This window comes from Anticarsia gemmatalis, chromosome 6, assembly GCF_050436995.1.
Source record: "Anticarsia gemmatalis isolate Benzon Research Colony breed Stoneville strain chromosome 6, ilAntGemm2 primary, whole genome shotgun sequence".
NCBI classification, from domain to species: Eukaryota; Metazoa; Arthropoda; class Insecta; order Lepidoptera; family Erebidae; genus Anticarsia; species Anticarsia gemmatalis.
Window position 1 is genome coordinate 8,973,340 of NC_134750.1, and position 72,089 is coordinate 9,045,428.

The window sequence follows — 72,089 nt, forward strand, 5'->3', positions numbered from 1 at the left end:
ACAGTCAGCTCTAAAAGTGGCTTAGTTTCAATCTTTTTTTCTGCTTCTTTTCTGAAGCATAATACATAAATTATAATATAATTAATTATAATTATTTAACCTATGAATGTCCCACTGCTGGGCAAGGATCTCCTCCCGTAATGAGGGAGGGGTTAGGCCTTGAGTCCACCACGCTGGCCAAGCGTGGGTTAAGGACTTTGCACGACCGCAATAAATAAATGTATTAAACAAATTTAAGGCATTGAAAAAACATTTGACGTTGATTGAAATGCTTAACTACTAATTTAACTCGTTTTATCCAGATACTTATAAAAAAAATCATAAAGAAGTGGCTTTAAAATTATCTAGTTGTGAATTTATGAAATTGTAGCGTGGGCCGCTCAAATAAAGTTTTGTTTTTACAATTACTAGATCAGGAAGAGTTTCGTAAGTTGAAGTTTCGGAAAGAGAAACAATTAGGTAATGTCTTAGCAAATATTAGTTTTAAGCTTCATAAAAAGCTGTATGAATATATTCATGAAGGAAGTGTTTAATCAAAATGGATGGATATCAAAGTACTAGAGGCAACCCGCGACTTCGTCCGCGTGGAAACCCTTCCTGTGTAAATCCCGATAACTCCGGGATAAAAAATAGCCTATGTGTTATTCTGGGTCTTCAGCTACCTATGTGCCAAATTTCATCGTAATCGATTCAGTAGTTTTTGCGTGAAAGAGTAGCAAACATCCATAGATACATACATACATACACTCTCACAAACATTCGCAATTATAATATTAGGATGTTTTATGTTCAGCACAAATTTTTTGTCTTGTGTAATTTTAGAAGTAATATTTAAAATACCTGTATTCGGATACGTGTATAATATATATTTTTATTAATTTCCAAAAAATATAATATTTGATGTATTATAACGCATTTCTGTGTTTCTGTATTATATGACAATTCATAACACGCAACTTTATATCAGTATTATTTTGTTAAAACTACCTTTCATCTAAATCCCATACAAATACAAACACAAACTTCGAGTCTCTAATTCGGAACATTTGTAACCAGTAATCCCAACCTCAGCCTATTATGGGCGCAACCGTACCGCAACAAAATTAAATTATGTATAAAATTTTAATACGTACGATAATTACGTTATTTCCTTTCATATTACCATATAGTTTGTGATTGTCCAATGGGTGCGGGTTCCGTACGCATCCTATAATACTGCTCTGTAACTCCACTAATTCGCATAGGCACGTGAAAGGGGAATTAACCCACTGTTCTTAATTACATTTTCGCATGCTTCACTTTCGTTTAAAAGGGTGCCTTTGTACACAGTTTGCCCATCCTATTTCATTCATAGCTGAGCTTTCATCCGAATTTTTGCTGAATTTTAATGCCTTAGTTATTTTAATGAAGAATGTATTTTTAGGATACCTTGCCCACGCAGGAAGGTTTACAGGTACAGAATATGCGGCGTGGATAATTGCGTATTACGTATATTTAGGATGCTGCGATACTAATTTGTTTTTGTTGTTTGTTTCTTGTATATTCAGTACTTTAACTTTTTTTAACTTCTTCACTTCTATTGTTGGTTTAATACTCAGCTTCTGAGTACAATATATAAAAAGTACCATAATTTGTTCGATAACTTCAACTATCGAAAAAAGGTATGATATTATCAATTTAAGTATGTACGTATGTAGAACTGAGCTGTCAGAGCTATACAAGTTGCCCGAAGGCTTTCGAATTGCTAATCGACGTTAGCTAGAAAGACAAATGCATATGCCACATGCAAATCAAAACCCAATACTCAGTTTCGAATACCACAAAACCTATTTGAGCAGAAATTCTGAAAAGGAAACGTGGACCATTGATTGTACGTTTCGAGTATTTTTTTTTATTATTTCTCATTGTCGTTAAGGAATTTCGTACCATACACTACACAAATAATGTTTACTGTAAGATTATCATGAATGTATCAATATAAATAAAACTTTGCCGTCACTAAGTGACTGACTGACTGACTGATGGACAACGCACAACCGAAACTATTGAGCGTAAAAAGTTGTAATTTGGTATGAAGATTCCTTACAAAGTGTAGAGTAAAGACAGAATTTTTGGAAATTCTACGCGAGCTTACGGGAAGGCTAGTCTATTATAAAATTATAGCGCTGACAATTTTGTAGAAAAGGGTTTACTTTACTTTGTACTTTAATCTATAGTTATTATCCCTTACCTTTTTTCGGAACCTAAAATGAAACTGTCACGAGCGAAGACGCGCAGTCACGAAAACGTCTACCAAAATACCTTTAAATCACGGAACAATAAATTATTTAGCGACCTGAGTCCTTCTAAATTTAGCCAGTAATAAACTCACATTGGATATATTCACAAGGTGTAATAGCTGTGGTTAATTAGACGTCAGTCATCGCGCAGTGTATGTGGCACTCGACGTATGCACGTTGCATCGCCGGTTCGTTCCCAACAACCTGATAGCTAGTCTAAACTTCTAAACGTAAATTGCATTAATGCAATCTCTATTTAGCCGGCTATGTTGGGACGCGTTTGCTCAATTTATTTTCACGTTGGCTTTCCCCTGCTTGTGTAGCGCGTAATTATTTTTCGTAATTATGTTTCGCTATAGCAGAGTAAATAATTTAAAAACAAAATATAAGATTTTTGACTATTGTTTGAGAGTGTTGACGAATAATTAACAATTTTTGAACTTAATTTAAAATCTGTAGATATAAAAAGTCGATTTATTGAGTTGTATTTAGCAGCGCTACTAAACCATGAACCCGTTTAGCAATAGATAGCTTATAAAAGTATACCTAGTTAGAATATCAATGACGTCAATTTCACACCAAATTGCTCTCATTACCGTTAATTGTCAAGTTAATCGCAACGTTTACAGTCACAAATTTAATATTCCATGGCATCGTACATCCGCAGATTAGAATCAGCCACGTTTGTTCAGCTGTAATAAAGTTGGCTGATCTCACAATAAGCGTTTGAAATACGTCAGCGCACCTCTTAAACGGAACAATAACATCAAAACATAAACAAAACGGTACAAAGTTAAGCTACAATAAAAGGAATACGAAATTACTTAAGCACCTACGCATATGTACGACATACAAAATTATAAAGTAAAGGTAATGCTGTCATTCCAAACGGCTACATAACACGTTCCACGGGAGCTTTAAAATACCTTAAAATGTTGGCGCGTTCAAGTAATTTGCTTCGTAGCCTCCGACGACACTGAGTGCCGTTTGTGTACGAAAGTTGACGTACATTGTTACACGTGTAAATTTGTTACGGCCTCAAGAAGTTCGTTTAATTGCACCCTTTACCCATTTAACACAAAATATAATTGAATCCTTTACGCATGAATAAATTGTTTCAATTTTTATTCACTCACTTTTATATTCGACAAATACATTATCAAGTAAATTGATACTTCAAAAGTTTCCATGTTACACAAACTTTATTTGAATAACTGAGTGCACTTACAGTTCGTAACTAGTGCTCGAATATAACAATACAGCGAGAAACAGCTTTGGAATTGTATGTTCCTGAAAGTGTGTAGAAAAACGGTACAATTAAACCGAACACTAGTGAAATTTCATCATTGTTACATTAGTTTACTCACAACTTAACTCAGCACTTTCGATTACGTAGAGTTGATCTCCGACCTCTAACTTACAATTTCAGTATTCTATTGGATTTAGAAATTGCGAAAGCTACATGAATTTAATTAAATTTACCCCAAAATCTGGTTTATAAAATTACGCTATATCGTAGCAGTTTCAGCAGAAATCGCTATTTGCGCAACCCGAAAATCTAAGAGATCGAACCTCGAAAACCTAATAACATACAAGTGTATTGGTTCACTTATTTTTCTTTTTCAATAAAATTTTAGTGGATATCTGCAGAGATTTGATAAAACCGCGTTACAATATATAAGAGGTTTCACTTCGTTATCGTCAATAGAGGCAATATGTTTTGCGCCCACTCGCCGCCGTTTAGAGCTAAAATTTATCTGTGCTAATAAATTACGCAGGCGTAGGCCGAACCTTGTTAAATAAACACGACGTTCGCACCACATTTTTCATTGCGAAACATCTCAGGGCCTATAGATCGCGCCACAATGTATTAGGGGAACCACTCCGTGGATGCAGCTATTCATTGAAACCGCAGACCATGAATTACTCTTCAAGTTCCCGCGTCTCATCCACGGCACCCTCGACGTGACGAAGAGGAATGTACTAGCGCATTGTCAAGCTGTTTGCGAGTGTACAGTCATACGCAAGAATGGCACGTTAATAATACACAGATCACTCAACTCATACAGATTCTCGAGTATAGGCAATGAAATATATTCAAGACATTTATTTATTTAGTGTAAGCAATATATTTAAGTGAATTACCGAAAGTAATGGACCATTATTTTTATAACGATTAATAAATAAACCAGCAGACCTAAGCCAATTATTATGCCGTTCGTTGCTTAGCCGCCCATTAGATAGTGAACTAATTCCATTATTTTACCTGTTAGATGCATAACGTTTTGTGGGATGAACTTAGAAATGTAATAGATAGCCTAGTAGTGTAAATATATTAAAATCGCGACAAGGTGGTATAAAATTGAGAAAAGTGCGTTTGATATTTAAACATCTTCGCAGCTCGACACTCGTTCAATGTGATCACATCCTTAGCCCACTAACGTGAATACGGCGATCCTGGCAGACCACCGAATTTTAATATCCTCTAAACTATGTTAGAGGCAAATCGACAACCCACTATTAAACCAAAACAGCGTCTACCATTATAAAGTTTGATGCTACTTTTGAATTCTACCGAACTTAATAATAGAGGAACAAAATGAATAGATTCCTGAGAGAGGCTTTTTGTATCGACCTCTTTGAGGCAAAGAGTAACGACCGTGTTTGGGGCCAGATTCGCTGCCGCAGGCCAAAGGGTGGTCTACTTTTAAGATAAATTTTACTTTTCATTTATTTGAAAATTTCTTGAGGTTCGTTGCAGAGAACGTTCGATGTTTAGAAGTTTAGATGGATAGAAAACGTTCCACCTTTATTACGGGCCTTTGCAAAGATCCAGTGCGCTGTGGATGAGGAAATGCTGTTGTATCAATCGTGGATTCATTTTGGTTACTGTATAGATGTTCATGAAAGTTTGACTTAAGGTATCCAATTAATCATAAACTTTTTAATTTTTGCGTTGCATGTTTATTATATAAAAAAAATGCTAGGATAAATCTAATGATTAGTGCAATTTTCTATAGTCAGTACTGTCGAGTATCGAGAGCATTTAAAACGCTCTGCCAAATTAGTTCGTACGGGGCTCTTTAGAGGCGTTGATCAGATTTTCACACAGAATTTCTTCATAGCTAGCCGATAGTCGATAGTGGGAAAGAATCGTGCTGGTATAACTATTTTTATTTTTATTATCTTATAGAATGAACAACACATAAAATACTATATTTTTACCATACAAGCTGTTAATTTACACAAATTTAATTGGATTTTCTATCAGCTACTTTGAATACCAATATGATAATTAAGACCTGGCATGGCCTGTGTGTTCAAAGAATATATTTATGAACTAGTCTGTTTTAGAAATGAATACAATGTTGTAGAATGAACGGATTAGTGGCGCGATTAACATAGTTTTAATGTGAAGGTGGAAACCTCATTCATAATCATTATAACTCTATCTTTTCTTTTCTAAACAAATACCTTCAGCAGATAGTAAAAAGATTTTATATTCTAATAGAAAGCAGCAAAACCAAATTGAAATAGACTGGATTATTTTATACGGCAGCTTTAAAGTCCATCATTTCCAATCGCAGAGCGTATTGAGCATTTGAAACGTCCCCATATGTCCGGCCGGTAATCTCCGAACATGGAAGCACAGTTTATCCCGCCATATATCTCTAGCCGAGCCGCGGTTCAAACTCATACGCTCCAAGGCAACCTGCCATACTAAATTATCAATTTACCGACAACCCAGCACCTGCCTAAATTGTTGCGTGCCCATATACCATTAATCAATAACTGCCGAAACTTGTTAAGCAATACAATCTTCATAATAATGTTCACATGATGACGGATTGTTTATCATCGAAGATGCTTTATCTAAGTGCAAGGGAATAACCATAAATTGCTTTTAAGTATTTTCTGATACAATTTATAACACACTACTAATAGGTTCTGTCCCAATATATTACTTTTTTTCACAGCACTTTCGGTATTACTCTATTCAGCTTTTGTGTGCGTATTTTAACTCCTGCAGTTGACGTCTATACCGGCTGTTGTCCAATTTACATAAAAGTATCGTTTATTTAAAAGCGAGGCGACTATATGAAAAAATAACAAGAAATATTTTCACAGCCAATATGATCATAAAAATATTCATTTTGTGAACGGTTCGCTTCGATTAGACTTTCAATAAATTAGAATACCAAACCCCCATGTATGTAGGGTATGTGTTTTAAGATAAAGTTTAAAAGCATTTTGCTAATACTCTATGAAGTGGGCATGTTACACAAAAACAATTAGTTCAAATAAAAATAAAATTGTAAAATGAAGATGAATTCTGATGCAGTAATTGAACATTCATTAATTATTTGCGATTGCGAAGCACTGTGTAATTACTTCCATAGTTCACCGACTCTGCGATTCACGAGAAGTGTATGATGCAGAAAATGATTTGTATTTTCCCAATATCCTTTGATAAACATGAAAGATATCATAGAGTGTGTGTTTAAAGTCTAGCCTCCGCGGTATCTATTCAAGCGAATGTTTGTTCGCTGCATAGAACTGCGTAGGATAGTTCACTCGTTTGAAATCGCTCTGTATGATTTCTGAAAGACAATTATTATGTTAAAATACTGGGAAATTTTGTGGAAACTATATTCAATAGAAATTCGTGGCGCAAAATACGAGATGTTGAATTTCTCGTATTTTGCGCCACGAATTTCCATAACTGGCCATAACTTTGAACTTTATGAATTAATAAGGTGTTTAGTATAGATATTGTAATCTAAGAGGAAAGATTACTATATATCTGTAACAATATTATACTATTTTACACTGCCAAGACACATTACCTACACATTCACTTTTTTAGAAGAGAGAGTCTATATTTCTATATATTTCATACATAATTAATGACTACTGTAACGTTTATAACATCTACCATCGTTCAATAACAACAACAAATAATTAAATACTAATCTTAAAAAATCAACACCAGCAAATGGCAAAACACAAATAAATTAGCCAATTTCTCGTTAAAAACTTCACAATTTCCCTTTTTAACTATCAAATAAAGTAGCTGGACTATCGTTCGATTACGAAACAGTGTCAATAAACATCGAGGCCTGTCAGCAGTTTCAATTATAGCTACAATAAAATTCACTGTTTACATCGCCCGATCATTGTTGTCATGATATTTCTTTATATATTATGGACAGTTTAAAATTTTATTACACAATGTATTATTTTCATTTAACAGTGTAAAACGTGGTTTATAATACCCGGTACAACGATTACTTTTAATATTAAACGGCCGTTTTTGAGCATTTTTAATAGGATTCATAATAAGGTGCTGTTTCAAAAGTTATTATGTTTTTATAGCTGTAAGTTTTATCCATAATTAGTTAACTTTGTGGGTTTTTAAGGCGGCGAGCAGTCTAGTAAAATGTTACATTGATACTGAAAAATATAAAAAAGTTATCGAATAAATAAATTATAAAATTTGATTGGAATGTCAGCAACGGATTTAGACGTAAAGAGCTATGTATTTTACTCATTTAAGATCTAATGTCAGTCTGTTGCAATCTCCTGAAAGATAAGGGTCTCTCGCGATTTATTACAAAATCGTTTAAAAAAACGACCGTATTTTTATTAATCTTTGGCTTTTGAAATACAACATTTAATAGCCGTATGAAGTTGTTAACAGTGTTTCTAATGCTCATAGAGTCCGCTTTAGCGATGTTCGTATGAACTTTTCTTATTTTGCGGGGGAGTTCCCTTTCGGTAACTTATGTTTGTATACGAAAAGATAACACATGACGAATTCTTTGTTTTCCTTGTTTATTATACTGCTATATCTTATGTTTTCTTATTGTTAGAGTCATGGACGATGTTATTTATCCGCGTGTTGGCATATAGACGAGACGCGTATGTATATATTTACCCCTTTGTTTCAAAACACACGAAATGATAAGAAAACACGGTGGAAATTAACGTTCGCGTTTTGTTACTGTTTAGAATAATTATTAAGACAGGTAATTTGTTAGACAATTACGAAAGAGCTTATTTTTTGTGAAGGCTACAATCACAAATCGCATACGAATTATGACCAACTAGTTCTTGGAGGAAAATCATCCATGCATTAAGTTGGTTACTGCAACTTAGTAAGAGTTAAATATATTTTTTAATTCTGAAATGAAATTCCATTATTTAATAGCATTTAAAGTTAAAAATATATTTTACCTAATTAGAAATCTTATCAACTTACAGTACCCCGTCATTGGGAAGGCCTGTGGATCGATCGTTTTCTTTATTAATAAAATCAGTTGAAATGTTATATCAACTTTATACTAAGCTTCATACTAACAGCTAATGACAATGTCCTTTGATTAAACATGACATGCATGACTATTACAATATTTCGTATAATGAAATTCAGTGGCACAAACGGATTGCAATTATACAGTAGTCAATAGACACGTCTGCCAAAGACCGCTTCAATTAACGATCAGGTCGATCGGATACGCTCCGCAATTGCTGTTCTGACCAGAGGTAGATTAGTATCGATATCGCATTTGAATACTGCAGTAATGTCAGTAAAAGGTTCTTGATGCCTGGATTTCTAATTACTTCATTAATATTTAAAAAAAAGTTATTTAGTATACACTAGGATTGGGGAATGTTAATCATGAAACAATATTTAATTTCCCGGTTGGGAAAAGAGTCTTAGGGTTTTTAAATTAAAATATTTTGAGATTGAAGTCTTATTAATGTTATCATGTAATAAGATGTAATCATTATAAATGATGATTTAAACAGGTCTTCGAATCATACGTTCATTCAATTGTACTTGAGCTGAAGAATATCAAAATAGCGATATTTTAATTCCAATCCCTAAAGCTCTATAAATCTCTGAAACATATCTTCGGAGGAATTTCAACAATATTTTAGTTGTAAAACTGCTTAAGATAACACAACTAAAAAAAAAACAATATTTTCTCATAAAGTTACGTAATAAGAAACAAAATTTAATTTACTTTTCTTTTATCTCTGTTTTATAGACTTCATTTCAACAAGTCAAATGAACTATGAAGTCATCTAGCTTCTAAATACATTTTTATTATGAACACACGGTGTTTTACGCATGGCCTGAAATTTACAACTTATAAAATTGGTTCATAATAAGGGACTTCTCTCCAAAAATAACTTGGCAGCGGCATAGTAAAAAAGCTGTAAAATGTTGACGTTATATGCATCGCTGTGGTCCCGATAATACATAATTTACAAGCCACATACATGGTAAAATACACTGCCTGTTCTTGTTGACTCATCAAAAATTGATCATTCAACTTCAGTGCTGTACGGAGTTTGTTTAAGAGTGCAATTGAATTCAGTAATGTTCTGATAATATCAATCTTTGCTCTTTATATTCAATTGCAAGTTTTCAAAGAGATACTATTTACTTTTTATTAAGACGGTGTTATTAGATCGTTCCACATTTATTTAATACTGTAGAAGATATATCTGTCGGCGTTGGGTTCATATAATATGACATGACGGAGGGGTGTGGGTTCTGGGTTTTCTTCCTCCATCATCATAGGTACTCATTGTGATAAACCTATTCATCGACTGGGGGCGTCGTGGGGTAGTGTCAGATAGAAAATAAGTCACACTCGTACAGTTGAACACTTTATAATTACAAGTAGGTACAGTAAACAACAGTTATAACGTAATTTTATTATTCGTAATACAGAATGCGCGATGGTTCAGTGTCGTCCACGCGCCATTCCCGCCAAAACAGAAGAGAATCAAAACTGTCCAATTCAAACAACGCGCGCCACTAACTCCATCGAACGCCACTAGATGGCGTTGCCTTCTCCTGCATACGACCTCATTCCGACCAAAGAGTCTTTATACTCTTTACATATTCCGACATATCTATTTTGTTATGGATTTACACTTTAATTTGATTATGATAGGCACATAATGACACTTAAGAATCACGCATGGAAAGGTAATCAAAACCGATTTTTTTTATTTAAGTCATGAATCAGAGAATCACACATCCTGTGGTAATATTTTCTATGTAAGGCTTTATATAAGATTGTTACTTCTGACTGAGACATCAATTTTCAATTACGTCACATCCCTTGTTTTCCCTTATACGAATAAATCCTTCCATACTTCCTGGGTATGTCATCTTGCGATAAGAAAAGGCGACGAGCGGCTTATATCAAAAGGCTGGCCAGCAATTTTCACATAAATCTTTATTGGTACACCTATGAGACTTAATTATACAGAATGTGTAAATTCTTGATTTATTACGTGCTTGCATTGCAATCCTTCGTGGGGTGTGAAATAGTTTCTAAAGCTACCCGTCTTGTGTAATTACTGCTGTTAGATAACGATAGTGGTGAACATTTCACTTATTCAACTGAAGACATTTTGTGTTTAATTTGTTAACTGTACAAAAATCAAGACAATAACAAAAATCTTTATGTATTTTTTATTCAAATCAAACTTAAAATGAAGCTACATGTATGTACAGTTTGTAAAAAAATGACGTAAACGTTGGTCAATGAAATAAAATAGAATCAATCACATATTTTGCCATTAAACTGGCATTAAATTAGTATTTATGGGTCATGTAAAGTCAGCAAAGGTTTCAGTATTTTCCTTTAATGCTTAGTTAACTAATTTAACACCAATAGAGCACTGCAAAAAGCAGGAAACAAATTGACTTTATACGTCGAAAGTAATACGACTGACCTTTGACAGCACAGAAAAACGCTTAAAGAAGAGATCTACATAATAAATAATATTTTCTTCAAGCAGAAAAAGTACTGGATAAAATTTGTTTAACCTAAAAATATTTCAAACGTTTTTGTACTCCAGGAAGATAATCTTATTCGATTCTATTTATAACAAAACATATTGTACATAATAAACTCATGCCTTCAACATTTTTACGAGGAAAGCGCGGACTGAATTTATTTTCGTACCTAATTAAAACACGATAAATCTGTTTATTATAGAGTCCAAAAGTTGTACAAAACTGGGATTTTAGTACAGTTTATAGGAGAACATATATTATGGGTGTTAACAAAATCTACATACATAAGGACCGTGATAGACAGTCAACTGCCTCTTTAAACACAGGAATGCAGCCGCCGCATGTCCGATTTAGATTTCACGATCAAGTGCAGCCAGCCGCCAAAACACGATACGGAATCGATGCGGTCTCACCGATCACTTTATAAAACTAACTTCCACCCGTGACGTCCTCCGCGTAAAAAAATACAGACGTAAAATGTATTTTATATCTATGCTATAAAACTACTTGAGTGCCATATTATCTTTTTATTAGAATGCGTTCAGTAGTTTTAGCTTGAATGAGAAACAAATATAAATCCTAACACCCAAACTTTCGCATTTTTGCAAATATAGATAACTAAAAATATCATTTAAGTTATGACTACAACGTAATACAGGAAATCCGACGTGAGCCCTTCTACAAAACAATATCACACTCAAAATATCCGTAGCCGGTTCAAAACGGAACGCAACTTAAGTCTCCTCCCTCGGGCAATCTAAGACTTCCATTTAACCGCGAAAGCCTCAGATAAATAAAAGACAGTTGCATTTCTGGTGTTCTGCATATAGGTAAGCACTGTAGTAGGTGTTCAGTTAGCTATAACACACATATATGTGTCACCGGTTGGGACAAGCCGTGGCTCAGCTTGAATTATTCATGAGACATATGGACCTAAAGCAGACTGGATTTCAGACGAGAATTTTAAAATATCTATACGGTGCTTTAAAATTGAAAATTGTTTTATAAAGAGCAATATAACATAACGTTCACTGCTCAGAAATTTATTACCTGTGTTGAATACGAATTGGGTTAAGTGGTTTTCTTATGTATATTTGATTTAGTTCATTTATGCATTGATGATATAAGAGCGGAACTGGGGATTTACTTCGACGTGGTTTTGATGTATTCATTATGATTGAAGCTGCCTACATTGGTTTTGCAATTTATGAGTGAATTAATGTTTGTATTATACAGAATAATAATAGTTTCGAGTGTGTAGTATAACTTTCTTTTTTCTAGTGTCGAAATATTATTATTACAATATTTTTATTACATTATTACTTGGATATATGATGTTATTTCAATTTAAACTATTCGAAAGCGTGTGTTAAATAATTCTGCATAACCCCAAGGTAATTTAACAGAGAAATGTTAACAGGAAGAGTACTTTTCAAAAATTAATTTCGTTTTCATTTTTTCTCGTAATGTTAAATGAAAGCCGTTATTGAAATAAAACAAACTTCACGGACTGTTTCGCGTTTATTGTTTAAATTTTATTTTTCCGCCGCTTCGAGGCCTTTACATTGGAGTGCGGGAAATGTCAGTGATCAACTTTTGAAAATAAAACGATGAAAACGTACTTATACGATTTAAATGCACTTGGAAATATAAGCTTATAGAGAAAATGTTTCATATTTGATGTAAATGCATATCCTTGCGTGTGTTTATGCTGCGTTTTAACCACCAAAGGGGGCAGTGTGTAGTAAAACATGCTCAAACCAAAAAAAGGATATGCACTGTAGATGCGAGCTATAGTTACAGAACTAGTTATTAAATCTGAATTCAAATGTTTATTTCCAGACATTTTGCAAAGAAAATAGCATCATGTATGTGCCTGGTTTTATGAAATGAAAATCAAAGGAAATGTGGATTCATTTATAAATGACGAAAATAGTTTTTTTATGTACATTAGAGAAAAAGATCGTGCCTCGATTCTCTACTACTATCGACTACCGACAACCGACCTGTCATCGAGAAATTTTGTATGAAAATCTGATCAGCGTCTCTGACGGGTGTCGTAGGAAACATTTTGGCAGTACATTCTAAATGTCAAATGTCGATAGCTAGCCGGTTGTCGGTAGTCGATAGTGGTAGAGAATCGAGGTACTGTAGTGCGCTTTCCACAGTGATACCTTTTTTTTTTTTTTTTTTTTTTTTTCGTCAGGGAAACCAATCGGGGTCGCTGTAAAAGTCGACCCACCGGCTAGGTCCCCGCCGCACTGGGACTGCGCAAACGGGGTATGTGGTCCGCCGTAGAGCCCACTAAAAACCTGACGAGTGTCCAACCGCTTCCGCAAAGACGTGCGCCGGGATAACCGCAATAAGCTAGTACCGCAAGACGCACGCCATGCGCGGCTCGCCCCCTGTAGAGGGGCCCTACCTTGGGTGATGCCGCCTGGGTGGATAGTGACGGCATCAAACACCATGGTGATGGACGTGACACCACCCGCCCATCACCTATCTTGGGAACCTCACCTCTCCTGTGGGCGGCGGAAGTCCCGATTCCGTCACCCGGAGGTTCCACTTAAGGAGGAAGGCGGCGCAGATGCGCCACCCGCCTGCGCCCGACGCGGCGTCGGCGGTTTGAGTCAGCGAGGGGATCGAGCTCCCTGACCCGCTCCGCTTCCTCCTTGCGCTTGATCACCTCCTCACAGAAGGTGACCATGGCGCTCCATGCCTCGCCACTGTCGACCATGGCCCGGCACACGGTCGAGAGTGACAAATCGGCTCCGATGGCGTCAACAAGCGCCGCGCGCGGCTCCGACCACGCCGAGCACACGGCGAGTGTGTGTTCCGCCGTGTCCTCGGCACAGCCGCAGTGATGGCAAGCCATCGTCGACTCCCTGCCGATCCGGCACAGGTATCTCCCGAAGCAACCGTGCCCGGAGAGGACCTGCGTCAGCCGGAAGGTCATCGATCCGTGTCGCCTGTTGACCCATCGATCCAGGACCGGTCGGATAGCGCCGATAGTCAAAACACCGGCGCTTGGCTCTACCAACCGCTCGGACCACTGCCGGAGGATCTCGTCGCGGCACTCACGCCGCGCGAGGGCCCCCGTTGGCAGTAATCCGGTCCCCGTGTCCCTCTCTGCTCTCGCCTGACGGTAACGTTCCGCCAAGGCACGAGCCTCGAGGTCCCATGGGGGAGTCCCGGCGAGGACACATGCCGCTCCAAAGCTGACGGTCACGTATCCCCGTATGGCCCTGTTCGCCATCACTCGTTGCGGTCTCTGAAGGACCGCAGTGTTCCGGCGATTCAGGGCATCCACCCAGATGGGCGCCCCGTAAAGAGCCATCGAGCGCACAACGCCGGTGTAAAGCCGGCGGCATGCACCCGAGGGCCCCCTCAGGTTCGGAAGCAATCTTCCCAGTGCCCCAGCAGCTCCAACAAGTTTGGGTGCAAGGCGAAGGAAGTGCTCCCGAAAGTTCCACCTGCTGTCGAGGACGATGCCTAGGTACCGCATCGACCTACCAACGCTGATGGAAACTCCGCCCACCACTAGCTGCGCTCCGACCGGCGGCGCCTGCCGAGGCCCATGAAAACAAATGGCCTCGGATTTGTCTAGGGCAACCACGAGTCCCAGGCGCCGAATACGGCTGACGACTTCGGCGACGCCGGTCGTGGCCAAGAGAGCCGCCTCTGGGTATGTATCGCCGCGGGCCGTGACGAGGGTATCGTCGGCGTAACAAGTCACGTCGACCCCCGCCACGAGTGGTTCCCGCAGCACCCAGTCGTAGCCGATGTTCCACAGCGTCGGACCAAGTACCGACCCCTGTGGAACACCGCACTTGACGATCCTCTGGCGCCACCCGTCCCGCGTGGGATACGCTACGGACCTGTCGGAGAGATAAGATGTGAACACTCTCCGCAGGTACTCCGGCACGCGGTGGTGGCTGAGCGCAGCGAGGATGCAGCTCCAGGGAAGCGAGTTAAAGGCGTTGGCGATGTCAAGAGACACCGCCACGACCACCCCTCGCCCTTTCACTGCGTCCCCAATCAGGGATCGCACCCGCGAGATCGCGTCAATGGTGGACCGGCCCCGGCGAAACTCGAACTGCGAGTCACAGAGGTCCGGTCCCGGTCCCATTAAGTGCTCGGTGAGACGGGCTGCCAAAAGGCGCTCAAAGAGCTTGCCCGCCTCATCGAGCAAGACGATGGGACGAAATGCCGACGCAGAATCTGGCGGGCGTCCCTCCTTCTTGATCAGGGTCAATTTTCCCGTCTTCCACCTACGGGGAAAATGACCCTGTGCCAGGCACGAGGAGAACAGCCATGTCACCCTGGATTCGAGCGCGTTGGGCAGAGCCAATACCCATGCCCGTCCGGGAATTCCGTCGGGCCCCGGAGCGGTGTTACGGCCCTTCAGCCTGTCCACCGCCCGGTGCAACTCGTCCAAGGTGACTTCGGGCGCGACTGCTTCCTCAAACTCCTCACTGTTGGTACTGCTCCCCGAATCCACCGCCGCCGCAACCGCAAACGGGGGAGGATGTTCCCCCCGGTCCGGAAACAGGCCTGCTAGTACCTGTTCCAGAAACTCGGGTTGGAGACTCTCCGTCACTGGGGGCTCCCAGGGGCGCAGTTTGGCACGCACCATCCTGTAGGGCCGCCCCCAGGGGTCCCGGTCTAACGTGTCCAGGAACTCCTCCCAGGCCTTGTGTTTCGCGTCTACAATAGCCGCCGACAGGGCTCTACGACAGTCCCTATAGGCGGCATATAATTCGGCCTCGCGGGCTTCGTTGCGGCGACGACGCCGGCTTCGGGCGTATCGACGTCTGGCGATCACGCAGTTCTGTCGAATCTGCGCTATCTCCGGTGACCACCAATACACCTGACGTCTGGGGAGGCAGGGGCGGGCCCGCGGCATGGACGCGTCGCATACACGTGACATCGCGTCCACGAGCCACTCAGCCTCTACCTCCACGTCCACCGGGCCCTCAGGCGCTGGACTCCAGGACTGCACCAAGGCCGCCTCGACCAGCAGCTCTCGGTCGAGACGTCCCAGCACCCACCGCGGGCCGGCCCCACCCGGGGCCCGACCCGGACTGTTCGGAGCGGCCGGAGAAGGCAGAATCCGATACCGGATATACCGGTGGTCGGATGCCGTCTCAACCTCCTCTAGCACTCTCCAGTCCTGGACACGGCGTGCCAGGGCGGCGCTAGTGAACGTGAGGTCCACTATCGAGCTGCCCTGTTGACGCACGCACGTGTTTACCGAGCCCCGGTTGGTCAGAACCAACCCAAGCGATACAGCCCATTCTTCCAGCGCCTGACCCCTGGCATTAGTTGCCGGAGATCCCCACGCCACAGACTTGGCGTTGAAATCCCCAGCCACGAGAACGGGGGAGGGGTGTGCCCATCTGACGAGCCTCGACACCTCTTGAAGGAATCGCTCAAAGTCAGACGGGACACAGTTCGGAGAGCAGTAGCACGCGACCACCGTCACGGATCCCATTGACGCTGCCACGCATCCGCGACCCCTCGCTACCTTTTCGAAGGGTGGCGAGCCGTGCGACGCCAACCTTACCAGGGCCGCCGTGCCCGTTAGGTCCCCGACCCAATTATCACGGGCGGGAACCATGTAGGGCTCGGAGACCACTGCCACGTGTATCAACCACTGCGCCATACTCTGGAGAAGTAAGTCCTGAGCTGCAGCGCAGTGGTTGAGGTTCGCCTGGAGGAGGCGGATCTCGGCCATTATTTAATTGCCAAGTTCCATTGCCTCCCCGGCCTGTGACGGCTGGCCATTCATATTGTTCTGGGGAGCCTTACCCCCCGTCTTTTGAGAGGCCTTTCCTGCCTTACTCTTGGGCTTGGGGGCCCTACAGGAGGGTCCCCCAAGACGGTGCTCCGCCGGCAACTTCGCCTGCACACACAGTATGCAGCGCGGTGCGGCGGAGCACTGCCCCGCCTTATGCCCGGCCTGACCGCAGCGGTAGCAGATGTCGCTGCGGTCACACTCAGAATCACAAACGGCCCGGGCGTGACCGGCGGCCAGGCACCGGAAGCAGCGCATTTGGCGGGGTTCAGCGACACTAATACGAGCCGAGACCCACCCCACCAGTAGCCTTCCGGCATCTGCAACCTTTTTTGCAGCCACAATTGGACATTTTGCCCAGGCCGTACCCTCTCCGCGTGGTCCGCTGCGGACCGCGCCAACCTTTACTGCTTCCACTGGGCAGCCTCCGGTTCGCGAAATCGCCTGAGCCACTTCCTCTGGAGTTACAGAGTCATCCAGACCGCGAATTCGTATATCTACGCACTTACAGGGTCTGGACACTATCGCGTCACTCCCCAGGACCTCTTTCAATTTCCCCGCGAGGGAGTTCGCCTTTCTTTCCGCATCTGGCCCGGGGATCTCCATTTTCCGCGCGCCAGTCGCGGCGACGCAGATCTTGGCGATCCCGCTGATGCCGTGATCCGCCAGGACGATGTTCTGTTTCGCCCTGGCGATCACTTCAGCGTAGGTGATGCCTCTCGCGACGGCATCCTGCGACACCGTCAAAATTATTGCTGCCGCCGACGGGGAACGCAGTGCGACCGCCGCTTTCTCCTGTTTCTTTGCAGGACTCTTGGTTACTGCGGCTATAAGCGTCTGCGCCGGTGCAGCAGCTTTTGCCCCTTTCTTTGAGCGCTTACGCGCCACAACGTTCCATCCCTCTGAAAGGGGTGGCGGAAGCGGTGGGCCCGCCGGAAGGCCCGAAGCAGGTTGGCTTGGGCCGGGAGCAGGGGCAAGAGTCGGTACAACTCCCCCCTCTGACTTCTTCCCTTTCCTATTGCCTTTGCCCTTGCCCTTGGAGGCCTTGCCATCTCTCTCAGTGACAGATGAGGGGGCCGAAGAAGGAGCCGGGGCCGGAGGGACAATTGCCCACGCGACATTAGTCTGCGGGGCGGGCTTTGGTTGCGCCACCCCTTTGTCCGCTGCTAGAGGCGGGCGGAGGCGAGGCTCTGGCGGAAGCCGGGCCTCTATGGCCCCGAAGCGGGCGTCTAAGAATAGCCGAAAATCGGCAAACCTCCGATCGAAGTCGCCCTCCGACGTCACCTCAGTCGGCCTAGAATTAGCCGACAAGGACTCCACCACCTCCTTCAGGGCCGCCACTTCCTTGGTGAGAAGGTCGACCCTGAGAGTAAGGCGATGGTTCTCTGCTTTTAAAGCGACATTCTCGACCGAGGCAGTTCGCCGACTCAACTCGGATGCCGCCCGCCGGACTTCCTTCTCCGCCTCCTTAATGGACTTAGCAAATGAGCCCTTAAGGTTGGAGCGGTCCGCAACATGGCGGACGGCATCCATGTGCCGCAACATTAGTTGGGCGATGTCTGTCGCGGTCAGCTTTTCCAGCTCCCGGTCAGACGGCCCTGGCTCCAATTGGAGGCGATTTCCCTCATCTTCACTCAGGGCTATGTCCAGGTCGGTCATCGACCCGGTTACGGCACAGCTGAGGCCACTCTCTTCGCTAGCGGGAGACGATCGCGCTTTCCCTCTCTTCTTTTTCCCACCCTTGCGTGGGCTCACTTTGGCCAGAGGCTCGGCCTCTTGGCGCATGGCTGATACTGGCCGCTTTCGGCCTTTGCCTGATTCGCTGGCTACCTGGCGCCCCTTCCTGAACATCGGGGCCCCGCCCAAAGAGGCAGCCTCGTCCCTTTCCGACTCGCTGTCACTAATCGAGGGACGCCTGAAAAGCGTAGGCTCCTCAGCCTCGGATAGCTCAGCGAGCTGGTCCGTCTGCCCCGAACTAGAGGCCCCCAACACCACAGGTGTCCGGGACCTGGAACGTCTTCCACTAAGCGTCCGGGACCTAGAACCCCTTTCGCTAAGCGTCTGGGGCCTGGAACCCCCTTCACCTCCTTTCACCCTCTGGGTATTTTCAGGCGTCTTAGGACGCCTGAATAATCCCTCGTCTCCAACAAGGACTACGTCCCCAACTTCTCCACAAACTTTTTTATTTAAATTGTCAATATTCATACTGATCCCACGAGTATGGGGGAAATATACCGTCCACCCAGGCAGAGCCCCCTGTACCTGGGTAACCCTATCTACACCGTGAGGTCGGGCAGGTTTCACGGGAATTCTAACCTAAAGTTTTTTATTGAGGTTTTCTCCTCTTGACCCAGCCAATTAAGGCAAGGCCCTCGGTCCCAGCAGTGGCCGCGAGACGTGACCACGACGCCTCTGCCGGGATAACGAGTTTGAGGACGGTGACTGAAGTCTGCCCACCCGGAAACGATACCGAATCCGGGTGAGCCCGTCCTCCCCCCCACTGGCCTGGAAGCCCCGGCCAGCAATCCCCGCGAGGAGATTACCTGCCGTTGCTTCCCGCCACACCAGTCAGAACCGCTCCCCATACCACCGACCCGAAGGTTTGTGGGATGAGGAACGGAGCCGCCAAAGGGTAATTTTTTATAGAGGTTTTCTTCCTCGCGACCACCATCTCAAAAGAGACGGCAGCCCCCGAACCCGACTTACGTTAGGCCTTACGGGTTGAGTCCCTCCTAGCTTCACCGTGGCTGGATTGCCACGGCTACTGAGCCCCCTCACCACGACAAGGTGGAAACTCCCCGAGGGGGTTCCACAGTGATACCTACGAGTGTCAGAAATTGACATTTAAAATTTATTGAATAAATAGTTCCTACGGCATCCGCTAGGGGCGCTGTTCAGATTTTCATACAACATTGCTCCCCTATTAGTCACATTTTGACCATACCCAAACATACCTATGTAAATAAATACCATTTTTATACGACTGTAAATAGTACAATTTCAGTAATTTAAAATCTAGGAGAGTAAGTACAAAAACTGCTCTAATACTTATTTTATTATTATTATCCTAGAATGAATTAGTACTATCTATGATATATAAATTCACAGGAAAGTACGGTCGGCTTTGCCTGATCATAAAGTATATGCTTTAAAATGAAATCAGTTGTAAAATATAACACGGTCCAGTTTAAACTACAGGTTGATTTTTTATTCAATGACGGTTTGGTTACGTACAATTTCAGGATACAAAACCTTTAATTTTTATACCTTAATAGGTACTGGAGTAGATTTCTTTTCTTAGTGATCAACTTTTCATTACCCAAATTAAAAATACCCATTGAAGACAAATAAAGTTCTTAAATATTGTCAGTAGCGCGATTCTCTACATTCGGTACTGTCGAGTATCGAAAGTTTGGCATTTAAAATGTACTGCCAAACTAGTTACTACGACGCCCGTTAGAGACGCTGATGAGAATATCATACTGACATAATTTTTTTTTTTTAATTTTCGATGACTAGCTGGTTCACGGTAGTCGGTAGCAGTAGAGAATAGAGCTACAGTATAATAAGTATTATAATTAATGTAGACAAAAGAAAACCTACATTTTCGATGAAAGAATGACCAGGAACCGGTCACCCCGTATAAAACGTGTATTGAAGTATAACGTAGATGCACCTACGTTCAATTTTAAAAACGGCTAGGTATTGGAACGAGACTTACGGCTTGGCCGGCCTCCAGCCACAAGGGGCTTCGGCCACACGAATAAGAACAATCAATTTTTGACATCTCTATAGTACTTTATTCCATAAAGAATACGAATAACATTATTGGATTTGTTTTGACTGCTGACTGAAGCATTCTTACTTAGGTACTTAACCTTTAAGTACCGACGTGTGGTCTGACAGACACTTTCGTAGGTCAGAAAGTCTAGTTACATAGGTTAGCGAATACGTATCCCCCCGTGCTTCTCTCTACCCCTCAGTAAGTTGCCCGGCAGCGTTCGTGGAGAGTTGCTATGTCGGCGCTTGCGGTTCCGGTGAGTTATGGCTTTTATAAGATCGCGAGTGGTCTGTCAGACCACTCGTCTGTACTTGTGTAACTTTTTTTGAATATGACTTTTGTCAGATAATATAGGTTTTTTCTTATATTTACAGTTGCTTAAAAAAATAGATAAGCCAGGTACTTCGGGTATAAAACGAGCAACCACTAGCGCAAATAAAACTGTTCCTCTCATGAAGAAAACTTACACGCAACTACAAGTACAAGGCCTCAAAACAAAGACCATGAAGAAATTTTAACGGAATGGCTATATGAGAGTTTAGAATCCCACTGTGATGAAATTGACCCGAATTTTGTTGCCTTGGAAAGTGACTATAATTCTGTCACATCTGTTCTTCAAAACTAAAGAAAGAACGTAAGAAACATGTGTGCCTAAAATGCAGCAAACCTGTTTGCAAAGAGTGTTTGTAAACTTTGATAGTTTCTACCATTTGGTGCCTTGTGATTTACAAGAAAATTGTCTTTAACATATAATATTATAATTTTTTTGCTTATGTGATTATTTATCTTTGAGAAAAAAGGACATTTAAAATGTTTTTATAGTTTGTTGAAATATAATAATTAGTAAGATAAAAGTAACGTTTTTCGTCCAAAGAATTTGAGACTGATTTAGTTGTTAAATTATTAATTATAAATGGTTGTACTACTATTTTTTTTTTCATTTCTTCAATAACTAAATACATATAGAATTCCTAGAAATATTTATTTACATATAATATTAATAAACATAAAAGATTTCTTTATTAAAGCTCTGGTGGTCTAGCAGACCTCACGTCGGTACTTAAGTAACTAAAATAGCACGACGGTACTTAAAGGTTAAGTTAATGAAACATGTAGTACGCTATGGCAACAGAAGCATGCCACTTTTGGTGTAGACCATGTTTTTATAGTTTATTTTTAATTTTCTGACATTTTTACTGTTATCAGCAGTAAAGTCATAGCCTACTGGTTCACCGTGGTCGAGGGTCCAGGAACACACTTCTTAAAACTTGCTTTTACTATCAAGACTAACAATTCAGGACCGCCCTATCTGAAAGTTCCTAGAAACAGTTTTTAAAGATATGCGATATCTCCAACCTGCAGTTTCCCCCTTTAAACATTCGGTTACCTACTATGAAGTCCTTGTTGAATACATACATGCTTATGGTGTATTCGTACCACACACGTTCGTGAAAGCTATAAAGCGATATAAACAAATATACCAAACATGACCTCATAAAAGTGGGTCAATGCATCATTTCTTCAGTAAACCTTTTGGCGGTTGACAATAGTCATTTATCGTGAACGTCTAAGTACCGGATTAATAAAATGACAATAGTGGGTAAGGCATTGTTGCAGCGCGCGCGTGTTATGATGCTTTGTTACCCTCGGTTGACTCTTACTTCCGCGGGAAGAGAAATATACGACATATTTTTACTGTAAATGTACTTTTGTTTGAATGTTTTGATTTAAAAACTGCCTCTGTAGCACGGTTGATTATGTATCCAACTAGTGTATCCAAATGAGGTCTCGGGTTCGGTTTCTCATGATCATAGGCAAAATGCTATCGGTCACCACATTTTCGTAACGTGTCAGGTACATGGCAATGGGCTCGCCCACTATTACATGGGAATAACATTGTTAATGGGGTTATTTCTATTATCTCTGCCTACATCTTCAGGGATAACAGACGTCATATGTATTATGAGTTCATAAAGTAAATGTCCCACGTGTTAAAGATTGAGAAATTTTAAATACCAGGTTTGAATCCAGATAGAGACAATTCAAGTTGACACGGATTCGTAGCTGAATTAATTACAAGGTGTGATTTATATTTAATAAATTCGCTCAAAATAAATATTTTTTTAAAATATTAGTTATAGTCAAAAACTGTTGAGTGTTGAGTTGAGACTAATATTTCATAACGATACTTCTAGTGATCAATCTTATCCAAATATTTTTGAAGGAGTCTGTAGAGGTTATTTTAGTGAAACGTATTGACGTAGTACATATTACTAAAGTAACTCGTCAAGCAACGTCTTAGTAAGTGATCATCTATCACAATCACGAACTAATACGAGCTTGAAAACTTAGTCTGTCGATGTCACCTTCAAACTTAGCATTAGTCTACAAATACATAATATAACATTCAGAAACTGAGACATGGCTAACTAAAGACTGTATTGAGTTACTGTTGATTTTTTCCTATAAAATAAAAATAGTTTATGCGTTGAAAATTTACTATAACTATGATGTTTATGAAGCGTTCAATTTTTTGTTGATAACAACAGGGTGGCTTGATAATTTAAAATAATGCATACTATGTTTGCAAATGCTTTCAGAAGTGTAGAAATTAGGTAGCTGTACTTAAAATGCATAGATTACTTTATTTTTAAAGTTATAAGAAGTCAAGCTGATTCGAGGTTAGGGAAGTGTGCCATATCCAACTTTTAGATATAATGAACATGCTTTCTGAATTACTGATACTTTTGATTGAAACTGGAATTTTGTAAATATATATTTAATATTTGTAAATTCTAATGTGTATATGGAAATATTAATAACGCCCCTAGCGTTAATTGAAAGTACTTACTATAATTTGTCCAGTATACTTTTTATTTTTATTATAAAGACATCCCCGAGCCAACTTCGTTTCCCTGAAAAGTCTAATTGGCTATAAACTAAAAACAAATTCCTATTTATAACAGTTTATGCATCCAAAGTAACCATAATTAAGCCAAAAATAAGTAAATGTTAATAAATTAAAGTCAATCGATACCAATTACCGTTATTTTGCGTACAGCATCCCGTGAGTCCCGGGGGGGTTGTTAGATACGTCACTGCGTTATATCGAGGGATGGCCGAATGTCCATACCTTCGTACTAACTTATAGATGCCGGCTGATATATTGAGCTCTCGTAATTTATTATGAGTCGGCCTAACGTGTGTTTCTTTAGACATACGCTAGGTCTTTTTTTTTCAACAATTTATTTTTATTTCAAGAAGACAGTGATGGAATAGATAACGTATCCGAAATTAAGGTATATATTTTATCTAGGCAATATAAAAATGTTAAACAAATTTAACGTCTTCTAAATCTAGCCTCAAACGTAAGATCAGTTTTATTTTTACACTCACAATTTTCTTATTCATATAAAATTCTAGCTGGTTGACCACAAATCAAAGTCGAAAACGATAAAGTACCATTTGGTTCACTAAAGGAATTTGACTTCATGAAACGTGCTTGCATTGGCTCTTAAATGTTCTCCCCGTTGAGGAATAAATTGCTAGAATAAGAGCCAGAACTGTAACCTTTAAAGGCTGTTTCGCGCTAAAACGTAGAAGGTTCTGTAAGTACCTATAAATGTGGACCAAGTAAATTGAATCGTACAGGATTTTTATTCCCGAAAACTAAATTAATATAAAAATACTAACTGATTGATAAGATTCCGGTAATTGTGAAACAAAACAAAGTAAAGTTGAACACATGATTATTATTAAATGCCATGCGACTGCCATGCTAATCATTCTTGCAGCCTTCGTTATGGTGCTAAAAATTAAAATACTTTTTCTGCTAATACGGTATGCAAAAATTAAACGCCATTTCCTAGTCGGTCTAATTTCCTCTATCTGTGGACTTTGTAAACCGTGTTTAGAGTTTGCACGCGGAAAAATATCATAACTACAAACTTTAACTCCACTTTTATGCAAAAGACGACGTTAAATGGGTTAGATGCACATTCAAACACCCCACAAATGTCTCAGAACTTCTGTGAAACTTAAATTATTACTGGGAAAACGATAATCAAAAGTAAGAAAAGAATATCTGCGAACAGCAAAGAAAATACAAAAGTTCTCAAGAATCCAGTTCGTACAGTTTAATAAGCTGCAAAGAAAGAGAAATATTACGGCACTGATAAAGACACAATAAGAATAAAATAGTTCCGTCGAGTTCTAAAAGATTTTATGAGTTCAGTGCCTATTTAGCGTCGTCGGTGAGTTGGGGGAGGCTCGTAAAGTGAGACTTTACATCGACAGACACGTGGTGTGTACCGCCATCTCAGTGCCGCAATACGTTTCCTTCTTGTACTTGTTTAAATTTTTCATTTAACCCCACGGAAAGGCACTTTGCGGTGTACTTAGATGCTGTTTGAATGCGAGTGCGGTTAATAATTCAATGCGAATGTACGCCGCGGATGGACAGCTCGAGCTCTAGAGGATATCAACTTCTGCTTTAAACTATAAAATGATGAAGATCTTCTTATAGTTAAAACCACAATGGAATAGAAACCTTTTATATTAAACTGTAAATTATCATACAATCAACCCCACTCCTTAACAAACCGTTCAACATGTAATAAAAATAAATTGACGTACACAAAAGTTCTAGAATTCACTGTGGACAATAAAACGTTTCACGCAATTAGAAGTAAGTGGATATCGTTAAAATTGTCAAGTGCTTATTACGGTAATTGTCTAAGCTTACTAGGAGTATAAGCTGGCCTTTTCTCCGGTACAAATTAAGGTGTGGTGACTACATAATAACCAAGAGCACGCAACATGATAATTAAACCTAAAGGCATTACATTTTTGCCCTTTTTCGTTCATATTATGATTAATATTCATAGGTTATTTTCACGTGTCTTTTATGTCCCAACCATATCAGCGTGAATACGAGTGACAAAATTAGGCAAAAAAAAATAACTGACCCGCTGCTATACGTACGACCGTTGTGCACCAGACTGGACTTTATTTTTTAATATCGTTTATTTTTTCAACTAAAAATAAACTTTATACTCTCAGTTTGCAGAAAGCCCTTTAAAATTTTCATAAATGAAGCCATCGATACGTTTTAATTCAGTTATTTACTCACTTTATATTAAAATCAATCGATTGGCGCCGTTCCCGGTAAATTGGTACACAGCCAACTCAAACCGAACATTGAACAAACTAGGCCTAAACGATCTTCGGATCAAACTCCTTAAAATACCTATCTAATTATAAAGATTGCCTTAACAAGTTTCCGTGATGAGATTACAGGCGAACGATATAACTCGTTAATTGGAGTACCTGTAATTAGCGCCAGCACTCGAGAAGTGGGTACATATTCTGAATGGCGACGAACTTAATAGGAATAATGTGAGTATAAATGGGAAAAGTTAACTCATTTAGTAGCTCCTTCGCGTCCGCGAGCCGCGATCTCGGCTTCACCAGACGGACCGAATTCTCTAGTACTTTACAATCACCCCTTTTTGCAAAATTACACCTCTAACGTGACTCGACTAACCAACACGAGAAGCAATCAACGTCGCGCCGGTCCCTCGCCCTGCTTTCTAATACTGTAATTTCATTTTAATCCTTTTCCACCGTCGGATTAACCCTTGTACACAACAAGTTTCATACGTAAACACCACATCTAAACAAGTTATATTGCAAAACATTTCGGCTTCAAAACTAAAAGTAAATAAAGTATTATGAAGTGAATTTAACTGTTAACGAATCGGAACTCGAATGACTGAGTCGGTCCCACTGCGTGAGCATGTTGCAGAATGAATGAAAAATATTTTTTCAGCGCCAATATCGAATGCTTTCCAATGCAGTCATTACGCCGTGAAATGGGAATATTGAACATTAAAATACTGAACTAATTTTTATCACCGTATCACGGGAAAGATAAGATTTGTATCAGGTTTTATATGATAATATTATTGTATGTGTGACCAAAATGTTTAATCATTATAGCGGTATTCGTGGATACATAAATTAAGTACCGATTACCGGTATATTGTGATGGGCTCCACGGCGTCATTATAAATTGACACTTATATGTATACCCGTAGTAGTATATTGCATCGGATGCCAATTATAAAATAGACTCGTTTATTTAGGTCAGCCACGTCAGTGCAGGTAGTGCATTTTAGTTGCTTTTAATTACATCACCGTTTTGGGACATTTTTAATACGCTAGGTTTTTAACTGAAATTGTCGGTAGACAGCAATGCTTTTTTATTTTGTTTAGTACTTTACTAATATTTTATTAAGCTATTGTAGCGGAATTTAAGATATTGTAAAAAAATGTTAATATAGACTACAACTTGTAATCGCTTGCGAGCAGCACTAACATCTCTGCGGCTCAACACGATTAATTTAATGTCTATCATTTTCACGAAAACATGATTTATCGAAACAATGGCTGCTGAAATCGTTCGAATACAGTAAATATTAGTATAATGAAAACAAAACAGTGTATTCAATTGTTAACTATGAACCGCGTTCTCGGGCTGTGTTGTGAATTATAAATATAACGCAAATTTAGTTTGGTTTGTTTTATTTATGAGCGTGAAATATCCGGCTGGAATTAAATTATAAAGCGCGCGAGCGAGCGGGCTGTGTGTGCGCACTTGACCCTGCCGACCGATGAAAATTTAACGAATGACCGCCACAAAAGGAAATTGCAACCGCGGCACGGAGAACGTGTGAACCCTTTACCTTGCGGCTTCTGGGAAATGAAAAGCGCCGCCGGCCTACAGAAAAACCGTGCGCCAGATAACGCACAATGTGTTTTATTTATCCACGTGATATAAGAAGCGACCGCTTATGGCGCATTCGCCGTCGTCTGTAACGGGACCATCTCCGTTATTATTAGTCCCCTTCGACGGGAACGGAAACCTGAAAAGTTTATTTCGGCCTAAACAGGCGTGGGATCTAAAGGCCTCCCGCGGCACGTGACGCAACAAATAAAACCCCACTTAATTCACAGATCCGACTGGTAAATTTATGCCGCGCAGTATCTCTTTAATGCCGAGGCCGTGACAACGCGTACATATCAACCTCCTTTCACTGAGAACGAACGCGACAAGTCGTTTGTATCAACAATCGATGAGCCCTGCGTGATACGTCTGTGCAGTGTAACTACCTTGTTTGAATTGAAAATAGCTTGATGCCGCGCATTAATGTTCATTATTCAAATTAGAAGCTACTTTACAGATGCGCCGCGAGGCGTACCGACGAACAGACGGCTGAAAGTGAAACCAGCTGTGCACTACAAATATTGGTTATGTATTTCATTATTTAGTTATGGTTACAAAACTATTGAAGATGTCTTATGCACAAAACCATTGAGATGATATTCATTTACTTTAAATCGTGTAAAATACTTTTATTTACTTTCGCAGGTATCACTTGTTCACGGATTTGATTAATGAATTTTCCGCAACAAGGATTTTTTAGTAAAATCTCAACAAGAAACTCTGCAATATTCTCCCCCTCTTTTTATCTTTCCCTGGAGAGTTCCATGTCCAGACATGGATTATAGCGTCCCGTTAATTTGTTGTCCCAAAACAGGAACAGCAACGAAAATAAAATAAAAAGTAGAAGGGACTTTACACGCGGACGGCGGAATGAAAAAAGTATTATATGGGCTATATGAAACTTTGAAACAACCTTTTAATTTTTATTTTTCATCTGCGTTTATAGTCCTACGTCGTAATTTTCAGACTACTAAAACATTAAAAACGCTTGTCTTAAATTAAATGCTTAAAACAGAAAACTCATCTTGTAAAACAACCTGAATATCTGCAAAAGGAACACTTCCATGACTTATTTATATCTTAGTATTTTTCTTAAATGCCCGAAAACGTGGATATAAGAGGGTCAATTTAGTGTACAAAAGAGTCGTATGGTGCTTTTGGCGCATTAGCTGTAGACCATCTGAATACGACACAAGGAATAAAACAACTCCTCTAACACTTTTTTGTGACGTCGCCTATACGCGGGCACTATGATCACTATATTTTGAATCCATACTTCACTACCAAGAACTGTCTCTGTACTAATAACTACTCTGTGTACGGACGCCGCGCCGGTGTATAATAGGAAGGTGAATCCGCTCGTTCATCGAAATTCAATGCATTCCATACACACGTGCTATCAAAGAGTTTATTTATGATCGCATTCCCCGACAATATTTGGGTATTGTTGTCCCACACAATAAATACAAATACAAAAAAAAGACAAATGAATATCTAGTACTAAAAACACAAATGAAAAGTAAGTGGTTCTGTCACAGTCAAATTAACGATTAAAAAAAACATTCGCACTTGTTTTGAACAGTGAAAACCATGTACGGAATTTAAAATAAATAGCACAACAAACCCGTGTGTATATTTTGCACGGAAAAATACTTTTATTTTTTAAAACGATCTAGGTTTTTTTAGGCTAAACACATAAGTCTTGTAATTTTTTTTTATACCGCAACATATTGTAACACAAAAAGTATTATAATAATAATATTATGTCCTTCTAGCCTATATTTGGCCACGTCAACCCGTTTCACTGAAACCGGCCTACGTTGCGGGAATTTGTTTCTAGTGTCCAAGTGTGTGCACAATATACAGGTACACTCTCTATTTCCTCACTATCACAGGCGTGGATAACTGACACGATCAGTGAGATACGAGGCGCTAGGCCAACGGCTTTAGGGGTGCACCTTAAGCGTACAGACTTCAACTTCCTACCTCCGGGCAATTCACTAAGCACTTCATCACATAAGAGCTCAGAAACCAATTTTGGTTTGACCTGGGATTCGATCCCAAGACCTCTGAGCGGCAGCTGCCTACAGACTACCATAGTGACACGGGGGCAGTAAAAATATACAAGCTCAAATCATTAAGGCTTCACATTTTTTGTTTTATCAACAAATAGAAGGTAGGAAGATCTTATAACATACCATTACCATTATTCTATCATTTCATGAAAGTAATGAATAATTCTAAACGGTTTTATTTTCGTTTAAATAAAAAAATACATGTAAATCCCATCTTCCTTCCTTTACAAAATTATTTTTAACTTATCATTAATATTACCACAGCAAGACCATTACAATAACATGTACATAACCTACATTTAAATATCATTGCGAGCTAGCAGCGAAAATATTCGGTTTATTTTTTTACTTGTAATACAAGCAATAATATATGCATTGGTTAAAAACAAACCAAAAACGCAATTCAATATTTACGCGGGAAAACGTGTTATGTTCATAAAAAAGAAACTACAGTTTATACATTTATCCATTTGTATTCGTACGGTAATAAATGGAATATGCTTTTGTCCTACATTTTAACGATAGAAATAAAATGGAAAGTCAAATAGAAAGAATAAATTTAAATAGATTCTCTGGCAGCAATCAAGTAGTGCCCTAGTTTGTCTAGACCGTCCCGAATACGCTAAATTTAATGCTGCAATCTGATACCATTTTGAGAATGAATAAGTCACAGTGAAGCGTTAGAGCGCTCGGTCAGAAAGCATGAAAATTCAAAAAGCTATTTAATTTTTAAACGTGAATGTTAGCATTGAAAATACAGAGCTGCAACTCGCGTGTTTCATTAAAAAGTAGCCAACAAACATTCATATTCAATAAAATGCTGATTTTTATGAACAACTCCGCGTTATGAAATAAAACAAAATCCAGTGTATTTATATGAACTTTATTAGGAGAGATTTTGTTTCGACGAGCAAAAATGTGTGCTGGTGTGTTTATCTTTGTTTTAGGAAATTATAAAATTATTCAAGAATTGATCCTAACTTTTTAACTGGTAAACGAATATAAACATAAAATCAATTTGAGAATACTTTATTTATTAAACGTGGTAAGTACGTGAAAATAATTTAAAGTTCACATCTTCATTTGATAAAAAAGTCAATATGAATAAAAAAATTTCAAGTTACCTACTTCTTAAATAGAATCTGAAATCACAATTCGCAGAAAAAACAACACGAACAATAATTCATTTCAGGCGCACGCTTTTGTAAAAAGCCTTATGTTCGATACGGAAGGTAGAGGAAGGCAATCTGAAACAGTAAATAAGAACAAACGGTGGCGTATCAGCAATGCCGACGCCTCATAAGAACTCCGCGACCTTAGGACGGGGGAAAACAAGGAAAAACATAAAAATCTGACCCCTGCACAAATATCTCGGGGAGAAAATAAAAACTATGATACAAAGGTCTTGCGATGTATTGGCTTCTCTCATTTGTTATTTTTCTACAAATCATTATTATAAAGCTTGTTAAAATACACTAATGTTTAGGTTTTCACGCAAAAAATCAATTTCGATACATTGTTGAGATAACAATATATCGAAATTGTTTTTTTTTTTAATCTAATGTCAAACGCTTCATTAAAGAAATATTCAGAAATTTTAAATAAAATAATATTTACCCAGTCAAAATTATCAACTGGATAATATCTTGCACGCAAATCGCAATGTTATGTAAACTCAAAATTGTTTCATTACATTACTAGAAAATAACTAGCAGAAAATAAAATTGCAGTTAAAAATTAAATTAAAGGAAACATGTGTGCAAAAAATACGTCATTCCACAATTTAAAGTGGTCATAATTCAGAACTTTTACTCTACATTAGCACATTACCACTTATAAAAATGAATTCCTCATGCAGTCGGTAATATTTCAATCGCGTGACAGAGAAAGTGGAAAAGTTGCAGTACAATTAGCAATTCTAAATATGCGATGGTATTTAGCCTAGTTTTTCATAAGCTGATAGTGGCTACATGTGGACAGACAAGCTCTGCAATGAATGTTTTATACATTCATTACCGTCACGCAGGAATGCAAAAACATTTGTACGAGTATAAAGTTTCCTCTATTCTAGGCATATCTTCGTAAATTTTATTCGTATTCATTTTTTATCTATTCACAAAGGTTACATTGTAGGTTTACAAGGCTTGAGATAAGAATCATTATTAGCTAAAAAAAACTTAGATAAAAAAGTGTTACCTTTTCTTAACATATGAATTTGGTCAATGCTATCAAAGTAATAATAATTATGTTAGTGTTTTGAAAGTCAGCAATAAAAAGTAAATAATGCATAAGTCCAAAAGCCGCAATCATCATAAATAACTGCACCCCTCGTCCCTTTTCCCTGAATTATGAGCAGTTAACATCAAATCTAATCTGATGTGAGCTCATAATGTCTCTCTTGTAGGCAAAAACCTCCCCTATCTGGTTGTCCCTAGATTATAGTTAATATTAACAGATGTTTTTTCAAACCTTATAGTGACCAAAAACGAAATGCTAATAAGAAAATCAGTATGCCTTACGACATAAAATGTTGTACTGGAATAAGAAATTCTCGTACCTCATACGTTGTAAAGAAACCGTGTGTCTCAGCACATTTGGAACGGTTGGCGGCCCTAAACATAGTATGTTGACCTAAATGCTATCTGGGGTTGGGGCAACGAGCTAAATTTACAAGAAGCTTCGTCGAAGTGTCAGACTATCGCCTAGTTTGCAACTTCGGGCCACTCAGATACCCTACAGTGAAAATTTCGCGCTGCTATAGTTCCGTTATATAAACAGACATGTTTGGAAAAAGGGGTCTCGGAGCAAATATATTTTGGAGTCTTCTAAAGTTAATGGAGTGAATTAATTATCAGCCAGCAGTTAAAATGCCAGGGTTGAAAAAACAGCGCAAGATCGTCTCTGTTTTATGTAGCGTGTGACATATTAAATTTAATAACAACTATTCAAAAATATTTTCACTTTCACCAGTAAGTTTAAAGCAAATAATAAGTTAGTTAGCAACATTTAACGAGCTAAAACAAGACTTAAAACGGACAGGTGGATAGAGTCGTAGCATGATTCTACCTTAAGGCTACGCGGCGTAGACTGGACGCTTGCGAAAGTGAAAGTTGTATCTACGACGCTTATACCGTAGCACATTATTATTCCACTACTAGAACACAGAGACTTAGGTGTTCAACTGAGTATAGCTTACTATATTCAAATACTGCTTTATGTATTATTATATTTGAATATCTATAATATGGTTTTATATTCAATAAACATGGTTTTGCAAAGTCTGTTCCTTCTGTTTTAATGGCAATATGTGAGTGAATAAGTTAATTCTGGGTAATTCAGTAAATTTTATATATATAATTGTGCAGAAGATAATTTGTGGCTTCAGATCACGTCCACAGGTACAAGTCCGCTGCGACCCGGGTGTGAAACTCACAAAATTATTTATTGATATCCGCCTCTAAATAGCACATCCGGAGTGTGCGATATCGACCGCTTCTTCCTTTCCATTTGAACAAAACTAATAGAGCAAGTTGCTGCAGTTCGTTAGTTTTTAACTTTTCTAGTGCAAAGTGTTGTAACTGACTAGATGCGCGCTAATTACTACCCCTGTGTATAAACCACTTAGTTCGTAAAACGAGGATAATCATATTCATGGCAGATGGGTTGTGTTGACGTGACTTCGTGTATCGTGCAAGCTTTTTATACTTTACGTATGTAAGTCTCAACGTAAGCAAATAAAGATGTAATTTGTTTGTAAGGTCCTGCCCCTGCTTGGTGGCCATTTTCGTACCTAAACAAATTGGTGTTCGTGATAATAATATTTGCTCGGGAATATTTTTACGTACATTATAAACAGTCAATATATTTTTTATATGTCACGCCCTATTTTGCTGAGACTAGAAAAGTAGGCTAATGTAGCATTGTATGTCTTGGCATTGAAGATAGAAAACCTGAAACGAAAACATTCGGCGGTATATAAAGAAATCGATGATACGTTTAGTAAGTACTTGAAGATATTTAATCCTACATGCCTTTGAAAGATCAAATATATACTATTTACATGCTTACAATACATACGGAATTCTTTATTCTATGATAGTAAAAGTTCATCGGTAGTTACTTAAATCACAAGTGACCCGTAAAAGGAAAATTGTTCTTCATATACAAAAGGAACAAAAGTCAAGAAATAGAATAGAAAGCAACGTATCAAAATAAAGGTAACTAAATAAAAAATAGAATAAGAAAATGACCATTGGTTTCGTAGAGAATTCATACATGACCAAAAGCCGACCGCCTGGAAGTAGTACCTCCGGTAAATCATCTTTTCGATTTCAACCTTAATACGTTGACATAAGGCTACATCTCGTGCAAAAGAAATACTTCCAAAACGTACAAAAGCAAAATAATTCAGGAAGATTGTATTTCATATTCGAACATGCTCTCTCCCCTTCGTCATATGGGGTTAGGTTCTAATACATTTCTCGTGTTTTTCGAATATTCATAAGTTGCCTCGTGACCTAGATTTTGTACAAAAGTTCTGGCAGTGTACAGCGGTGAATTTACTGCCAACTATTCGACAGTGCAACGTCAAACCTCAAGGTTGGGTTCGAAACTCTGTCGTTTTATTGTTCCCAAGTTACGAATTCTTGTACTCTGTGACATTTCATTTTGTTTTGTTGCTTACGAACCGATGAGGTAAATAAAAACCAACGTCGAAAAAATGTTTCAGCCTTTCATCCACTCACAAAATTATTAATGAATAACTTATTTATATCCCGTGTATTCGGTGTGATGTACTGTAACAAAGGAAATGCGGTGGCCAGTATTTGCGGAACAATATTTATAAACTTTTGAATATACATACAAAACGTGACGAAGCATCACGAAACTGTACGTCATGACGCTCACGATAAACACTTAGACGATCACGTCACTACAAAAAGCCGGTTGTTCGGTAGCAAAATCCGATTCGTCATAAAAGTATAATAATAGTGGGTCGGGGGTGCCGCAACAACGGCGGTGACCTACCCAGCGCGCGCCGCCGCGGCAGTCTTCTGTCGAGCTTTCTAATGACCCCAGGCGTTCTGTGTTGCGCGTTAAGGCACATTTAAAGCCACTAGAACCGATAAAAACTTAAACGTGATTGAAATTCAGCTTGTTTCACGCGTGGTGAACGTTAGTACGTCGGAGACAGGCGCACTTCGGCCCTCGCCCCTCGCCAGAGGGCCACGACGCGAAAATGGACTCTATGTCCTCCAGGATAACACCGTTTTGTAATTAGCCGCCAGTTGTGTGTCAGCGCAAAGGAAAAGCTTACTGGGTGAGTGTATAAATATTTCATCACAACTTTTATCGTAACTAGTAACTTATTAGAACATTGTGTATTATTGTGAGCAACTTATAATCTTTTTCGTAGCTTCAGTATTTACTTTTGTTTTGTAAATATTGGAATATACCATTTGTTTTTAGTTATATTTGGATAACACAATGTTTACTTTCATCCAATAATATTATTTGTATAAATACAGAAGCAGATAATCTAAGTATTTTCAATTTTCTTTTAGTTTTATTTTTAGATTTAATATTTTTTGTTTGAATAAATTTGGCAAATATATTTTTGTTGGTACATATTTAGCATTATAGCCATTCTTTTGGTATTGAATAATACAAGTTTAAATTATTTTTAGTGCATGTAAATATTAGTATAATAGTTTGAGTGTGTGGTAGCATTCTGTTGCTATAATCTCTATTGACGTTCTTATTGGTAAGCTCTAGTATTAGCCGATACGAGGAATGATCTCAATTTACTGAATAGAACAATATCCACTGAATGTGAGACACAGGCCTGATGTAATTTTGTCTTTGTGTTCTCTCAAGTACTGCATTGTACCCACTATTGTATTGTTAAGGTACATGGATTTCCTCTCTACAGACAATTGTTCCCAATAAGTAAATTCTAAGACATAGTTAAGCAATTGTACATATTAATCATATTACTGCACACACGATGTCTTGCGAGGCTGTTCAAGCGTTCTCATTACAAGTATAAGACATCGGCGTATTAATTACATCGAACATTCACAATGCAATACATAATATTACGTGCTCGTACGTAATTAAGGGTACATTTGTGTTGTTATACGTCATTGTCTTCGATACGGACGTGACCAAAACCGTTCCTTTGTTTCAGGTAGAATAACAAGGAAAGATAAAATGTAAAAAAATCATTATAATGTAACTATGAAAAAAGTTTTATTCTTCAAGACAAGGAAAAATGATCATGACGTTTTGCAAATTATTTCTCTACTACTGGTTCTACCCGCCGTTTTGCGAGCTCAAAATACCTTGGGGTGTCCCGACTTAATAAAAACTAACAAATGCTCGTGTTATACGTTCGAAGACGGTAAGACAGATTCATTGTTTATCACTCGTTTGTTGTACCGGCGTTACATTAATCAGGGATTTATTTTCAGGCTTGTTTCTTGATTGTCAAGATACTGCCTCCAAAGACATAAAAAATGCACTTAAAAGTGTGTCTGACATACATTCACTTTCCGTTTACGACCTCGACGACAACGAAGAAGCTCTGGGACCCCATTTTATACCTCAAGGCGTTTGCATAAAGCATATTCATATGTCAAGAACAAGCATAAAAGACATTGGCGATGATACGTTTATGCCTCTCAGAAAGTGCCTTGAAACGTTAAGCATCGTATCAAGCAAAATCAAAATTATACCCCAGAAAGCGTTATCTGGCTTGCTCAAATTGATATCGATCGATTTCACATCTAATTATATCGAGGACATACCGAGCTACAGTTTTTATGGTCTTCCGCTAATGAAACTCAACATAAAAGGGAATGTCATACGCGATATATCCGAGTCTGCTTTCTCTAGTCTAGAGCTAACTCTGTCGGAGATTGATTTGAGTGAAAACAACCTCACCACATTCCCAATAGAAGCTTTTGCAAAATTAAGGCACCTTCGATCTTTACGACTTGCCTGGAATGAAATGTCTTCTTTCCCCGTAGTCGACAATTCTGATTTAATATCCTTGGAGTACCTAGATTTAAGTTCGAATAATTTTGAATTTATTTCAGAAGACTGCCTTAAATTTTGTCCGTCCCTAACAACATTGTCATTTCATTTTAACTTTATAAACAGTATACATTATAGGGCCTTTTATTCACTAATTAATTTGAAGTCTCTTGATTTAAGTCATAATAGAATTAAAATATTAAACCCCAATATTTTTCAAAACAACCAATATTTAGAGTACGTAGATCTAAGTCACAATCATCTGCACCACATACACGGTTTATTTTGTAATCTACCATCACTCACGGAAGTAATTTTAAGTCATAATAATATTTTGGATGTGCCAATAGACTCTTTTCTTAATTCGAAGAAAATTAATGCAATACATTTAGATAAGAATTGTATAAGCAACATTCATAGTGAGAGCTTTAGTAATCTAGAGAACCTTAGTAAGCTTAGTCTAGAATTTAATTATTTGAATCAAGTGCCACATAATATTTTTATAAGTAATAAGAATATATTAAAAATAAGATTAGACAATAACAACTTTTCAGAATTTAATAATGACACTCTAGGAATCCTTGTAAACTTAAATGAAATTAGATTAAATAACAACAAACTTAAAGTGATAACAAAGCATTATTTTGTAAATTCTATAAAACTAGAAGAAGTATACTTGGACCACAACGAGATTACTTTCATAGAGCCAGGGACGTTTTTAGAAATGACCGGTCTAAAATATCTCAGCCTACATTATAATTACCTCATAGTTTTAAATGACGTTTTACCAAAACTCAGCTCCAAGTTAGTGACACTCCATTTAGAATCCAATTCATTATCTTTAATAGGTAATTTTATGTTACAATCTCAAGAAAAATTGAACTACTTGAGCTTAAAAAACAATCGTCTAAAATTTTTAACAAAGAACACGTTCCGCAATTTAAGTCTTGTTACGAGATTAGAGCTAAATAATAATGATATTTCGGTTATAGAAGATTTCTCATTACAGCACTTAAATTCTGCACGTTATATAGACTTACAGTACAATCTACTGAGCAATATTACTAATTATACATTCTTCGGTTTAAGCGAGATAGAAGATTTAGATATATCACATAATACAATTATGTTTATATTTGACATGGCATTTGATACTTTAAAGAAGCTACGAAGTTTGAATCTCTCATTTAATCCTTTAAAAATATTGCACAAAAATGTATTTCAGCAAGGGTTGCCTCTGAGTACATTATATTTAGACAATTGTGAAGTTCAGCGTATTGATAATGGCACATTTTTAGGATTGAACAATTTAAAAACACTTTCATTAAAAAATAATTCTTTAAAATCTGTAGATTTATTATCTATAAATATACCTGGATTAAAATATTTAACTTTATCGTTCAATGTTCTCGACTATCTCCCTTTAGAAACATTTACTCAACTTCCACTTTTAGAAGTTCTTTACATGGAACATTGCAATATTGAACACATTTTCGAAGGCACATTCAAACATAACAAAAATTTGTTGAGACTGAATTTGGCACAAAATATAATCAGTACTATTCCTTCTATATTGTTTGACATGCATAACTCGGTTTCAGAGTTCAACATTAGCAATAACTTCTTAGATTACGTTCCATACAACACTTTTCAAAATTTCACACAAGTCGAAAGTTTAGATCTTGCAGATAATTTAATACCAAGAGTAGAGCTTAGCGGTTTCGAAAAGTTATCAAGATTAAAGTATTTGATTTTGCGAAAGAATGAAATTAGAGCTTTAACTGCTAGCAAGAAAGTAGAGTTTCAAGATTTGATATTATTCGACATTAGTTACAATAAACTAGACAACCTTCCACTCTTTATATTCGATATATTCCCAAATATACAAAATATTAATATATCGTACAATGATATCGTGCGATTCGATTTTTTATTGACTTATAAGAAGTTCGGCATGTCACTCATTAACATTGATCTGAGCAAAAACCCCGTAGTATCTTGGTCATTCTCTAACAGACTCGATAATAACACGCTCATTGCCAATTTATACGAATTGCATATATGTGCCACTAACATGACCAATGTTGACGATATCACATTTGAATTATTTACGAGTTTACAACATCTTTATCTCAAATTCAATAAAATCCGACGCCTATCTGTAAGTCCCTTTTCCAAGTTATCTTTTTTAGAAAATTTAGATCTGAGCCATAATAGGATTTCCCAACTCAAAACGAGCAATTTCCGTGGGCTAACTAAGTTGAGGACATTATGTTTATCAAATAATAACATCGAATCAATGGAAACCTTCGCCGAAGAGTTGAGTAATCTGAAACTCTTGGATCTTTCTTACAACAAGTTGCAAAATATTCTCAATGAAGATCTCATAAACCTAAAAGAGTTGACGGTGCTATACTTGAGCTACAACAACATTAAATATATATCAGTAACAGCGTTCAGGAATTTGAACAAGATAATACAAATCGATCTAGAACATAACAAACTTCAAACTATACCGATTGAACTATTGACTTCAGTCGAAAACCATATACAGGATATATCTATAAAAGGTCTGTATTTTTCTGTACACTGTAATATGACATTTGTATTCCAGTAAGCCTTCATAAATATTATTTTTACAGATAATGTGATTTTGTGTAGCTGCCAAAAAGACAATGCGTGGGTGTGGATTCAAGATCATCCTAAAATAATAAAGGCAAGCGCCGTCACATGTTTTAATGATGAATATCCACGAGAGAAATGCGATGTTCCGGTTATATCTCAGTTATCTGTAGACAAACATAAGGATAACTCAGTCTCTGTGTCCTGGTTCATAAGAAATCGTACGGCAATCAAAGCCCTGCAGATTTTATACTACGGCGAAGATGGAAATACTGATGTGAGTATTGCTCAAGCAGTTGATTAGATTTAGTGTTTGAACAAGATCTTCAAATGAATTCTTTTTCAGGTAAAGTCAAAATATTTAGAAAAGAGTGACGTTTCTGTTCATATCCGAGATCTAGAACCAAATGTTAATTACGTCGTTTGCGTTATTACCCTATCTGAGGATCCGGTGGACTATGAAGATGAAATCGTAGCGGAAGTCAACAAAACTATCGACGATAGTTCCAATTCTACAGCAAGAATAACTCAAGATGTTGCGGCGGCGATACTTATGCAATCTCCGTCTAGTGAATGCGTTTCGTTCAACACATTTAGAAAACCGTCGATTGTTAAAGTCAAGCAAGCTAAAAAATTTGCAATATCATCAATTTTAAACCGTCGAATGGGCCTAATCGTCGGATGCTCGTTAGGGTTTGTTGTATTCTTCATCATGGTTTCCGTTCTTTTGTATACAAAAATTAAAGAAAGAAAGCGTATAGCCAAGTCCGACCCAGCGTGGTCGGAAATGAACGATTACCACTCAATGGCGAGCAAAGATGATATATTACAAAATTCAACAACAGCTTCTACCGACAACATTTTGTTGGGTATGGCAAAAAGTCGTAAACTTTCGTTAGATCATTTAAAGTAATCCTAGATTATAGACTTAGGTAGGTAGAGTATACCATTGAAATGAACAATAAAATTCTAAATTTGGATTAATTAGTTAAATATTTATAATGTTAATAGATGCTTAAATTTACGACTGTTCGCTTATGATAGCTAGAAACTTAGATGTAGTTCGTAGTGCCTACATAGTAGGACGATTGTAACTTTAACATTTTATTAGTTAGGTAGACTAGTCATAGTAAATCTAAATTATGAAATAAAACTGTTGGCATGGTTATCAGTTATTATGTGGGTTTTATTTTGCATCACGTACTTGGATTGAATTCTGAATAGCCCCCTCTTCTTATAAACTTTAAAAGTGGACAGATATGAATACATGTAAATATCCCTTTCATGCATTCGTAACTTTAGGTATGAGTAAATTAATAAACGTTTCAAGTAGATAATAAAAGGAATTTAGCCGTTTCCCGAGCTCGAGATCTCTCGTTACGAAGTGGAAAATGAGTTAATAAAAGTTCTCGAAAAGCATTTTTTGTGTATTTAAAGAACTTTCTTTCTCTTATAACAGTATCTCGATTATCAAGAGCCATTGAGGGAAACAAAGTCCGCCTTTGAAGTACATTTGAGGACGAAGCCCTTAAAAAATCAAATTAATTTATGTAAGTGACTTTTGTTGAAGTATAAGAATATTTTATTGAGCAAACGTTGTTTACGAAACTCTCTAGAATTCCACGACTCGTTTAGTAGTCTAAATATTTTAAGTCAACACATTTTTTTCAATTTAAACGAAAATTGTGTAAACTGTTCAGCACCAGGTGAACGAAAAAAGAAAACATTTTAGAGGGAACAATACAAATACGGTCTGTGTATAAAGCATCGATACGATTTTCGAAATATTTTTATACATTGAATATGTCTACTAATCTTTTTCAGTGGCTCCGTCTGTTAAACCGTTTCATACGTTTTGAAGGACTACACAACAACCTAGAGACATATATTTCCAGCTTTTATTTAAAGTATGAACACGTCTTTGTCTGAGCTGAAAGCTTTATTGTATGGAATTCATCAACAATGGCGCTAACATGTAACATATGGGCGGAGAGGCTGTTCACACAAAATTTTCTAGTGAATATTTTATTAACACAACTTGCTAAGCTATAAAGTAAAATATATATTTAGTCGAATATTTAAGTCCTTGAAATACTATACGAATTATTCCAGCCTAGGTCAATCACCGTTGAATGAAACTAGAGTAAAATCCATACTAATATTATAAATGCGAAAGTAACTCTGTCTGTCTGTCTGTCTGTTACTCAATCAGGCCTAAACTACTGAACCAATTTATGCTACTTTTTACCCCGGGGAAATGACGCATTCTCAAGGGAAAATTAAGGAAAACGGACGAAGTCGCGAGTAAAAGCTAGTATCTTCATAATATAGTTATAACAGCCTAGCCTTCCTTCCAACTATGTCAAAGTCAGCTTCCAGTCTCACCAGATGCACCTGAATACCAGTTACATACCATATCATTTTACATGGAGTAGCTAGCTATCAGACCTACACAACTTAGTTACTTGCGTTATAAAACTAAAAAACTAAACTTTATAAAACTATAGCTAAAAATCATACGTATGATACGTATATTTTTATATACGTAATTCACAATCGGTTCGTATAAACTTTTGGCAGATATAATATATGACATTTCAATGCGGCTATCGACATCTTAATCCTACACTCCATAAAATTTCTGATAGCAGCCATCTCAGATTCCTCGCATACATTATTTACTCGCAACAACCGCATACGTTGGTTAGTATTTATTCTGAGCTTAGTACAAAAGCACTGTTATCTCGCTCGGAAAATTTCTGTGAATGCTCGACTGAAAATTGTTGACCATGACGTCAGCAATACTGCTACTAACATAGGACTCATGTTTTAGTTCAACACTTGTATTTGTTTACACGTAGAATGGTCTTTATTGAAATATTGTAAATGATAAACTTGTATCTAAAATATTCTTCGTATGACAACGGCCATGATGTATCTTATACGGATTTTGGTAATAATTGTTATACGTGGATGAGTTATGGAAAAGTAATAATCCAATGATAGATAACGCTTCTCTTTAGTAAGTAAACAATGGACCGATATAAATAGCCGTAAGAAAACAGCAACAATTACGTAGTTAACTCAAACGGGGCAAATGAACAACGAATCTATGAACTACTTTAGGAAATAACCATCAGCTAATTCGTACTAGAAACTTACGAACTGGAAAGTTTTATTTTACGTTTGTTTGTTACGGATTACAAAACGGCTAAGCCGACTCTCGGTAACGAGTATCCGAATCTTCAAAGGGTGTTGCATGGAATCCAAATGCGGTCCCATGGGTTACTGAATGCCTTGGTTAATGGTAATCTCTATTTCTTTCTATTAACTCACTCTCCATAGTCCTTTTGTGCTTTTGGCCATGCAAATAGCGACACTCTTTTGATTCTCAAAAAGAGATGACTGTTATAATTTTGCAAGTTTCAAAAGTAAACGTGAAACAAGATACGCTAGTTCTGCTGTGACATTAAAATATTTAGTTTTTGAATCGCATAATTCTCATAATGAGTAACTAGGAAAAAGAACCCAAAAAAGTATTACAAATCGGTCGTTTGTTACATAAAAAAGAATGCGCGAGTAAAACATAGTGTTGTACCTGTACGTCTTATCCGAAATTCTTAATGGCCCCATTCACTCGAGTAGGGTCTTGAAGATATCTTGAAACATATTCGTACATATTGGCAGAGATTTCATCCCTCCGTTTCAAGGCTCGGAGGCCTTGAACTTAAATCTGTATTGAAGGACATTTCTTGACTCAAATTACTACTGCTAATTAGGTACTAGTTTAAGAAATGTACAGAAATAAATCTTACTACTATAATTAACGAGAAAGTTTGTGAGGATTGAAGAAACGTTTGCGATTTTCTTTTTGAGGCATTAACTACAGAATAGATTTTTATAAAACTTTGCAAATAATAAGTTAACATGGGTACTATATAATCTTGAATTTATAGGATAGGTACTTTTTTAAAGAAATCTTTTCACACTTGCAAATTTTAAAGTGAATATATTCGTAAATTTACGATAACTTCATCAAAACAAACATTGGAATCTAAAACGTAATTGTCTATCTATGTTCCAAAATATGGCACAATCAATTTGCAACATAATAATCAGGCCACCCAATAACACGTTATTAACCGAGGTGAATTGTACACGTCACTTATGTGGATTGTTATCCTAATTGTCGTATAAGTGCCCCGGAGAAATGAGCTAATGCATGCTACAATATTGACGGACGTGTCTCTCTGACGTGTCTCGGGGATTGTTTGATATGTACTCTAATTACATAACGGTAAATAATGCAGGGATGGACTTAGTATATTGACGACATTTTGTGTTTGTATTATGTAATATTGATTTTCGCATTAGTGTGTTGATGTTTTAGTTTGGCTGTGTACTTATTTTTTTTTATAAAGTCATAAGTATGAGAGGTTTGTATTTGTGGCCCTTTTGAATTGTTTGTCACTTGGATTTCCCGTAAAGAAAAAAATATAGCTGCACTAACCAAGGCGCTTTGAAAATTTTGAAATAAACATTTGTTAGGACTTACGGAGTATCAAACGTTAAGCTACGTACTTTCACGCGGGCGATTGCCTACTACTATCGATTTTCGACAATTGGCTGGCTATCGAGAGGTTCTGATGGGTGTCAAGAATTTGACATTTGAAATGTACAAAACATGCCTATGGCACTCAATAGAGACGTTGATCAGGTTTCCATTTAAAAAAAATCCATAAGTAGTCGATAGGAGCAGGGAGTCGTCCTTGTGATTGCAATGCTTTAGCAAAATATTCTACCACGTTTAGAAGCTAGGACGATTTTCAAATCTTCACTTTCACTTCGGTAAATGAAACGCAGAATGTTCAGAGCTTTGCAAAGGAAAACATCGTGAAGAAAGCTGAGCATTTACTAGAGCAGCTCTCACATAACCCGGTTCTAAAAATCAGATAAAACTGTGCCATGTGTAGTAGAATCGCTCCTTGATAGGGATTTTAGTATCCGTAAGGGAAGTAAGGGATGTGAACACATAAAACACGAGTTGTAGGTGTGTATTTGCCGAATTGATGACTGACAAGGTTGTCTTTCTTCTTGAGGAAACTTGTAACGGATAACAAGACAGTAATTATTGATAGATTATAAGTTTCAATGTCAAACTTAAGTAGACATTTTACTGCTGTTTATAGTAACACTAGAGGCCGCCCGCGACTTCGTCTGCCTGGAAACCCTTCCCGTGTAAATCTTCAGCTACCTATATACCAAATTTTATCGTAATAGGTTCAGTAGAATTTTCGTGTGTAACAAACATCCATTCATACATACATACATACATACATTCTCACAAACTTACGCATTTAGAATATTAGTAGAATACATATTAACTTTCACCGTGGTTGATTCAACACATTCCATCTATACGACATTTTTTTCATTTATGATTGGACATCGCTTTCACGTCAAAGAGACCTAACCTATTTGAATAAAATTTAACATTGCATTTGACACAGTATTTGGTTTATAGTTAATCCAAATATTGGCACAGAATTTTGATTCCAAAAAGATATAATTTCTATCTAGGCTTTTCTAAATGTAGAGTCCAATTATACGTATTAAAATCTAATCTTTATAATAAAGCGAACTAATGCTAGCTGTTCTAGTTTCGTGTATTGTGTCAACTGTCAAACTAAACTGTTACTGACCTACTTAGTGTAGGTTTCATATTTATGTTACTTGGAACTCTGAGTTTAATAAGAGCTATAATGAATAACTGACTATTTTGAAATAATTCTGATAACGTTAGAAATTATTTAGTTTATACAAAATTTAAAATCACTTTATTTACTGTTTGAGGAGTTTAAATAGAACCAGTTTTCAATCATTTCAGGCTTATAATCATATATTATGATGTATAATGAAGCTCAACACAGAGTAAAGGTAAAGCAAACTTTTAATGATATTTTATTTTGTGTTGCTAATAGCCTAAAATAAATCTTAACGAACGCTACGAGAGGCTTTGGTCAACTCATCCCGCTCGATCTCATCCCGCGGGATGAGTTGTCCTAGTACAATTTTTGAATCGGACAACTCATCCCGCTGATATATTTTACGATTTGTACAGACTTGAAAAAAAGTGGTTCACGCTAATTCTCAGTGTGGCAACCGACTCGCTAATGGACTATTACTCATTATGGCCACTGTCCCTTTTGGCTACTTCTGAATAGAGCTATTTCTTAAAATTCGGAATTGATTACGGAAGTAAGTACTACTACTAAGTCTAGTCAACAAGTTTAAAAAAAAATAACGTTTTATTTCTTAATAAGTGTCCCAACATATATAATAGTCCCCGCGATACAAGAGCAATTCTTAGAGCGGGAGTTGTCCTATCGAATTCCACTCGGGACAAATCTTTGTGTGATGAGCACGACTATTTGTTCTGAGCCTGGATGTCAATGTATCTGTTTAAGTATGTATTTAGAAGTATATAAGTATGTTTATCAGTCATTTGGTTACCATAGTACAAGCTCTGCTTAGTTTGGAATCAAATGACCGTGTGTGAGTCCAATGATATTTATTTATTTATTATTTATTTAAAAAGAATGAAAATGAAATATATCGATAAATAAGTAAGTAATAATATTCATCAGACATTTTTGAATATACAGTTTATAACACAAAAAGAATATTTATTTAACCTCATCTCCTACTGTGATAAACTTAAGACCACATTTATAGCAACACTTTTGTTCACGAATGTACAAATATTTCAAATAATACAGTACATTTTTACCTTTTCTTTAAAGCGGGATGAGTTGACTAAAGAAAAATAATAAAAATATTAATGTGGACTACTTATCCCGCGGGATAAGTTTTAAGTGGGATGAAATGACCAAAGCCTCCGCTACGAGCTGATAGGCTTCAACAATATTGTTTACAATTTCGGCACAATTGTCATTAGTATTTCACACGTAATAACTACTCATTGTGGTCCCTCTAATCAAGTGCAAGTTATGTACGCATGATATTGGCCTCAACACAAATTGACTTGGCGGTAGTTAGACAAATTCAAACGGCCGTAAACTAATCAACCAACAATCAACCAAACTTGCGTCTGTAAATTTGTTACTTGATTAGATAACTCAATCTATCCTTAGCCTTTCAAAACACTGGGATTTCACTCCGGCGGTAATTAGATTCGAATCAGGGGATATTGGCAAACTGTACCCATTCTTGTTCCCTCTTCTGGAAACTGAAATGAGAAAGAAAATAGATTAATCCCGTATTTTTTCTTAAACCTCTTTATGCGAAGGACCAAATTATGAATATGGGACAGAAAATTAGAAAAAAAAAAGTAAATGAAACAGGATTTGCGTGCTGCGGTGGTAATCTTGATAAAATGGTAAAGCTTTTTAATGGTTGAAATAAATTTTGAGTGTAAACACATACCACGGTTAACTTACCATAAAAGTATATTAAAAAATGTTTAGAATTTTTTTTAAGGTATATTTTTCTCCTTGCTCTTATGTTTTATAACAAACAACGGTGACTAGACGTAACTGTAAAGTTCGCCTTCTGCTATTACAAACTAAACAAATTTTAATCTCATTACGTGTTCTCATAACAACGATTAGGGAAAGATTAAATATTTCCAGAACAACTAAAGTCCTACGTTAAAGTATAAACTAATATTGTTCAGAGTACAAACTGAACTACTTTAGTAAAAGAACTGTGACATTATAAAAAGTTAATGAATCATTTTCTTAATACTAATGTAGATATATCTCCAGCCAAAATAGAGCTACATCAATGTCATGTTTTAATCACAACAACAGACGATATAAATTACTGTCTTGTATTAAATTATCACCAAACACCATATTAATATCCCAACATAATAAAGACGATGTTATGCGCAGACACAAAATATGAGTTTATTTATTCACTCCGTGAAAACACAAAGTCCTAAATGAAATATTCATAAGGGTTTAATTCGCTCACTAAAATGAAATCCACCGAGATTACTTGACAGATCTCTACATCACGTAGGTATTATTGTATTATCAAGTTATATAAAGTTATGTGGAAACTAATGTTTACGGAATCGCTGGCTAAATATAGGTACCGCCTTCATTGACCTTCGCAAACGACATGTGCCGCTCTGTACTTTATGTATTTATGTTATTACCGTGTTTATGAAACGTTGTCGTTATTGTATTGACTTCAAAAGAAGCAGAACTGTTTAGAAATATTAGGAATTTTGTAGCCAAATTTTTAATTCACGGTACCCATACTGAAAGTGTGTTATGAGACAGATGTTACTTAAGTCAAACAGTGGACTAATTACAATCAATACTCCAAGTTAGAACTCTGCTATATGATTCGATTACGAAGGCAATGTTTATTATAAGTTCGAGTGATTCCCATAAAATGTTTAATATTCATGCTATTTTCCCAGTACTACGATATATCAAAATTGGCCGATCATAAATTGAGTGTATTCAATATTTTATTAACCATTATACCAGCTAACTACGGAAGAGGCTGTGGAGGCGTGAACACGTTGGTAAACCTATTAACGGGTGTGTGAAAGCCAGCTGCAGATCCCAGAGGCGGCGAACCTTGGCTGGTATATTCTAGTAAGTATTACGAAATATTAGCACCACAACTTTAAACCAACGTTTTAGAACCAGACATACCTATTTAATAATATAACCTGATTACAAACTAGGCGATGTAATTATTATACCACACACGGAACAATTTCTAATTGATTCATAAAGATAAAATTGCCAGCAGGGGAAAAGTGACTTTCAGAACGACAAAGTTAAAAAAATATGCCATAATGTCCATTTTAAAATTTAGAAACAGGCATCAAGTTCTTAATCACAAATACTATTAAATGTATGTATCGAAATATTCAATCTGCCCCAATACCAAGCTTTCTGAGTAATGGAGATCCCGTACCTGGGCTCTTAGCTTACCGTATTTAACAATACAATATTTAAGTAAAGCAGAAGCTAGAATAACTACATTAATACACATTCTAAGAAAACAGCATCTAACACTTATACAGCTTTTAAAATACCGTACCGTAGAGTTACATAAATAACATGAGCCTCGTGTAAACTGCGGCAAAAGTATTTCTCGGTAAGCGCTTCAAGTAAATACTTTCTTTTTATTCCGTAAACTCAAAAATAAGTACCGCGATCGTCGCGTGTTAGCAGTGCGTTATGAAAACTATACTTGACCTGTTTCAGTAACCTCCCGAGGCGAGCTCTAGTTAAAGGGCTGGTTTAATGCCTAATTATAATTCGAGGTAAACTTTCATGTTTATTTAAACCTTGGTTTGGTTCTAGTTCTCACACAAACTTGTTTGTTCTCCCGACGTTAACATGCGTAATAAGATACAAATTTTATAACATGACCAGAGTCGAGCCCGGCGGAAAATGAAGCAAATAATAGAGAACGCGCCAGAAAATATTTTTTACTTAAAATTACACTGAAAAATAAAAATATGAAAGTTGGTAGGTAACCGACATTACAGTGCCATGTTTTGTGAACATACAAATGTGACCTTATTTTACTTAAATGCCATACAATTTTGTCGTGATACACCGACTTTTGATTATGCCGCTACCCCCTACTTGCGGAGCTTTGAGTTTATAATACTCAAAGCAAAAGGGTGGAAACCAATTCCGAAAATTCAACATACTTATATAAATAATATGAAAGTGCGATGAAAATTACAACGGCGAAATGATGAATTGTGAAAACAAAAGTGATAGCGCTGTTTGTTCAGACAATCCGGTCAATCAGTAAAGAATCGTAAATACGCCAAAAACCAGGAAAGATGTTCAAAATACAATAAATTATCTCAATTCGAACAGCATACTTTACAGTCCTATTCAGCAAAATCTCCCTTGAGTAAAGTGGGTCAGACCCATATCCGCAAATAAATCCAGCTCTCAAAATAAATAACTACTCTCTGCCGAGGGACGGATCTTTGTTATCGAATATGTAATTTATAATAATGTTATAATTTGTTGTCGACCTATTATACTAATAATTGGGTCCATTCCGGGTTTGTATCGTAAATTCTCGCGTTTATGTGGTTTAATAAATCCTTTGTTAGACGGTAATTTGTAAAATATCCATTTTGTTTTAAAATATTGCGTTAAATATACATAAAGTATGGAAACAATTGAATTTATAGTCTTGTTTCAAGACTTTTACTCTGGATTTTATTGCTAACATCAAAACTCGACAAAAGACGTCGGAATATAAACAAAGAAGAGCAGAGAATTGAAAGAAAATTGTCAACAACTCGTTACGTAATACAGATTCTTTTTTACACACAAAACATGCTTGTTTACAGTTCTTGTTTGGTGTTGGTAAACAATTCACTCAAAAGAGGCGACAAGTAGCAATTTGTCAACAACAAAACAAAGTTTTTCCCATGATTTATATAAGTTAACCAACCCGCGGTTCATCTCACTTGCGGTTGACCGATTTTATTTCAAGTGTACTCTAATATTGCGACTCTGTTACGTAAACCACAGCATTATTTTGGTGGAACAGTGTTTGACAAATTCAGACCTTTCCTCATTATAATGATCACTCTAGTTCAGACTGGACATGCATAAGTATAATAAATTATCTGTACGATGTAAGTGTAAAATTAGGGCAAACAGAATTAAGGTTGAACATGTAGGGTTCGAAACTTAAATTTACATGGTATATGGATACTTTTTGACAGTCAAAACTGCATGGTCTCTACTTGGTCACAATTTACGTGCATTTTTTTTGTGGAATACGAATACACTTTCAAAAATAGTGTAAATATGTATAAGTTGAATGAAAATGCTTCTGTTAAGAACAGTCAACTAACTAAAATCAAATTACTTTTTCAAAGGATTTGGATTCAAACGCAGTCACTGGATTTGGACCACTATTCCCAAATGCGGCTTACGAGTAGGTATTACATTCGCGTTACATCTACAATTCTACATCCGTACTAACAGAGGAGCTTTGTACTAATTCTATCCATACAGAAATAAAATGATGTAGTAGTTCTCATAAAACTGAGTTAAATTAGCTATAGCAAGTGAAGTTATACAAACATGGCTTCATCTAAGTTAGAATGGTTGAAAATGTTGTATAAATTTTATTTCGGATAATTTAAAATGGCTGTAAATGCTTATCATCACTAAATCATTGTTAAAATTTTACAAAATAAACCTCAATTTTAAAAAAAAGTTTTATAAAAAAATATTTGACTCGGTATTTTTAATATAGATTTTGTAAACAACAAATGGTAATTCTAACTGTCCACGTGTCGTGGAATTGCAGCACACGTTCGCAACATTTTTTATTAATAAATCCAAAGCAAAAACACATTAGTACTTCAGCATACACGAGGTTACGTGATATCGGTGTCGATGTGCTATCTCCGCACTTTCGTATAATGGATTCATTTGTATTCCGGTAGCAAGTGGGCACTGTAACGAACATCGAGGGAGCTGCCGTTCACCGTACAATTACCAGTGTTAATATTTACCAACTGACGCCAACGACTAATTGCTGCGACTCAGCTCTGCGAGTTGCGTATACCGAGCTAAGCACGTTGTACGCCCTTGTAAACCGGTACGACAGACGTCTTGACGAAAGTGCAAGGAAATTAAACTAATTCCAAGCACTAATAGGACTTGTTGAATGTATTACCACGTAGAGACGTAGATAAGTTTAAAGTGATGAGTCGAATTAACTTCTTTATTAAACAACTTGCCTTATCTCGTGGCAAAACAAAAGACAACTAGCTACAGTGCGATAGAGCGTTTGCGTTTTAGTGGTGGGTCAACTAAATGTGAAAAAATGAGATATTTGAATATATGTCCAAAAGGTAACGCTAGAGGCACATTTTGTATGTTTCTTACAAAAACTGAAAATCAAGTCATACGTAAGATGGCCGCACTGTACAAAGTGAGGCTAAGCAGTATACCCACAGAAATCGAATAATGATCTATGATCAGAACAATTCCTCACCGCGCAGGTGAGAATACGTAAATTATTCAGTTGTAATTGACATCTGGGGGCACGGAAGTGCCCCCGCAAGTCGAGCAAAAAAAAGCGGCACGGCCGTAACATCCTTTTCTCGAAGCAATTCGGGCTATTTTTGACACCCCTATAATTTCGTTGTGGATAAAACAAGAAGCCTGGATTTTCAGCAACTAATCAGTCATTGAATAAACACGGTATATTTAAAATTTCAGTCAATTTGAACCAGTGGTTTAAAAATTACAACTTGTTAAAGTTTTGAATTTTGTCACTCACTGATTCACTGATTCACTGACTCACTGACTCACTGACTCACCGATCATCAAAAGTCTAAGGTACTTCTAGCAGACTTAGAAGCTTAAAATTTTGAATACAAATAGGATTTAGTGTCTTAATCATGGGAAAAATTTAATATTTTCTAATTTCGGTCCAGTTTTCTAAATACACCAACTGCAGCTATAACTTTGTAATCCCATATAAATTTATAAGATTACAAGGTTACATTTGCAGTTAATGAATTATTATTACTGTAGAAAATATAATAAATAGGTGTAAATAGGTACCTACTATATGAGGCATAACGGGAGGGGGTATAGGGTGGGTAAGGGTGTTTAGCCCATGAAATTGAACAACATTCCCATAGGAAAATATGTTGAATTATGAAAAAAAAAACGTCTTTCCATACAAATTGGACTTATGTTCGCTCTACAAAAAGAAGTGAGATGCCATCAAAAACATTCTGTAAAAACCTCAAGTCTCGCCGTAAAAAGTTGTGAGATCTATATAATACCAAGTCGTTTAATCTATTTAGTCTCTACTTAAAGGAACTTCTGTCTTAAGTTATTACGTATGTTATTATCACGCCAATTTAAAAAAAAATACCTTTAAAACAAATAGATCGACTTGGTCATCGCAAGAAAAAACAAATTCGCCATAAACATTTCGGGACCATTAACTTCTTGTCGTGCTGTGTAGTGTGGTACATACTAATAATCAAATCATGCGATGGCCAGGTCGGTCTATTTGTTTTAGAGGTACTTTTTTTAAAATTGGCATGATAATAACATACGTAATAACTTAAGACAGAAGTTCCTTTAAGTAGAGACTAAATAGATTAAACGACTTGGTATTATATAGATCTCACAACTTTTTACGGCGAGACTTGAGGTTTTTACAGAATGTTTTTGATGGCATCTTTAATTTTCCAGCAGATAAGTAAAATTAAACTATTAAGTGTCTTACAAGCAATAACACTTAAGCCTATGAATATTCTCTTCTAAACTGTACTTTATTTTAATCAGTGATAACCGTCTACGTATTATTAAGTTAGCGGCTGTTTAAACTGTCATGTCTGGTTGTCGGTTATTCCCGGTGGTACATCACGGCCAACTAATGTAGGCCAGTAGGCCTGTATATGTTCAGGGACGTTTTATATTAGTATCTGCTACTGTAAATAGAGGCTTCCGAATGAGATTAGAAGGTACATAATGGAAGAGATTTTCGCTATATTTCTGTAATGTATGAGGAACCAAATTTTCGTGTAAGTTTGCGTTTTAGTGCCGCAAGCTGTGTTAAAAGACCGATACACAATTTAACCGAAAATGAGTACATTTTCAAACGTTCCCCTTTGATATTTTTTTTTTGCTTTCGGATTCGAGTACGGTTACTTAATAAAGGCCAAGTCTTTTACTTCGTTCCTTTTTGAAATCCTAAAATTGTTGTAAAAACGTACAAGGAGTAAATACTGCATATGATTTAATTGCAAAAAAACCTAACAAACTAACAGTTTTTATAATATTTTTCAAGTAAAACTGTTTAATATGAGAATTAGTTCGTAAGTTGCTGGTGCAAAATTCTTGGCACGCCGAACAACTAAACGTCGCCGTCGCCCACGGTTTACGGTTTTTTATTTAATTTTGTGTAAAAACCTCATATTTAGTTAATTGTCAAGTCTCTTTTATTCGAGATTATTAAGTATCGTAGATTTAATAGAACGATAAATTTTGAGGCCCTGACTCCGAGGCCAGTGTCGCTCACCGGACGGTAAACGATCTGTAGGTTAAGCAATCTCAGCCCGGACATTCTTTAGACTTTAGCCGCATAATAGTATTTAAGTAAATAGTTAAAGATGTCCGAGGAACACGTTAAAAGTCGGACTGGTATAGTTAATTTGTCAGCTGTTAAGCCTTGAATAACTTTGAACACTAGGTTGACTATTAACCATACAATAAATTAAATTAATAACAAAGGCCTAATTTCAACACTATAATTTTATTTTCACCATGTTTTCCTTCCATTAAGACAGCAATGGAACAGTGCAGGGTCAGCAAGGTTATAGTATCGATTAGTAAGTGAAATATCTGGCAAACTTTCAAAGTTTAGCCTCTGAGCCAATAAACGTGAAGTAATTTATCTAACTTCTACCGTATTGGATAGTCTGTAAGTGGCTGCAATTACTGTTTTCCGAAACTGTTATTATTGTTAGTTTGTTAATCATAGCGTACTTAGATAACATGAGGGGATTTTCTCACGGGCTATGTATGGAACGGTGTTTACTAACTTTTATTATATAAGGATGTAGTGAAAATCACTTATTCAAAAAAAAACTATTTTTTATTAAATATCAGTGGATACTACTATAACAAACTATCGATTGTTTTAAAATATCGAAGCCGTTTTATACCTATTGAAACTGCATGTTTCGTAGCTATTTACGTATAAACGTGTGTATATTAAAATTACACGCCCATCCATGTCTATTCATTCATGTTAAGTTCATCTCGTGCCAAGTAAAAATTGTTTTCAAAATGAAATTAAGCTGTGTAATTGAATAAGTATGTACATGCAACAATTTCACAGAAGCGGTGAGGTCATCACAGCCCACATAGCAAAATTCACTGAACAACAACAAACGATAATTGAAACAAAAACGAATTCAGCAAACTGAAAATAAATTAAGATTCACGACTTGCATACAAAGTGAACGAATAAACTTTGCAATTGTAATGCGCATTATTCTGATTAATTCTACTAGTGTATGACAACAAAACGGGTGACATTTTGTAAAAGGCAAGGGCAACAAAAAACACTGGAATGGCGCCAAACCCGACCGTTTAAAGGCCGGAGGCGACTGACGGAAAATATCATGGCTTCAATAATAGGTATTGTTTTATGATTGCAGGCTGTATGCGTCGGCTAGCCAACAATTACCTACGCTGCAGAATTGAGTCACTCTCCCAAATGTGCCGTAATTAAACTACTACACTGTTATGTATACAAAGAGACCCTGCCTCCCTTGGCTCTAACTCCTTCTCTTTCTAACTCTGAACGTTCTTCGGATCTTTCATTCTGTGAGGTGTGAAGAGTAAAGGGCGAGAGCAACGTTCAGCGTTCTTCAAATAGTTGCAGCACGGCCGGCCGTTGTCTTGCATTATTGAACATGAACTGCACGTATGCTTTAATTTTGCTTCGCAACTTACTATGTATTTTATTTCTGCTTGTTGTGCGGTCTACCGTCGTGATTAAGCAATTACACTAATAAAATATGAGTAGGGAAGTTTAGTTTATGTTGCAAATTATTTTATACAAAACTTACATTTGTAGAAACTTTATCAACCGACTTTATGACATTCACGGTCGCATCGCGGGGAGTATTTGAAAATTAGACACTGCTTATTATAATGCTGGGAGCAGATTTGTCCAAATAATTGGATTTAAATAGAACTGTTTTAAATCCTTAAAATCAGATAATTTTTGCGTTTTAAATTACTTTTGAAGAATTTCAAATACTTAAAATATTTTCATAAGAACGCCCCGGAAAAACACCACCAAGCAATAATGATAGTCAAATTAAAAACCTTTTTTCTTTTCATTACATCAGCCAAGAATCCTTGAAAAATAGAAGCCATTTGATCCGTTTAAATCAACAAATACCGTCACCTCGCTTTTAATAAATCTTTTTTACCTTACCTTTATTCCGTGAAACCATTTCAAGTTAACATCTTTATTATCTTAGAATAACGAGAAAGGAAGACGAGCAGTCACTGAAACGCCTTCGTTCTGTAGAGCTGCGTACACAGCGCCTCGAGCAAAAACCAACTAAATATAAGAGCAAAGGAACATCTAGCAGTTAGGTACGAACGTAAACAATAATAGGTAATGTTGGAGGCAAAATAGTTTATTTTGTTGGTTGTTGTTCATAATTCACTGAATACTGAAACAATAATATTTGTTGGTACAATTATAGTCAATATATGAGATTACAAGGAGAATGGAAACTCCGAACAAACGTTTGAAACACGTTAGACTCCCACAGCTGGTAGTAGGCGTAAAGGTCGCCTGCACAGATTAAACTTGAAGCAACTGAACACTGAAGCGATAGTATATTAAACTGTTCGGAAGGTCTAAGACTAGATTTCCTCGATCGATTAGGAAATTCTCGGAAACACTCCTGGCTGGTGTGATTTTGCGTCCGGCAATTGGTTACTCTAACTTGAAACTCAAGCTTACTATATACCTTTTCTTTTCTTTCAAGACCTTAATTTTATATAATATATCATCATGTGAATAGTATATTTTATCAATTCTGTTTTTAGTAGTTACCTGTAAGCCGCATTAACTAACATTTCAACGGAACGAGCGGGAATTCAACCCCTTGACTTCGTGGTACACAATTGCCTGAATCACAAAGGTAAATAATCAATCAGATGTGAATTTACAGACCAGAAATAGCCGCAAGGCTAAAATGTTAGTGAGTGAGCTAACCACTCAGTAACATTTTAGCCCTGTGGCTTGTTAAGCCCGTGTCAGCGTTTTGTTTCGAACCACTCTGCAGTGTTTTGAACACGATCTCAATCGATCTGGCTACAGCACTTTACCGCACTTTACTAAAACACGAAAATGAAATTTTGTACGTCAACAACCGACCTTGAGCTTCGTGTTTTATTTTTTGTGAAACTTCATTATTCTTTATTAATCCTGAAATAAAATTGTTTAGTTTCACCATCAAGAATAAGCGTCATGACTTCACTTAACAGAGTGTTATGCAATTTGTCTTTGACTGATTTACTGTTAGCTCAAATAATTTTTAGCTCAAGAACTTGTTTTATGAAACACACACAATATTTCATCTCAGCAACGCATAGATCGTCTTACGAAGGAAGCGTATCCATTGTTATCCAGTTCCACAGAGAAATTGTTTCAGCAAGTTACGATAGAATGTCCTGAGACGTCGAAGCTCTGCATCGCCTCGCTTGCAAACAGATTACGGCACTGTATGAGTATGCCACGAGACATCCAAGGATATTAACGCTAAGACCGTTGGAAAATACCTTTGCCACCGGCTACAACAGCTGAGTAAGTATACTGTTCCTGGTTTATTGGTAAGATGTTTCTCAATGTATAGTTTTCTATTGTTTGGTTTCGTTTTCTTTGTGTAGCAGATGTTATGCAAACTGAAGAGTGGCAAACGATTTTAATACTATTGTATAGCAGGTCTTTTGCAAGCATAATACGAAGATCAAACGTTTGTAGATTGTGGCACGAAACAAAGGTATTGTATTTTTAAAATATTCTTTTCGTAATAATAATGTTACATAAGTGTACTTAATATTGACTAGGCAAAATACCAGAGTAAATTATACACGTCATGTGTAATATATTAGGGTCCAGGAAAAAGTCTTTTCGCATTATAGTATGTATGAACTTGTAATAAAATCTCTTTGGCTTCAAGAACCACAAGGTTCCCAAATATCGAGCTTTTTTTATGTAGAGAAAAGATTTTATTACAAGTTCATACATACTATAATGCGAAAAGACATTTTCCCCGACCTAATACAAACTCGGAGTCTGTAATCGGGCCTCCAACTAACTACATTCGAATAGTAAAACAAACCAAGAAGCCTGTTCCGCAGCGGTAGGCTCGTTTAAAATGAAGTTGAACCGCTATATTTATCTAGAACAATAGCAATAATTCTCTTTAATGGCATCTCATAAAACGTCTCACAAAACATTCTCCAAGGAAAGTGCGTGAAGTAAACACCTTGTATTGTTGAATTCCTTATCTCAGGAGGCAAATTAAAGCAACCACCCTCCTTCCACAAATTAGAACAATACGAAACGTACAAAGACAATACTTCACGACGTGTCTCCTGAAATATGTATAAATAAACGTAAAATAAAATCACGTCTATATTTTCTTAAGGGCTAAGACAGAGATCTTACGTTCCAATTTGCTAGTTACGACTTGGCATTTCTTGTTATAAGGCTACTACGTTTATTTTCTGTTCCCTCAGTCGCATGAGTTAGTTACTCCCATTTTTGTTCTATATTTAACGCGAACTTTTTCTCACTCCGGTATTTTTGTACGAATCAATTCTCAAGCTTCGTCGTTTTACTGTTTTATATTCAGATCAATGGTCTGTTCATAGTATATCTACGTAATATATTGCGTTACTTCTAAAATATGGCTTTTGCAATGAGGCAAGTCAATTTACGTAATAGGTAAGCGATGTTTATCTTCCAACACAAATAAAAGTTTTGATTAAACTGTGTACATCGTTTAGAAACGAAAGTATTTTAAATTTTCTTAGAAATTCGAAGCGTTAGTTCTAATTAATATACTTGACTTTAATCAACCTTGATGCGTGCTTTATAATAACAGTTCAAAGAAATCATCTAAACTTCAATAGAAACAATTATTGCATAACATAACTTTCATTTCAGAATTCTTTAATCAGAAGTCTTATGTACGATTTTTCGAATGTTTCTAACTTTTACTTGATTGATGAGCAATATTGATTTTGCCTGATATACCTACTGTTAGTGTAGGTAAAATATAAACCATAAAACAACAACAAACAGGCCTATTTCATCACTCAAAATTAACATAAATATGTAGATACGAATATGACAAAATTGCAAATTCATAGAGCTCAAATAAACCGGTCATATGTGTTATAAGCGTCAGTTCAAATATATCCGGAGTTATGCCAGAGGCGGCGTTTTTGCATTGTAAAGCAAAACAACAGCTGCGAGCCACCGTTTTTGTTATGATTTTTGCAATCTAGGAATAATTTACAGACCGCTCAGTGTTCAAGCTCTCGTGGCAGAAAACTGTTCAGGTAAAAACGTTAATAGCTCTTTTTTGTGAAGCGTTTAAAGTCAAGTAAATGAAAGGTACTTTTGGGTTGTGATAGCCGACTTTTACTCGTTTATAGTGTAGTTCTTGTACATTCAAGTGAAACTATTTTCACAACTACTGTACTGCTTGTTTTCTACAGATTACGAGTAAACAACCCGTGTAAAATTTACGTCATGAGTAAAATATGTTGTATGTAGGTAGACACATACACGTTTTCCCCATGAGTGTAGTTCCTTCAAGAAAATTGATTCCAAGAAAATCATACTTGACAGACAACGAAGTGATTCTGTATGTGTTATGTTTTGACAGAATTATAAACAAGTGCTAAATAAATTATATACGAAAAAAAGTGTTATATCCTCCTGTTTATGTATTTTTTAATTCCTTACGTCTCAAGTTTCAAAAACCAATCACAATTTCTTAGATTTCAGTTATGAAAAGCAGCTGAGTACGTACTCGCAGTATTATTCCGTCAAAAACAAATCCATTTGGTAACTATTGAGCTTATTCCATTTAAAATAATTCCGCTCCGCTCACAAGTAAATTGCGTGACTACCAATTGGCCTCCAATAAAATATGTATAGGAGCTCGTGACCTAACTCTTGGAATTGCTCAGCGGCGCTATCGGGGCTCCAATCTGTCTAATATATACGACATAGCGGTGCCAAGGCACACAAATTAATATTCAGCCTGTATATCACCCTCACACACCTGGTGTGTTGATTCAGTCCACATTATCTACTAACGTACGATGTCCTACAGCCATGCATTAGTGCATTAGCTGGCTAAACACCCGTGCATAACTAAGTATGCCTGCGTCCACCCGTCGAAGATTATTAACTATAACCATCACGTATAAACGTTTGTTCAGCATTAGTCCACTAATCACACTAAACTTTGAGTATATAAATTCGCGTGCGCTAAGCTGTTAATGCTGTAATCAATTATTCCACTGGTTTGGTTTACTCTTTTGTTAAATGTGTTTACTGTTTATGTAATAATGAATGGTATTGCAATTGCGTGGTTGTATCTCATAGAATCGATAATCGGATATTGTTGCACTAATACACAACGTGAAGCATATTTTGTCCTGCGCTTGGTCACATTATGATAGAAACTTAAATAAACAATATTATCGTCGTTCAAATTATAATATCGTCCTCTTTCTTTCAGGGATCAGGATCGATTTCTCATTTAATCAGTAACCTCTGGTACCTCTTGAAACACCAAAAGCCCAAACTTAAATAACATGAAACGGCTACCCAACTTTAAATTGTGGATTCCAAAGACCCCGTAATTTCGACAAGAATTTACCAACCGTTGGCTGCACCTGACTAAGAGCAACTCACTTGTCTAGTCAAAACGTCTGCTCTCTAATAAAACATTACTGCCTATATTTCACTTAAACATTGAATGGACCCATCGTGATAAGTCTTCCAAATTGTTTGAGGAGCTCTTTCTCGAAATTTATGACATTCATTAGTCTAGTTGAATACGACACTTCTTTGAAAGACGCGAAGATGGCACTAATTGTAAGGATCCCCCAATTTGTCACAAAAATGTTTCCCCGTAATACCGTCGCTGTATGAGCGCGCCAGACATTTTTCTAATAAAAATCACTTACATTTTAATCTGGTGAAATTAGACTCATTATTTTGTACAGATTTATGTTCGCGTAAACGTAATTAATACCGTATTAGGATTTCTAAGAAGGCATTATTTGTGATTAAGATATATTACGTCGTAGAATGTTTTATTCTATCTGGGATTAGTTTGAATATAATACAAAAAAGTCAAAACAACAAAACAGAACTTGGCCTAAATGCTTGGTATTTAAAATATTTTTTAACCAAAATTTACGTGAAGCCGGTTAATTAGCGGCAACGTCGCATCTGCTGAAGAACATTAGTAATTGCGGCCGAGTTATGGGCCTCGTTTATTTTTAGTCAGAGAAAAACCTGCCTTCATTTCCTTACATTTATTTGAAGCTAGTTTTGCACGTGACTTCACTCGAAAGGGACCGCTGGGAGTTTTGGAATGATTAGAAATAGGGGTTTGTTTACTTAACAGAAAGTTTTCTAGTTTGTAGTCGTGTTTAAACGGACCAATATTTGGAGTGTAATGTTTCATTTTGACTGGGGAAACTAACAATTAAGAAGACTTACTATTTAAAATGTACTGTAAAAATAGATTCTACGGCGCCCGCTGGAGGCACAGGTTTACATACAACATTTCTCGAAAGCTAGCCGGTTGTCGATAGTAGTAGATAATATCGCTACAGTTTTATTTTCTCTATAAGAAGTAATATTTAAACGGTGACGTAGTAAAATAAATATTTCTCAGACATCCCAAGCTTAAACGCAAGCCGCACTTAGTATAATATTATAAAGAACAAAGTTTATTTGTTAGTCGGAAACATTTCTTTATGAATGAAACATACAATTGTATAGAAAGGAAACTTCAATATTGTTTATGTATGACCTTGTTTGCTTTGAGAAATCAATTGATTCAGTTCTATATTTACTATTCTATGGATACACTTTTTCTTTTACATTTATATCGTGCTAAGTTCTACGTTATAGATATATCTTTTAATCATTCTTTCTCTCTAAAACAAAGCATTTTTCCAACTTCCAGATTAATATTAGGAATATTCGAACCAAGAAATACATTTTTATTTAGAACCAAACCTATGATCATCAAATCGCTGTTAAACGCAGTTTGCAGTTCACAGTGAAACGCAGTTTGCAGTTCGCAGTTCAGTTTGGTTTGAACTACCAAGCATGCATTTTTTGTTTTCCTATTTAACAGTATTTTTTGAGGATAAACAAAGTATTTTTGGAAAGGAACTTAATAAAATATAATTACGACGTTTGTCAATTCCACTCAAGGACTCATCAGTCTCGACATTAGTTGTTCACTAGATATTGCCACTTTCAGTTAATCTATTCTACGAACTATGACGCCAGTTCTTTTCGGATAATCTCATTACGAAGTTTGTCGTTCGGCAAATTCCCGTGTATGAGGACACCTTTCAGGACAATTTCCCACCCACGCCTCATCCGCCCGAATAGGAATTCTAGTAATACGAGAAAAATGTTGAATAATTAATATTACAAGGCTCAATTTTTCCATCTTCAGATTACATTATACTAGGAATAATTTTAATAATGTAAGGCAGATACAAATCGAAAACAAGATTTATTTATTCTTTAAAACATGTAACGATGGCGATTGCGAAATCGGCACTATTGAAGTCATGGTGGGCACCAAAATATCCGTTTGAAATATACTTTTAAAACTCTATATCTTAATAACATGCTTTTTACTTGTAATAAAAAACCAATACAATAAAAATCGACCGTCATCAATGTACAATCGCATCGCAGTCATTAATTAAATCGCAATAATTAATGTAAAACACTCATATCGCTTATTTTTACGAGTGTTTTTCACGTCAAAACCACCGACTACTAGGTGGCATGATGGTTGAGATAGGTCTGAAGTACCGGCCCCGGGTTCTCTCGTTAAATTTTCACATGCACTTGACGGCCCGACCTGGCTTACGTTAATTATGAAATCTCATTTGTGAGTGTACCTACACGTTTGAGTAATGGCTCCTGAAATGAGAAGTTCGAACGTAAAAGTTTCAATTTAAATAACGACACGTTATTATGGAGATTGAGTTTTGATTATTATAATTTATTGGCTTTTATGGCTTATTTCAGTAGGGCCAACCTTAAATAACTTTATACGGTAATACGGTAATGGACCTAAACGAAAAATGTTACGTAAAAAGATATAGCAGGTTATCAAAATATTTTAATTTCTTTATAGTAGCTTACGAAATTGAGGTTTGCTGCTCCGGTGGATACACGCCATGTTCAGTGCCCTTGAGTCACATACGAATTGGGTTCGAGTTGGAAACCAGTCCCATGCATTGTTTAGTTGGTAACAGCATGCAATTTAGTTTGGGCTGTATACGTGGTAACATGGTAATAGATGTGATTGAAAACGTTTGGCGCTTGGATAGTTTCTTACTAAATTCTCAGGACAAAATTTGTGATATCGGAACCATTCTCACATTGGGAGAACCTTACTTAACCCCTACAAGGTAAATGTAGGACACCAAGCGAATCTCCTACTCTCTTTTTCTACTATTTTGGCTTTAATTAAAGCCCATAGAACATTAACCCGAAACAAAAAATAGTTCATATTGTATACAGTCAACAATAGTTAAAAAATATATCTATTAGAACGGACTCGTAACAGTTCGTTGCTTATAAAATTGTAAGAGAAAATGACTAAAATGTCCACCTATTCACTTAACTTACCCAGACCTATGTAGTACGTTTATCTTAGTACATTTTCCGACGTTTCAAGTGCCTTGCAGAGATTACTACGAGGTAATCTGTGGGTACGCACACATCTATGTAGAAACATTGCGGTTACTGTCAGCTTAAGGTGTCATATTACCGGCCACGGACCTCGGCAAAAGCTCTCCTTACGTTTCACAAAATCAAATTGAAATAAACAAAACCCATTCCAGTTTTTTATTGAATAAAAAGGGGCAACGTTTAGAATAAAGCCATTGTTGAAATGCCTGTGTTTATTTTTTAAATTGATTAAAACGATCAAGGAAAACCCTTTTATACATAAAAGAAATCTAAGCATACGCTGAAAAGAAACCCCAGAGCGATTCTAAAGAGGAACTAAATATAGATCCGATTCTTCGCTGCTCCGTCGCTTCTCTACCGCATCAAAGACTTTAGAGAATGGGTAGCTCTTCTAGTATTAATAAAACTGCCTTTATATGAACATTTTATAATGAATGATATTAACGACACCCCATTGTTCTCGCACGCGTCACTCGGCGCTGGCCGTCTGTTAATTAATTTTTGCAAGATTAATCGATGTATCTAATATCATTATAAAGGCTCTTACACAATTTTGTTAATGTTTTTTTACTTTACAAAATTATTTCAAAATGGAGCGGTATTTTCCAAGGTTCCATCATAAATATTATATCGCTAAGCAAATCCAATATTTTACTTAAGATGATGGCGGTATTATTTTGTATCTCGGACGTATAAGTTCCGTCCCGCGATCGCCCACCGCGATGATAGATGGCCTCCTTCAGCTGATTTTCCTTTCTGCGCCATGAAATTTTTCAACTTAAACGATAAGGGCGCTCCGCGATTTTATGCCCTCCTATAAATATAATAATGATTTATAACACCATTTATACCGTCTCGACTAGTGAAGGGGTTCGATATAAAATGTCGCTCGATACGCTGGCGGTAACTTTAATTCAGAAAGTGGTAACTACTTGGGAACTCAGTCAAGGACTGAATAAAAGAGCCGGTTGGAACAAAGGCCACTTGGGAATAATAATTAATAATCGAACACAAAGGAAAGTCTTGGATAACGAAAACTGCGCAGATTTACTATGGCGCTATATGCCCTTTTATATTGAATGTCAACTGGCTTTTATGTTAGAGCTGCACTTACTTCATCCAAAGTTTTATATTAAGCAATGAGTACTATTACTCCGGAAACTTTTAAAGAACTGCAAGAAATATACTTAATTTAATTTTAACTGTTCACGATTCTTGTAGTGCTTTGTATCATAATTAACTAATTGAATTACAAGTAAATAAAACACTACGCAGCAGCACGCCTCGAGACGCTGTCAGAAAGTCCATTCCCAAATAATAAAAAAAGCTAATATTTTATGAACTGCTCACGGAAAGAACTATTTATGACAAACACGTGTTTTGTACTTTGCTTTGTTCTATAATTGACGCAGATGAGAAAATATGGAAAGTTCATCGTAGATTGAACCCAAAATATAATTGTTTGTTGCAGCGCTCGGCCGTTATCTGCCTTTAATAAAAATAATATTTCGTTCGCTACATTATTTCCAGTGAGTGACTCCCCGCAGAATGACAGGGCTTTCAAACAACACGTAATCTATCGTGTTGACGAGAGCCCGTATTAAAAATTTTTCACTGCGATGTGTCATTTTCACCGTACATAAATTTTGTATCCAATGAAACATGTAAACGTGTGTCATTTATATGAACCTATAAATAAATTTCAATGTACGGATCTCGCTAAAACGTCCCTACATAAATATATAGGGGTCACGAGGCATTAATCTTCCCTTCATTTGTACAATTGCGCTGTGTACCGCAAAGATTTAAAAAATCTAATAAAGGTCCTTATGGAGGGTAACAATAAAGCCGAATATCGCGTGACGCTATCACTGTTAGTGCTGATTGCTGTAATTTGTTTAGATATACATATTTTCTAGTAAAATTTTAAGATTTCCAGCCGACCAGAATGGAGGTAATTATTCTTAAAAGCACAAAGTATGAACTGATAAATCACAGATCGCAATCTAAATTACAGTTCTACTCGAAATGGTTACACTTTTGCAGTTCATTCATTTAAATAAATGTGGAGATTTTTTATATATTTCACATGCAGCAAAAATGTCAGTGCGGAAATTGTAGAGCTGTGAAATATCGTGGGCAGCTGCAACGGCTAATGAACTCACTTCATTTTACTAATATTGCGCATCATGTCCAGCACATTGAAATATTCGCGTCATACAGATGTGGGTTAATTTGTAAATTGACATGCGTATTTGTAAATTACTAGACCGTTTGCTGCACTATGTGATGTTTATTCCGGATCACTCTTATTAAGTGACACTTTCAACTGATGAAGTATTCAGTGTGTACTGTTTAACTTGCGTCTATGTGCAATATGCATTAGCTTGTGAATAGAGATGCTTAATTAACATTATCACTTTATTGGTCTAGTTAGTTTTGTGCCGTCTGTCTCCCGTATTTGCACGATTTGTGCAAATAAGGGAAGATATATGTGAGGTAACGGAGGAAGGTCAAGCAACGGCGATTTTGTCAAACTTCGGGCAAATATAGTTTTTTTTTTCTATCAGGAATAAAATTATTTATCTAAAAAGCAATAATTAATAAAAATAAAACGAGATGGTTTTTCCATGCTTCCCAGGCCAATCTGGAGTTGAAGCATTAAAACATTGCGAGTTTAACGACACTGGAAAAAAGAAAAGCTTATTCCATTGTAACAAAATGCTTGAGATTTCGAAACGCAATTTACTCAATAAATCCTTTTTGTTTGTGCACCAGTGCGCTTAACTCAAATTGAGTTGAAAATGTAAACCTGTTTTTTTATTAATTTATGCAGTGGTGTATACAATTTCAATAAAATGCTTTTATCCTTTACACGCTGTAGTATAAAAGTATTTTGTAATTTGGTGACTTACCGGTGGCAAATGGGCGAGTCACATTTACCACCAAGAGCCGTATTCAACTAAGCCGACTCAGCCATGACAAACGCTTTGGGTACAAACGACTTTCAAAGCGGATTGTATAGACGGACCTCAAAAAAGTACTATCAGAATGCATCTTGCTTTCAATTGTTAACTAAAAGCAATTTATATTTCTGTCGGCCTTCCAAACACAACGGGTTTGCGATCCCTTGCCTTAGTTGTATTTGAGTGGAAACGGTTTCTAAAAATCATAGCGGTTTGTACCATCGCAACCTTTTGATCTCAGTAGGAGTTCGGACACAAAAGTTCCTCCCGCCGAGTTCAACAATAGGTTTGCGGAAAGATTAATCGTCGAAAGAAGCCCTGTAAGCCGGAGAAAATAATTTTTCATCTTTATCAAAACGTTGAGTGCGAACCGTTGCAATTAATATATACTTATCTATATCGTGTTGTGTTGATGAATACGTCAAGATGGGCGTAAACAATTTGCGACATTTCTTTCGTCAGAATTTAAAGAGAAGGAATTAGCTAGGTATTGCTTCAATTTAAATAATAATTCACTCGTTTGAGGAATATTACTACCTGAATGAACATCTATATAATGTCCATCTTTGCAGCGATGGTAAAGTACTTCGTCGCATCTTTGTAAGATGTCTTAAAGGCACTGTGTCGACGTAGATTAAAAACCCACGCGTGCCGCAGCGATTTCATGATTCTCCCATACTTAGCTCTTAGCTCTATATGACAATAATATCATCTTGAGCATGATTATCTATCGATTTCTAACTTGTCATGTCAACTTTATTACACTAATATAATAAGAAATCTATACTAATATTATAAAGCTGAAGAGTTTGTTGGTTTGTCTGATTGTTTGTTTGTTTGAACGCGCTAATCTTAGGAACTACTGGTCCGATTTGAAAAATTGTTTCAGTGTTAGATAGCCCATTTATTGAGGAAGGCTATAGGATATATCATCACGCTACGACTAATAGGAGCAGAGTACCAGTAGAAAATGTTGCAAAAACGGGGTATTTTTTTCAGGTCTAGACAATGAGAGAGCTCTTTTTAATATTCGTTTACGAACCAATTGCCCTAATTTTAATTTTATCACATTTATAAAGAGTAAAGATTTTTATTAATTGCTCATATTATTAAGTATATGAATTGATAGCGCCGTACAATTACTTTACAATTAACTGCAGTTTTAAAGGTTACAAGACCTTTGAAGCCTTTTGAACAGATAAAATCATGTTGTAAGTGGTCATCGCTAGGTCTCACTCAATACAGAAAGTCCAGACAGAGAGCCCGAAGCAATGCTTAGCCAAAGAATTCCTTTGTCTTCGAAGCAAAGCTCGGAATTACACAAGAAAAGTTTCCACAACAAAAACAGATGGTGCAAATTTCGTGCTATTTCAAACTCAAAATGCATCAAAGTACAGCCCGCAGCTGTTATCATAAAAATAAATGTTAATATAAGGGGGAAATGAAACAAATAATTCAACATTTAATGGCACTGTGATAGCTTGTTTGAACAAAAGTAATATCATTTGATAATTTGCAACTCTCGCACCATAAACAATAATAGAACAAACATTTTTATTTGTATGTCTTATATGAATACTATAATATGAGCAACTTTTAATAGTATATTTGAATAATATGAATCAAGACGTCTCTTTGATTCCGGAGGGATAACCTTGCTCACCACTGGGATACTAACGAGTTACATGTTATTTGTTACCTGACAAAAATCGATGGTAGTAGTAGTCTTTAATTGAACTTGAAACCAAAATTAGTCTTTTCGAAAAAGCAACACGGTTTTTGAGTAACAGTATTAATGGAGCCACTTAAAAGCATTACAATCATTTCATTCATAGTTTTTGAAACATTTAATTACTAAATCTCGAGGTCACGTTTTATAGCCATTTCATTTCAAAATTTATCTATATTTTTTGCTAACGAGCCTCGCGCCCACTCTCCTGCCATTCGGTACTCGGTCTTTCGCAATTACGCCAATTTATTTTTCCGGAAGGACTATTTATTAAATTAACATCCATTTGCCTCCTACAAAGGTTTTTGTTATATTGATCAAAATGAATAAGGAAAGTTTGCAATTTCCTTTAATTCATTAGCTATTATCATTCACTGCTTTTTGATCTTGTTTGTTACAGAATTTTTACATCGCTAATTAAATCAACCGAGGTAATAGGTAGGAGTTTTCTAATTACGACCGAACAAAATCTGTGTATTTTATTTTATTTGGGTAGAAGAAGTCTTTATATCCTTGCCCGGTTTAGTTGGTGACCGAGTTCTTTTGTATCCAGCTGCGAACAAGTTCATAGGTTCGACATTCCCCGAGGGGATGTAGTGTAATACAACTTAAGGCAAAGTGTCATTTAAAACGAAGTATAAGTCTCCGGGATTGTGGTACAAAGGCAAACTTTATATAAATTGAGACGTTACTTTGCTAATGACGTTTAAGTATACACAACGCAGTGATAACGTTTACAGAGTTTAGCTATAGCTGTAAGAAGCCAAGTGACCGGCAATTATTGTACAAGTTTCTTCAGCTGAGAGTCGTTAAAGGGGTAAGAAGCACTGGAGTTGGGGCGACACATTGCCGTGCGATCAAAGTTCGCTCGTAGGCCGGCCACGCGCACACGTTTAATTCAATTTGGAATCCCGCCAGATTTCGAATTTGCTGCCGGCGTGTCCTTTAAATAATAGAATAGCCGACTCACATAAAAGTAAGGTCCGCTTAACATTTTACTACCATAAAAGCCTCAACCACATAAAGGATTTCCTTTACAACATATTACGATACAAGCCTTTGGAGTATCACCGTCTGTATAATACAAACAAACACTTAATTAAAGACTATTGCGAATCAAATAAAACCACATGATATAATTAAATTACACTCGGCACTCGACAACATAATTAGGTGCTTCACTTTATTCACAAAGACAATAATGATACTTTAAAATAAAATAAGTAGAGGCTCTTACACGTATTATGTGAGGAGTGGAGAGCGTCAGTTATTATCTGTTTTATTTTGTCGTGTTATAAACTGAAGCCAGCTATAACACTTTGTTACATCTGCCATTCCCCTCACCACTACGTGCCGCGGCTTTGTGCGGACTACAACGGTTCGTAGTTTTTATAGAGCAGCTTAGCTTGTTCAAAGTTACGATAAAAATAAAAAACATTGCTCTAGTCTACTTTGTTTACCGATTGTTTGTAGCATTTAATTCTGCTATTTACTAGTTTTAGAAAATGCAGGCGTTGCAGCTTTAAATTCGGTATCGTAAAACTGTATTTTAAATGGAGATGAAATGTAAGTGCCAAAAATATACTCGCAGAATTACTAAGCAGGTGCTCGTACAATATTTTTTAAAGTGAGTATTCAAATTATGAAAAGCAGCGTTCAAACAGCTGCTTAGTGTGTCGGTCACGAATCACAAGATTAAGAGAGCGAGTCACAACAAAAATAAGACTTAATTAAAAGTGGAAAACATTCTCATTTCCCGCTTCCCGACATATTTTCGCCGGCGACGTGAGAGTAAGAAATCTCACCGAAACGGACGCTTTCTCAAACAGTACGGTTGTAGATTTCGAGTTAGTAACAAATGTTTTAACGTTTCGATACAAGTGGAAGTGCTAAATCTTAGAACGTAAATCACGCTGCAGTATAGGAGCTCCAGCAATTTGGAGAATAAATCCGTACCTCCGTTTTGTGTTCGCAACGTCAGGGCGGGGTCGAGTTGCACTTGAATAATTGAAAGATCGTCTTGTTCAGCACCTGCGAGATCTCACAAATAACCTATACTTATACATACCTTTATATCTTTGAGCATTTCCTTGAAATAATGTATTCAATTAATGAAAATATTATCTGTTGACAGCAAAACTTTCGTAAAATATTTGGTTGGCGTGTCATTTTAAATATAAATATAATAACAATGTGCCTTACAAAATGTGTTTCCTTGTAATTTGCGCCAACGTAACTAAATGGTGTTGATATTATGCGTATAAAATGTAAATAAAACGTTGTCCACGTGAGCTCACGGTGCCAAAAACACTCAATGTTCGTGGACCGTGGCTGGTGTTCGCTTTGTTTCCTGGAACACGTTAAATCTGCTTGCATTGCTATTTGAAGGCAGACTCGCCAAAACGTCCTGTTTGCGTTCACGAGAGATTTTCGTTAAACACAATTTGATCGAGCGTGGCTGTACTTAGATACTTTATACGTAGCACCGATTTAGCGATAGAACATTTTATTGCAACTGATTTTATTGCTCTTAGAGTTATTTGTTGAGTGTTTGCTTCTAGCGAAATAACTTCACTTGAAGCTGTTGTAGTGATGTATTCGTAATACCAGCGGAAGAATTGCGTAATATCCGCATTATTGCGTAATTTTTTCAATGAATGACGTCTTATGACGTTATCGATAACGATCCTGAAAATTAAATAAAATTCATAAAGATTGCATGTTTGAAATACATTTGAAAGAAATAAACCCCTAAAAGCTAAAACACTGTTATTCGCCTCACTGAAGTTAACAAGCAGGCATTAAGCATGGGTGTTAACGCCTAGTTAATTCAATTGCACCCTTTAACTACGCCACTTATCAGCGCCCTCATATTATTGTTATTATGAGAATATGCAGAATGAACGTGCAATTTAACTGGCTTATGTTCTTTAAACAAAACGTATATTAATTAAACGTGTCCGTGTAAGCTTACCCGCTCGCAGCTGCTACTCGGAATACGTCTGTATACATCAACATAAACACAAATTCTTCTCGTCGCTACTCTGAAATCCGACCGAGCAAATCTTTACCGAACACCTAAAAAAGTAAAAAGATAAAATAAAGTGTCAAACGGGACGACCTAAAGCCGAAGCGTGAAACCGACTTTGAAATTCAAAAACGCTTTGATGTGCCGATCCGACCTCAAATTGTTGACTAAACAGACCTTCCCGTTCGCGGACATTTTTAGACGCGTTTGTGTTGATTGCGGACGGCACCGGCACAGAATTTTATTTCGAACACTGCATCAAAATGGTTTACGTATTTGCACGAGATATGACTGTTGTGCATTTTGTGAACAGTGAAATGTAAACGGTCGTTGTTCTGCGATTCGTAAAATGAATGCTGAACAATTATAATACAAGCTCTGAATCATAGCTGTTTTATAACGCGGAAAACCGTTTTTAATATTGTGTTCGAAATGCTGGTTATGATGTGCTACGAAATTAAATCTAATTTAAACCTTAAGCAGCAGTACTCAGAAGACTGTTCATATTATACCGATTACGGCGTACGATTTAAACGCTAAAGAAAAGCGCTGTTTCAGTGCACGTGAACGACCGGCTAGAGAGCTATAATTGCGGACACTAAATTAACCACAATTCCACTCCTCCGCTAAGTTAATTCGTTGAAAATACAGGTCTTATCATAATATTAATATTTATGGGTGAATTTCAAAACAGTCCTACAAGTACAGGCACGTTCAAGCCATTTGCCCGAACGTTATAATAGCATCCATTAAAATAGTTTCCAGTCTGCGATTTGAATTGCGTCAAATTCCCGTCATTTTCGCAAACATTGGTCGTCAGCGAACTCATTATTACTCGGCATCGCCATCCGGTAGAGAGCACACCGTTAAGAAATACCGGACAAAATAACAAAATGGTCGATAAGGCGAGACTCAAAAACTCATTACACATTGTTTACAATGTATCGAATGGTACAAATTTAAACCGTCGGCGTACCCAAGAATTTGCGTTGGAAGTTCGCAACTAACATTATACGTTGAATGAAATAGTTTAAACCAACTTTACTTTGTTAAGCGCTTCGTGTAATAAGCTCTATTCAGTATAATTAATTTGTAAATGCTCGTGTATTTTAAACGCTTCAGCGTTGTTGTGACTAATGCGTCGACGAGCGAATGATTTATCTATTGTTCTAACTAATCATATTATTAATAATACAATTAATATGTCATGTAATTAATACTCTACTATTATAACATACCATAGCAAGTATTATTTATTGCATATTGTTTCATTTAGTGTACATTTATAATTTAATACCGAGCAGTCAATAATCATTCATTCTTATATTTACTGCATTGCTCTGCCAAGTTTAGTTCTAAAAGAAAATAATAATTCAGCTATTTTTTATGGGAGCTCTTGGTACTGAGAGTAAGGGAACATTTTTAACTAAATTAAATTTCGAAGAATGGACGTTTTCTTTTCGATCGTGTTCCAAACTCGTTTTGGTGTGTCGTAGAAACTCAAGATCATCTATATAGTGCCCCGTGTGATAGTACCTAGCTTACTATAAAGAAGAGCCCAACAATAT

At 37.0% G+C, this 72,089-nt stretch overlaps 1 protein-coding gene across 2 annotated transcripts; it reads left to right on the top strand.

The window, feature by feature from the left end:
• Positions 1-34,588: 34,588 nt before the first annotated feature.
• LOC142973702 (uncharacterized) lies at positions 34,589-40,399 on the top strand. 2 transcript variants are annotated; one of them, XM_076115661.1, is made up of 5 exons: positions 34,589-34,866; positions 35,737-35,949; positions 36,020-39,154; positions 39,227-39,483; positions 39,553-40,399. In XM_076115661.1, exons 2-5 carry the CDS (start codon positions 35,787-35,789, stop codon positions 40,117-40,119), a joined length of 4,122 nt encoding a protein of 1,373 aa, XP_075971776.1. In that variant the 5' UTR covers positions 34,589-34,866; positions 35,737-35,786; the 3' UTR covers positions 40,120-40,399. The 2 variants fall into 2 exon arrangements, with proteins under 2 accessions (XP_075971776.1, XP_075971777.1); XM_076115662.1 differs by having other exon boundaries at positions 35,741-35,949.
• The last annotated feature ends 31,690 nt before the right edge of the window (positions 40,400-72,089 follow it).

Bases quoted from the DNA above. Each gene is read 5' to 3' on its own strand.
- LOC142973702 (XM_076115661.1), top strand. From the start codon at position 35,787: ATGAAAAAAGTTTTATTCTTCAAGACAAGGAAAAATGATCATGACGTT. The intron at 39,155-39,226 runs GTCTGTATTTTT...TTATTTTTACAG, and splicing joins ACAGGATATATCTATAAAAG to ATAATGTGATTTTGTGTAGC. The intron at 39,484-39,552 runs GTGAGTATTGCT...ATTCTTTTTCAG, and splicing joins GCGAAGATGGAAATACTGAT to GTAAAGTCAAAATATTTAGA.